The sequence below is a fragment of the Pinus tabuliformis genome, chromosome 4_1, assembly GCF_031772625.1.
Source record: "Pinus tabuliformis cultivar Carrire ecotype Pingquan chromosome 4_1, CPIR1, whole genome shotgun sequence".
Classification (NCBI taxonomy): domain Eukaryota; kingdom Viridiplantae; phylum Streptophyta; class Pinopsida; order Pinales; family Pinaceae; genus Pinus; species Pinus tabuliformis.
This window is the reverse complement of record NC_142303.1, coordinates 29085842-29157930: the sequence shown is the minus strand read 5'-3', so window position 1 is coordinate 29157930 and position 72089 is coordinate 29085842.

Sequence of the window (72089 nt, the reverse complement as noted above, 5' to 3'; positions counted from 1 at the left end):
TTTGAACCACCAAAGCATAATGCTTGATTTGTGGTACCTCTCAAATACCTGAGAATCCACTTCACCGCCATCCCATGTTATTTTCCTGGATTGTTCATGTACCTTCTTACAACTCCCACTACATGTGCAATATTAGGCCTTTGTGCAGACCATTGCATACATTAAGCTTCCAACTACTGATGCATATAGAACTTTGGACATATGAGCCATTTCTTCCTGAGTCTTGGGACATGCCTCCTTACTTAATTTGAAATGGCTAGCGAAAGGTATACTAACTGGTTTTGCATTATGCATATTAAACCTTTTCAACACCTTTTATATGTACTCACTTTGAGAAAAAGTTAATTTGCGATTCTTCCTTTCTCTAGTTATTCTCATACCAAGGATTTGTTTTGCAGCACCCAAATCCTTCATTGCAAATGAGTTTGCCAATTTCCTTTTGAGCACATTTATTTCCTACATGTTAGAACCTGCAACAAGCATGTCATCTACATACAATAACAATATAATATGGCTGCCATCATTTTGCCTTTTGAGATAAACACATTAGACTGACACCTAGTATAACCTTGTTTAGACATAAACCTGTCAAATTTTAAATACCACTGCCTTGGAGCCTGTTTTAAGCCATACAAGCTCTTCTTCAACCTACATACTAGTTTCTCCTTCCCTTTTACCTCATATCCTTGTGGTTGTTGCATATATATATCTTCCTCCAAATCCCCATGGAGAAAGGTTGTCTTTACATCTAACTACTCAAGATGAAAATCTTTAACTGCTACTAGACTTAAAATAATTTTGATTGAAGTCATTTTAACAACAGGAGAAAATATTTCATCAAAATCAATACCTTTCTTCTGTGCAAACCCCTTCACCACAAGTCTAGCTTTGTACCTTTTTCTACCTCCATCTTCTTCCTTCAGCCCATAAACCTATTTATTCTGTAATGCTGTTTTACTTGCAGGCAACCTGACTAAGTCCCAAGTCTAGTTATGTGTTAAGGAGTCCATCTCTTCTTTCATGGCTTTCTCCCACTTCTTCCTGGTTTCTACCTGCACTGCTTCTTCATAACATTATGGTTCACCGGAATCAATCAACAATACATAATATAATGAAGGAGAGTATCGTTTAGGGGGTTTACTTACCCTGGTAGATCTTCTAACACCACTTTCAGGTGTTTGAAGTGCTTTTTGCTATTGTGGTTGTTGATCATTATGATTTTTAGGCACCATCACTTTTTCTATGACCTCGTCAAGCACTCTGTATTCTTTGTTTTCTTTTTCTTGTTTCTTTTCTTGCAGCTGATCCTTATACAAAACCTTTTCATTGAATATGACATCTCTGCTCCTAATGATTTTATGTTTTTCATAATCATAAAAGCGATAACCAAAATCATTAATACCATATCCAATAAAGGTACATTTCTTTGATTTTTCCTCAAGATTTGTTCTATTTTCTTTGTTAATGTGGACAAAGGCTTCACAACCAAAAGTCTTTAAAAAAGAGTAGTTTCCTTTTTACCTGTCCATGCCTCCTCTGGAATACCACTATCCAAGGAACTTGAAGGCCCTCTGTTTATTAGATAAACAACAATATCTACAACATCTGCCCAAAATTGTAAAGGCAATCCTACATGCAATCTCATGCACCTTGCACGCTCCATGATTGTCCTATTCATCATTTCTGACACACCATTTTCTTGTGGTGTTCCTGGAACTGTCTTCTCTCTACGAATTCTGTTCTCTGAATAGTACCTATCAAACTCTTTGATACAATATTCACCTTCATTATCTAATCTGAGACACTTCAACCTTTTTCCTGTCTCATTTTCAACCAAAGCTTTCCATTTCTTGAAAGTATCAAATACATTAGATTTATTTCGAATACAATAAATCTAGGTTTTTCTAGTTGCATCATCAATAAAAGTAACATAATAACAAGAGCCACCAAGATATGAAACTTGAGCAGGTCCCCATACATCTGTATGCACAAGCTCTAATTTTCCGCTCTTCTTTTCTTTCCCAACTCTAAGGAATCTGACTCTCTTCTGTTTTCCATAAACACAATTCTCACAAAATTTTAAATCAACATGCTTCAAACCTGGCAACAAATTCCTTGAGTGAAGAATCTGCATCCCCTTCTCACTCATGTGCCTGAGCCTATGATTCCACAATGTCGTATCTTCTCCTGTAGAGGTTAAAGCATTAACAAAATTAGAAATACCATTGCATAAATACAATGTACCAACCTTTCCTCATTTTGATATTACCAGGGATCCTTTAGTGACCCTCTAGGTTTTATCTGTGAAAGTAGTTACGCAACCTTCACCTCTCAACTGCCCTGTTGAAATCAGATTTTTCTTCAGATTTAGAACATGTCTTACCTCCTTCAATAGCCATGGATTTCATTTTGTTGTTTTATGAAAACTGTACCCATTCCAACGATTTTATAGGGTTTATCATCACCCAATCGAACCTATCCAAAATCTCTTTGAACATAATCATGAAAATGTTTCCTATCTAGTGTGGCATGGAATGAGGCCCCTGAATCTACCACCCATGCATCAATAATATTTTCTAATGAAAGAATTAAAGCATCTTGCAACACATCACCTGTTACATTCACTTCATGATTGTTTTCTTGTTGTACGTCTCCTTCTTTTCCCTTCCTAGACTTGTAGTCTTTCTTCAGGTGTCCTTTCTTCCCGCATTTCTAGCACACTATCACCGATCTAGACTTGGATCTACCTTTTCTTGACTTACTGTGATATCTTGAGCTCCTTCCTCTTTCCATTTTTCTTCCCCTAGTCTCTGCAGTCAAAGCATTACCTAATGTCTCACTGGAGCTTTTCTGTCGCATTTCCTCACTAAGGATTACACCGACAACATCATCAAACTTTAAAGTACTAGATCTAGAGACAGAGTTACTAATGGCCATAACTAAACCATTCCAACTTTCTAGCAATGAGCACAGAAATAACAGAGCCCTAACTTCATCATCAAAATTTACCCCTACAGAACTTAACTGACTTGTAACTATATTAAAATCATTTAAATGGTGTGCAACAGATCTGCCTTCTGACATATTCATATTAAATAAACACTTCATAAGAAATACCTTATTTGAGGCTGAGGGTTTTTCATATAGTTTGGCCAGTGTTGACATTAAACCCTATGTTGTCGTTTCCTTTGAAATATTAAATGCTACTGACACTGCTAGGCATAGTCGTATTGTTCCAAGTGTCTTTTTGTTGAGAATATCCCATTCTGTGTCTGTCATACTTGTCGGCTTCTTTGTCTTTCCGCTCAATGGTATGTACAGATCTCTCTGATACAGATAATATTTCATCTGCATCTTCCACAGTTGGTAGTTCTGGCCATTGAATTTTTCAACCCTAAACCTACCATCTTCTACCATTGCTCCCACTCGAACCAGGAACCCTTCTCTCTTGCGAGTTTAATAGCCAAATAGACCTTCAGCTCTAATACCAATTATTAGAAAATTATATATTACAGAGCAATGGAACACATAAAATATTGGAGAAATATAAACACAGAAAACGCATAAAACAAGAGAGACACAGATATACATGGTTCACCCAGTTTGGGCTACGTCCACGGAGAAACAACCAGTCCTTCTTTTATTATATTATCCAGAAAACTGAAGAGATACAACCTACAACAGATCCGCTGTAACTCCCTCTTCACTCTCAATCTCCTCTCTCTTCCTCACTCAGAATATAGATATATGTAGACGCAATACAATTCCCTCATATATAGTGAGGGGTTGCCTTCTAGGGCAAAAAACCCTAAATTAAACATAACTTCTACCGTTAGATCATCCACCTAATGAATGGCCCAGATTGACTAGAAATTACTAGACTTTTACAAGGAAATTTTACATCTATTTTTAGCTTTGGGGGCAGCGCCCCCGAACCCCTGCCGAGGGACCGCTGGCCCCAGGACCCCCCAGCCAAGGGGATCGGCCCCCCCACACCCCCCCGTGTGGAGGGGTGTATAGTCTTCTTGGGGTATACATTCGGATGAGACCTTTGAATACAGAAGATAATTAGGCTCCACACCCAACATACATAACATCTCGCGAAGTGAGGGGAGCACCAGACTCCCTATAAAAGGTAACTGTACCCAACCCAGTAGCATTGTACCTCTCGTCATCACCCATCTCGATATGCATTTGGAGATCCTTCTCCTCCAAGTCACTGAAGAGCTCCTTGTTACCAACCATTTGGAAAGAATCTCCATTGTCTAGGTACCGTACACTACCCATCATCGATGACACCGTGCATGTGATGAGGGTAAAGTCCAATTCGAATTGTGAGGCAAGAGCCTCACCTGCAGCTCCTCCTAAGGACTTCTTATTGGATTTTGTTAGAAAATTATATATTACAGAGAAATGGAACACATAAAATATTTCAGAAATATAAACACAGAAAATGCATAAAACAAGAGAGACATAGATATATGTGGTTCACCCAGTTTGGGCTACGTCCATGGAAAAATAGTCAGTCCTTCTTTTATTATATTATCCAGCAAACTGAAGAGATACAACCTACAATAGATCCGATGTAACTCCCTCTTCACTCTCAATCTCCCCTCTTTTCTTTACTCCGAATACAAATATACATAGACGCAATACAATTCCCTCATATATATCGAGGGGTTGCCTTCTAGGGCAAAAAACCCTAAATTAAACATAACTTCTACCTTCAGATCATCCACCTAATGAACGGCCCAGATTGACTAGAAATTACTATACTTTTACAAGGCAATTTTACATCTATTTTTAGCTTCGGGGACACTGCCCCCGAACCTCCACTGGGGGACCGCTGGCCCTCAGACCCCCCCAATTGAGGGGACTTAGCCCCCATGGACCCCCGCGGGGGGGGGAATTCCCCCCTACACCCCCCCCACGTGGAGGGGTGTACAGTCTTCCTAGGGTATACATCCAGCTGAAACCTTTGAATACAGAAGATAATTAGGCTCCACACCTAACAATATCCCACTTGGAGATTGATTATAGCAACTCCATCGCTGCTTCATTTGCTAGAAAATGACTCCACTTTGGACCTTGCTGTTTCTCATATTCTTCATCATACTTGAAGACCAATTGAAACTGAGCAGATTCTCAGTTTCTCCCTAGTTACAACTTTTGTTAACATATCTGTAGGATTCTGGCTAGTGTGTATCTTTTCCAGCTTCAATTGTCCATCTTCCAATGCTGACCATATGAAATGGTACTGAGCTGTATATGTTTAGTCTTGGAATGAAATGCAGAGTTCTTTGTAAGATGTATGGCACTCTGGTTGTCACTGTATAACTTGACCAACACCAGCTTTTTACCCAATTCATCCAAAAACCTTTGTAACCAAATCATTTCTTTACTAGCCTCTGTAGCAGCAACATACTCTGCTTCTGTTGTTGAAAGTGCAACAACACTTTGGATTTTTGAAAACCAACTGACAGTTGTTCCACCTACTGTAAACACATACCCTATTGTGCTCCTCCTATTATCTCTATCACCCACCATATCTGCATCAACATATCCCTGTAGAGAAATGTTTGAACCACCATAATGCTTGATTTGTGGTACCTCTCAAATACCTAAGAATCCACTTCACTTCCATCCAATGTTCTTTTCCTAGATTATTCATGTACCTGCTTACAACTCCCACTGCATGTGCACTATCAGGCCTTGTGCAAACCATTGCATACATTAAGCTTCCAACTGCTGATGCATATGGAACTTTAGACATATGAGACATTTCTTCTTGAGTCTTGGGACGTGCCTCCTTACTTAATTTGAAATGGCTAGCCAAAGGTATACCAACTGGTTTTGCATTATGCATATTAAACCTTTTCAACACCTTTTCTATGTATTCAGTGTGAGATAATGTTAATTTGCGATTCTTCCTGTCTCTAGTTATTCTCATACCAAGGATTTGTTTTGCAGCACCCAAATCCTTCATTGCAAATGAGCTTGCCAATTTCCTTTTGAGCAGATTTATTTCCTGCATGTTAGAAGTTGCAACAAGCATGTCATCTACATACAATAACAATATAATATAGCTGCCATCATTTTGCCTTTTGAGATAAACACAATGGTCAGGGTGAAATCTAGTATAGCCTTGTTTAGACATAAACCTATCAAATTTTAGATACCACTGCTTTGGAGCCTGTTTTAAGCCATACAAGCTCTTCTTCAACCTGCACACTAGTTTCTCCTTCCATTTTACCTCATATCCTTGTGGCTGCTGCATATATATCTCTTCCTCCAAATCCCCATAGAGAAAGGTTGTCTTTACATCTAATTGCTCAAGATGCAAATCTTCAGCTGCTACTAGACTTAGAATAGTTCTTATTGAAGTCATTTTCACAACAGGAGAAAATATCTCATCAAAGTCTATACCCTTTTTCTGTGCAAACCCTTTCACCACAAGTCTAGCTTTATACCTTTTTCTACCTCCATCTTCTTCCTTCAACTTGTAAACCCATTTATTCTGCAATGTTGTTTTACCTGCAGGCAACCTGACTAAGTCCCAAGTCTGGTTATGTGCTAAGGAGTCCATCCCTTCTTTCATGGCTTTCTCCCACTTCTTCTTGGTTTCTACTTGCACTACTTCTTCATAACATTCTGGTTCACCAGAATAAGTCAACAATACATAACATAATGAAGGAGAGTATCTTTCAGGGTGTCTACTTATCCTGGTAGATCTTTTAACACCACTTTCAAGTGTTTTAAGTGCTTGTTGCTGTTGTGGTTGTTGTTTCTTGCTGTTGATCATTATGATTTTTAGGCACCATCACTTTTCTTGTGATATCGTGAAGCACTGTGTATTCTCTGTTTTATTTTTCCTGTTTCTTTTCCTGCAGCTGATCCTTATACAAAACCTTTTCATTGAATATGACATCTCTGCTCCTAATGATTTTGTGTTTTTCATAATCATAAAAGCGATAACCAAAATCATTAACACCATATCCAATAAAGGTACATTTCTTTGATTTTTCCTCAAGCTTTGTTCTATTTTCTTTGTTAATGTGGACAAAGGCTTCACAACCAAAAGTCTTTAAAAAAGAGTAGTTTACCTTTTTACCTGTCCATGCCTCCTCTGGAATACCACCATCCAAGGAACTTGAAGGCCCTCTGTTTATTAGATAAACAACAATATCTACAACATCTGCCCAAAATTGTAAAGGCAATCCTGCATGCAATCTCATGCACCTTGCATGCTCCATGATTGTCCTGTTCATCCTTTCTGACACACTATTTTCTTGTGGTGTTCTTGGAACTGTCTTCTCTCTGTGAATTCCATTCTCAAAACAGTACCTATCAAACCCTTTGCTGCAATATTCACCTCCATTGTTTGATCTGAGACACTTCAACCTTTTTCCTATCTCATTTTCAACCAAAGCTTTCCATTTCTTGAAAGTATAAAATACATCAGATTTATTTCGAATACAATAAATCTAGGTTTTTCTGGTTGCATCATCAATAAAAGTAACATAATAACAAGAGCCACCAAGAGATGATACCTGAGCATGTCCTCATACATCTGTATGCACAAGCTCTATTTTTTCGCTCTTCTTTTTCTTCCCAACTCTAAGGAATCTGACTCTCTTCTGTTTTCCATAAACACAATTCTCACAGAATTTTAAATCAACATGTTTGAAACCTGGCAACAAATTTCTTGAGTGAAGAATTTGCATCCACTTCTCACTCATGTGCCCGAGCCTATGATGCCACAATGCCGTATTTTCTCCTGTAGAGGTTAAAGCATTAACATAATTAGAAATACCACTGCATAAATACAATGTACCAACCTTTTCTCCTTTCACTATTACCAAGCATCCTTTAGTGACCTTCCAAGTTTTATCTGTGAAAGTATTTACACAGCCTTCACCTCCCAACTGCCCTGTTGAAATCAGATTTTTCTTTCGATCTGGAACATGCCTTACCTCCTTCAATAGCCATTGATTTCCATTCTATTGTTTTATGAAAACTGTACCCATTCCAATGATTTTATAGGGTTTATCATCACCCAATCGAACCTGTCCAAAATCTCCTTGAACATAATCATGAAAATGTTTCTTATCAGGTGTGGCATGGAATGAGGCCTTTGAATATACCACCTCGGCATCAATAATATTTTCTAATGAAAGAATCAAAGCATCTTGCAACACATCACCTGTTACATTCTCTTCATGATTAGTTTCTTGTTGCGCGTCTCCTTCTTTTCCCTGCCGAGACTTGCAGTCTTTCTTCAGGTGTCCTTTCTTCCCACATTTCCAGCACACTATCCTCGATCTGGACTTGGATCTACCTTTTCTTGACTTACTACGTATCTTCCATTTTTCTTCCCCTAGTCTCTGTAGTCAAAGCATTACTTGATGTCTCACCGGACCTTTTCCGTCGCATTTCCTCGCTAAGGATTGCACTGACAACATCATCAAACTTTAAAGTACTAGATCCAGAGACAAAATTACTAATGGCCATAAATAAACCATTCCAACTTTCTGGCAATGAGCACAGAAATAACAGAGCCCTAACTTCATCATCAAAATTTACCCCTACAGAACTTAACTGACTTGTAACTATATTAAAATCATTTAAATGGTCTGCAACAGATCCACCTTCTGACATCTTCATATTAAATGAATGCTTCATAAGAAATACCTTATTTAAGGCCGAGGGTTTTTCATATAGTTTGGCCAATGCCGACATTAAACCCTCTGTTGTCGTTTCCTTTGAAATATTGAATGCTACCAATGCCACAAGGCACAACTGTATTGTTCCAAGTGCTTTTCTGTCGAGAATATCCCATTCTATGTCTGTCATCCTTGTCGCCTTCTTTGTCTTTCCGCTCAATGGTAGGTACAGATCTCTTTGATACAGATAATCTTCCATCTGTATCTTCCATAGCTGGTAGTTTTGGCTGTTGAATTTTTCGACCCTAAACCTACCATCTTCCGCCATTGCTCCCACTCGAACCAGGAACCCTTCTCTCCTGCGAGTTTATTAGCCAAATAGACCTTCGGCTCTGATACCAATTGTTAGAAAATTATATATTATAGATTAATGGAACACATAAAATATTGCAGAAATATAAACACAAAAAACACATAAAACAAGAGAGACATAGATATACGTGGTTCACCCAGTTTGGGCTACGTCGATGGAGAAACAGCCAGTCCTTATTTTATTATATTATCTAGCAAATTGAAGAGATAAAACCTACAACAGATCCGTGGTAACTCCCTCTTCGCTCTCAATCTCCTCTCTTTTCTTTACTGTGAATACAGATATACATAGATGTAATACAATTCCCTCATATATAACAAGGGGTTGCCTTCTAGGGAAAAAAACCCTAAATTAAACATAACTTCTACCGTCAGATCATCCGCCTAATGAACGACCCAAATTGACTAGAAATTTGATGCAGGGGTAACCCCACTCCACCCTGCAACCACCAGGATCTTCAACACTCTGCTCTTAAACCCACATTCATACTCTCAGAATTAAAAAAATTAACCAGATGCAGATAACTTCTAAGAAAATCTGATATCAATCTGCAACTCAATGTGTACCCCTATTTCGCCAACAAGGCAATCCAAGCAACATCCCTCAGGAATACGCTCTCTTTCGGTTCAACAATGGTGTGGTCTATTCCAAGACCAACCTACACTATAACAACCTGTTCATCAATCAAGCAATTCGATGTGGAAACACATACGGGGCATACGAGACACCAATTCAACCTGTTCACAGCCACGCACATGAGGCATACGGGCGTAAATACATACACGGAGATTTCTCAATTGCGCCCAAGCTTTATGGTCTTCATTCGGGTGCGTCTACAGGTATATACATACCACAGGTTTATAAATACCACAGCTCTGTTTAAGGGAAGCCGAGGAATGCTCGGCCTTTAGCAGGGTATCCCTGATTCCGCGCAACAGTACCTAGGGAACACTGCGTAATCCTAATTCACAATTCTTTATAACATAATCACACATCCGTTGCTGCACAGAGCGCATCATAATAATAATTCAAGAACTGTGTTTTAAATTGAAACCGAAGACATCTGTCTCACACCACCGTCGCCAAGGTATGAATACACAGTTTTATGTATATATGTACATGAGCAAATCAAAACAAAGACATAACTCCTGTGCACGATGGCGCCCACAGGGTTTGACATATCCATGCGTGCAGGGTATTAACACATGAGTTGAATATCAACTACCAACAGCTGTGCTATGTGGAAGTGGCGGAAATTCAAACTTTTACAGCGATTTTAAACCATATTCATTAACACTATAACATCGAACATCTTAATACACAGTAAATATCATGCCTTCTTATACACAGCGAATAACATAGATGCATCCCGAACGCTGAGAGGAATATTCATTATTCTTTTGGCACGCTTCCCCCTCTCTCCCTCTGTATATCTTCAAAGGAAACCACGCATAACTACGACCTTAATCCAGAATGCAAACTATTTCAATGATAATTCTACAGCATGTGAAATACATCGATTTCTGCCATCATGTACAGAACCATCTCAGAATGCATTAACCACAAATATGCTAGAACTGAATTCAACACACTCATATATACAGAAAACCAAGCATACAAACTGCCGAAGGCTCCCAAGGAGAAACCTTCCTCAAATCTGAGCTTTCGCTCCTCTCTCTATCTCTACGAAGAGTCTCCTTCTTATTACAATTTTCACTATATTTTATCCACTAATTCCTCTAACAATAGATAATATATTCTCCTATCATTAAAAATCAAACAGAAATCTTCTATTTCGTTGCTTCCAAGCACACCTAGACTAACAACTATTATCTCTACATTTAAATAAGATAATCTCTTATTTATTACAATAACAGACTATTTGAGGAATCCAACCTCCTCAGTAAATCTATTTTTGACCGACAGTTAATGAATTTCACTCTATTTTAGCCACAACATGTGACCATTTCATCACATTGCTGGCTGGGTCTAGATGCTCCTGCATCAAAATTACTATACTTTTACAAGGCAATTTTACATCTATTTTTAGCTTCGGAGGCACTGCCCCCAAATCCCCGCTGGGGGACCGCTGGCCCCTGGGCCCACCAGCGGGGGGGGATTAGCCCCCTTGGACCCGCACCTCCATGAAAAGAATCTGATTTGGATTGGGATGCCTTCCCCTTATCTTTCTTCGCCTTACTCGCTAAGGCACAATTTTACTCATCATCAATTTTTGATTAGGATCTGTCCCTGGTGCTCCTCCGAATCTCCTTTTGTACCAAATCCGACCACAGTCGTTCCTAATTTGGCAGCTTCTCCCTTCTGTTGACAGATTCCTGATAACTATGCCAACTCTTGGGGAGTCCTATAAGAGCTAGGCTCACCATATGATCCTCATAAACAATAATCCCAACACTTCCAAGCTCATCACCATAATAAGTGAATTTGGTCAAGTATTTCAGAATTGAGTCGCCCTTCTCCATCTTGATCTTTTTGAGTTTGTCCTTTAGTGCCAACTTCCTATGGTCACTGCTATTCTGAAATAGTTCTGTCAACACCTTCCACATAGCATATGGAGTTTCCTTGCCTTGGAGACTCGAGACAATGTGGTCTCGAACTCCCTCTGTTGTGGGGAAAAATGCCTATGCAGGACGATCCTATCCACCTAAGGTGTGACAGTGCCTTAGCAACAAACAGATACAGCTATTCTAGTATTCTTCCTTTATGAATTAAGAATGAAGAGAGATGGATGGACTAACCGGTGTCTTCCGTTTGTCCCTCGATCCGGTTTCTCTTCTCTTTGGGAGTTCACAGCTACTTGTCTTCTCGCTCGCCCAGCTTCAACAGGTCTCTGCAAGATTACAAGAGAAGAACACTACACAAAGACATAGATTCATAATCATAACTAGTTCAGGATTAGAAGTAAACTAAACATACTAATGCAATCATACATCAAAGATACATCAGTATATAGGAGAAACCAAGATAGCTTTATTGATGAATAACAAGGTTCAGGAAGAGATACAACCCAGAGGGCTCCAATCCAGCATCTCCTTCCCAGCAAAATGGAATTCCTATCTTCACCTCCCTTCAAAGAATTAAGCACCCAATGTTTCCAATCTCAAACCAACAGCAATTCTTTGCAATAACAAAATTCCAGCCTCTAGATCTCATGGAGGAGAGATCCATATATAGATGTTTGGAGAGAGGATGAGTCAGCTTGAGATCTGACTAGTGTCCTCTCCCTCTGTTAGTTCTTGATTCCACTTGGAGATTTGGAACCTCTTACTCATCATAGTCGAATTCCCTGAGGCAAGTGCCATTTTGGAAGCTTTCTGGGTTTTGACACCTTGAGAAATGAGCTTGCCACATGTCCACTCTCGCTCAGCGCAGGTAGCCAGTGTTGGCTTTGACATTCAGCGCAGGTAGCTAGTGTTGGCTTTGACATTCAGCGCAGACAGCCAGTGGAGCCATTGACATGATCCTGAATTGACTTGTTTTGAGCAGTTTCTGGTGGAGAACTTCTGTGAATTGCTGTGGTTTGTTAGCCTTGTTCCTCTAGGGGTAGGAACAACATGTTTAGGGACTTTGGATCCCTTAGATTATGGACATTTCATGCTCAATGCTGTAAGGCACAAAAATGTCTATAACAGTTGCCCCCTAAAGTATGAGGTCGTTTATCGGGTGAAATGCTTTATCCAGGAGGGTCCGAAGTTCATCCAATGCTGGGAGGAGACCTGTAATAAGATACAATACAATACATTATTTTTCATACTGCTTTCATTATCTAGCTGAGGCGGGCATTCCCATGCTCAACTTTATAAATTCATTTTTCTGTACATAGAACAGACAATCGTCTGATGGTAGACTGATAATTTTGATGAAATTATCATCCTTTGGGTAGGATGATCATCTGCTGCAATGATGTACATGTCAAATGTCTTTATCTTTCCTGAATATATATCACAGCCCGGATGGATGAAACTAGATCCGGGGTCTTCAAACTCGTTCGATCTTCACTCTAAGTACAAGTCGATCCATGTGATAATTGTTCTGAAGTCGAACATGGAAAGACATCGCTTGATTACCGGTCAATGAGGTAAACCGTTAACAAGCGCGAGAGGAATCACCGATAATGATAATGACCCTCAAGGTACTGCAGTACAATTCACGTGGTGTGAATAAAGGACTTGGCGTCGAACACCACACAAAATCTTTCGGTCGAAGGTCATTGATGTATACCTGTCACCGGAAGTGAGAAACTTGCCATTGAGGCATGCAAGCTTCAAAGTACTGAAGGGGTTGTTCCTAGATCAACTTCTTGGATAATGAGCTGATGTCGACAAGAAGCGATCCGTCAAAGGAGGGCCTTAATGAATCCCACATCAGTGACACAGAACGGAGTTAATGATTTTGATGGAGGTGAAAACGATCTGTGACATATGATTCAGGGTGGCGGTCATGAAAGGATGAAGGATAATGTATGGCAGTGGATGGGACACGGTTGACTCTTTCCGAATGACTTCTCTTGAACATATGGCGACACTGATGCGATGGATCGGTAGCATTACCCCAATTATGGATGGTATGGCGAGACCATGGTGATGTGACCGGTGAATGAAACAACCCAACCCGATTGTGGTACGGAGGAAAAGTGTCATGTTCAAGAGCGACTTACTACCATCAAAGTTTTCTTGAGTTTCTCCCAATTTTTCCCCAGTCATTGCTGACCAGTACCTCTTTATTTTTGTCAAGCTTGAGGAGGATAACATATGCTTGTTCTATAACCTGCCCTTCGGGCAAGCCCATCGCTATGTTTTAACGAGCCTAGCGATAGTGAAACTCGTTCTCGTCTAAAGACAAGTTTGTCGCTATTTAGTGATTTAACGAGTCTAACGACAAGGATAACTCGGTCCTTTTCATTTTTAGAGAGTCTGAAAAGGTACATAAAGTTAACTCCAAAAGTCCTTTTTCGTCATCTAATCCCTTTAGTCCGAAAAAGTATAAAACAATACAGAAGGGATGAGTTTTCGATAGTTTTAATGAGCTGAACAAAACAAGCGCTCGATCTTTTTTTGCAATAATCCCCCAGGTCCAAAAAGATTAAAATCTAGAGGAGGGATAGCACTTCTGGTCACTTTAACGAGCTGGAAGGCCAAAACTCGGCAATCTTTTCATATTTTACGAGTCAGTTGAAAAGAGCTTAAAGAAGACTCGTCTTTTGAGGAACGAGTGATAAACAGGGTTAGCAGCTGATTCCAGGTACAGGTTGGAATTTTCCAATCACGGCAGTGTCACAAGGATGGCTAGGTGAAATCACTCTTTGCAGCTGTTCCTCAAAATGGGTAAACAATCATATGGAGGTGAACGATCGGCCAAATGAAAAGTGGAGGTGACAGTGCAAACACGACCAAGGCTTTAATGGCAGATAAGGTTACATTCACAGTGGTTATTTACCGGAAGATAGTTCATTTTTTAATGAGCTTGAATGTGGAAAAACACTGCTCAATCTTATGTTTATTTTTTAACGAGCATGAACTATGCGCTAAAACTGCTCGGATCTTGCGTTTATTTTTTAACGAGCATGAACTGTGTGCTAAAACTGCTCGTTTAACCCAGTCATATGATAAGAATGTCTCATTGAAGATGCTATTTTTTAGGGAGCTTAGATCTTACAAAGCTTTGCTCCGGATCCTTTCGTTATGCAAGCTCGGAAACGACTAATCCTACGAGTTTAAAGGGTTAGACCTACAGGTTTAAAGGGAGGACCTAAAAATTTAAAAAATAAATAGCCACCCCTTACTTGCACTTCAAAAGGTTTGCATGCCCCCAGGCATAAAATAGAGTTTCAAGGTTACCCCTCAATTTGTAGGAAAAACATTTGTTTAACCGGGAGAGGCCTACCTCTTTCAGGTTACCAAAGATTGTCTCATTTGCGCAGCAAACAAAACATTTCTTCGGCAATGTCCACCGAGATGAACAAAGGTGAGTGACAACGAGTGCCAAACACATAACTTTGACAAAAGAATCTTATTCTAGAACAACCCCTCTTCCATGACAGACGGGGGTATGGACTAGTCATATTCTCCCGCGGAAACCTACTCTATACCCAAAGTTTTCCTGCCGAAGCAGACCAGGACGCATGCCCCCTGGGTTCTAGTCATATCCTCCCGGATTACTCGCGCTCATCAGGAGGACGGACCGTGGGTTGAGACATTTCTTGCGTGAAGAGACCATTTAGGGATGGTACATGACTATTTGCGATGCGTGATCCGAGAAATGAAAGCTGGTCCACGAGCTTGACCACTCTTCCTTCGTGCGGAAAACACATTACTCTAAAGAGTGAGGAGACGATGGCTCCCATGCAATATATATAGTCTCGTCCAAGGAGTAGGTTATAATCCAAGGGTCCTTGGATGACCATCACGTTCATTTGAACGGTCTTCCCTTTCAATGTGATAGGCACATTGGGGAGGATCCCTAAAGGTCGACTGGTTCCTTTATCAAAGCCTGATAGATTTCTCATTTCAGGCAAAAGCGCTGGCGAACCAAGCGCTTTCCAAGCAATAGAGGAAAGGATACTCACAGATGCCCCCTCATCAATAATAGTGCCAGCCATTACCATTCTGTATATTTGAACGATAATTCTGAATGGTATACTGGCTGGCAACCGAGGTCTACCTAGTTGGTTCCAGTCGAACGAGACAACTAGGTTGCTTGGTGGTGGGACCGAATAGACGGCCGGATATCACTCTGACGAACTTCCCTCCTGCGATAAAGGAATGGGGGCATTGCCCCCTTGTTCATCAGAGTCAGTGTTGATGAAGAGAATTTGGACGGTGTCGTCTTTATTCTCCTCTGTGATAGTATCATTCGAAGATAGAGCCTCTGAAGGCAAAACTGGGTCAACTGTTGCCTCAACCTTTTGACTTTCGTCAGGTATGGATTCAGACGGTTCATCTTCAATGATAGGTGCTTCGGCTGACCACCTGAGCAGGCCAGCCGGGTTCTCAACTAGTGAAGGACTTGGCAGGAGTTTTTGATATCCAGGAGGAAGTTGCGCTCGTAAAATCGGGCGATCTTCCAAAACTCTTTTTGCCTCGTCTAAGAAGGGACAACGATGGATGGCATGATCGCCTTCACACAGTCTGCAGGGAAATTTAGCTTTCCCTTTCTGTCCTGGGGCTTCACTCCCGCTAGTTGACGGTGAGCAGTCAACATGGCTATCAGAGGTCGACGCTACCGAATTGTGCAAACGGGGAGACCAGTCCCTTAGTATCCGAGGGATGCAGGGACAATCTCTGTGGAAGTGGTCTCCCTTGCATATGACGCATGGCGATTTAGGCCTTGCCAGTGCTGTGTGTGGATTTTTGTCAGACGACACTTGTTTGCCCCCAGTCGCCTTTGGCTCCTTCTTCTTCTTCTCCTTCTTCTTCTTTTCCTTCTTCTCCTTAGGAACTCGGTTTTTTGTTTTACCAGATCCGTCAAGCGAAGAGGAAGGAGGAGAGGAAGAATTATATGAAGTAGAAGGCTGGTGGGTAACTCTAGTTTGGTCTAACTGTTGACTCGACTGTTCAGGAATAGTGGTGTTCTGAACAACATTGGTTGAAAAGAGCCAGACCAGCAGGCCAATTGTCAGTCCTGGAAGTGACAATGTGGCCATGTGGGGCACACCAACATCTCCCCAAGAGGAGAAGGGACTAGGATTTCCACCAAGGGGAATTCCTTGGTTGGTGGGCTCCATCTTTTCAACCTAAAGATCAACGCAGGAATAAAGGGTGATTGTTCCGTTTAAAATAAATTGTTAACGACACTTTAGACACAACTTGCTTTTTCACTTTTAAAGAGTCGAGAAAAAGCTAAAGATGACTCTAGTCTCCTTCGATGTTTTAATGAGCCCGAAGTGACAAATGCTCGGATGGACTTTTTCTGTTATAGAGTCTGAAAAAGGCCAAAAGAAAATGCTCTGGAGTTCTAGGCAGAGGGTGTGCCAAACTTTTCGCAAAACCGCAGAATACTTTTTAAGGTACGGGCGGTCGATCTTCCTGAATGCTGTGTTCAGTGCATTGCGATCAGTAGGGCGGCCGACACGGCTTCCTAAGGATAAAGGGTATATGCCTATAGGGTCTCCCAATATATACGCGACAGTACGTGGGAGCACAATCCGTACTGGCGCTATCGTCCCTCAGGAGGAATCACCCACCTTCAACGAGATCGACAGTCACCAGGCTTTACGACACCGGAACACGTCTCTAGCCTAGACCTCTATGTTGTGCGTTATGTTGCAAAGCGTTGTTAAGTTCATTCAGTTTATTTTAAGTTGATCTTTTTAGAAGTTTGCCTTTCTGGATCACCACGAGATGTATGATACAATTCCTAAATGCAGTCTGAAGATGATAAGCAAGCTTTATATCTTTTCAACTTTGAAAATCCTAGCTACTAAGGGAAAAGAAAGACACCATCTTTTCTCAAAGAGAAATCAGCACACTCTAATGCACTTTTCCTAAATCAAACATGCAAACTATCAAAATGCAAATACACAATGCAGGTGTTTGTTTTCCGCTTTCTTAGTATTGATGCCTACAAAGAAAGCTTTTTATACAACTTTGAATTTGCTTTTAAATGACAGGTACAAACAAGTTTACTTTTTCGAAATCAGAAAGGGTAGAAGAGATTACAACACTTTACGACTTTCGAAATGAACACTTGTTTCGACACTTAAAAGAGACAAACTCAAACCAATAAGCAAAAGCAAATGTATAATCAACTGTAAACAGCCAATGAACTCTCTCCTAAGATCACAATCAATAGATCTGAATCAAGGGCTACCGGATGATTATTTCACTCATGCAAAGGAAAACTGTAAATGATGCCACAAACACATAAAAACACTCACAGTCTTTTTGTACAAAAGGAGGCGGAATTTAAGCAGAGAAAAGGAGTTATCTGACTGGTACCTATGCTGGTTACAGGCTGCAAAAATCAGAGATCAAAATAGGGCAAAACAGAGCAGAGAACCCCAGCTGCACAAGGCCAAACTGGTTCAGCGCAACCTCAACACTGGGGTTTTGACATTCAGCGCAGGTGGCCTTCACGGGACCTGCGTTGAAATGCAGAATGCCTTCACAGGGGTCGCGCTGAAGGAGAAACGAGAGTTTCTCACTGGGTTCTGGGTCACAGATTGCTAATTAATCTACTGTTTCAGGCCAAATAAAAGCAACAAGCAAGGTACAATCAAAGGGATGCTTTGAGGGGGTACTAAGATCTATCACAAAGGATCATCAAATCATTTGTGAGTCCATCATTCAGATCACAGACAAATCCAGTGATTGGATCAAAGCAACAGCTGTCTACTTTGCATCTGAGAAGAGCAAATGCAGTTCGATTGTTGCTGTTGAGTCTATGAAACAAACAATGATAGAGAAACAAATAAAATGACTAAACAGATCTCCCCAGCGGAGTCACCAATTTGTTGTGGGGAAAAATGCCTATGCAGGATGATCCTATCCACCTAAGGTGTGACAGTGCCTTAGCAACAAACAGATACAGCTATTCTAGTATTCTTCCTTTATGAATTAAGAATGAAGAGAGATGGATGGACTAACCGGTGTCTTCCGTTTGTCCCTCGATCCGGTTTCTCTTCTCTTTGGGAGTTCACAGCTACTTGTCTTCTCGCTCGTCCAGCTTCAACAGGTCTCTGCAAGATTACACGAGAAGAACACTACACAAAGACATAGATTCATAATCATAACTAGTTCAGGATTAGAAGTAAACTAAACATACTAATGCAATCATACATCAAAGATACATCAGTATATAGGAGAAACCAAGATAGCTTTATTGATGAATAACAAGGTTCAGGAAGAGATACAACCCAGAGGGCTCCAATCCAGCATCTCCTTCCCAACAAAATGGAATTCCTATCTTCACCTCCCTTCAAAGCATTAAGCACCCAATGATTCCAATCTCAAACCAACAGCAATTCTTTGCAATAACAAAATTCCAGCCTCTAGATCTCATGGAGGAGAGATCCATATATAGATGTTTGGAGAGAGGATGAGTCAGCTTGAGATCTGACTAGTGTCCTCTCCCTCTGTTAGTTCTTGATTCCACTTGGAGGTTCTTGCTTCCACTTGGAGATTTGGAACCTCTTACTCATCATAGTCGAATTCCCTGAGGCAAGTGTCATTTTGGAAGCTTTCTGGGTTTTGACACCTTGAGAAATGAGCTTGCCACATGTCCACTCTCGCTCAGCGTAGGTAGCCAGTGTTGGCTTTGACATTCAGCGCAGGTAGCCAGTGTTGGCTTTGACATTCAGCACAGACAACCAGTGGAGCCATTGACATGATCCTGAATTGACTTGTTTTGAGCAGTTTCTGGTGGAGAACTTCTGTGAATTGCTGTGGTTTGTTAGCCTTGTTCCTCTAGGGGTAGGAACAACATGTTTAGGGACTTTGGATCCCTTAGATTATGGACATTTCATGCTCAATGCTGTAAGGCACAAAAATGTCTATAACACCCTCAAGGATAATATGCCTCACCTTTTCCACACACTTTCTCCATTTGGCGAAATCATTAGTATATTATGTTGGAGGCTTAAGAATGTCTTGATCAATGAATTCCTCGATGCCATTTTGTTCCAACATTGCTTCCATCATGTCCTTCCAAGCTATGTAATTTGAGCTACCTTCCAAGGCATACTAAAGTCTCAAACCATAGAAAGCCATTTTCTGACTTTGAAGTATGAACTGCAAATTCGAATTTCACCTGCAAAACAAAACTCGAAATCTCCTCTTCTATACTGTCTTAAGCTCTAATACCATGTAGATTTTTATGTAGATATAACATCTCACATGATATACTAAAACATAAGACAAGAATCAACTCTATTTTCAACAGTGAAAACCAATAATGATCGATGAAAACAATAATCAGCGAGAGGAAGAGTATCAATCAAACATAACACAATATTTCTGTGGGGAAGGCAATTGCTCAAAACCCCGACTATCTATATTGCATCAATTAGAAATCTGAGAAGAAAATATAATGCTTTTCTCACTAGAACAATCCCTACAAAAGTATGATCAACTCTTTGCCTCACAAACCCGCTCTAACCAACACTTAGCCAATTATGTTGCTTGCCAAGCCCCTATTTCCTTGCTCAAATCTTGAGAAGATCAACCCATATTTAATTGGGAAATCCTTCTTCCAAAATTGCGCAATCCAAATTTAGGTCCTCAATTGATTGCATGCATGATTTGTAAAACTCGGAAAATCATACAACTGATAGTTGTCCCTGCACTCTAGTCTCAACTAGGTCTTCCTCTGAACTGACATACATGAATTATTTATGACTGAATCTTTAGTTAACTGGTGTGGCACTGAGGATGCACTGGTGCACTAACTCACTACTAAACCTCTACTAGTTCCTCCAACAATTAGAACTAGTTTAACTGACTATAACTCAGTTAGACTGAGTTATCTAATTACAACTCTAAAGAACTCAACCTGGACCCCTAAAATTTAGGGATCACACTTACATGACTCCAGATAGACTTCCAACTCAAAATTCCTAAGTAAATTAAGTCAATTTAACTTAATTAACTATTTACAAGTTGCTATGATAATAGAATTCGATTTTAATTCACAATTTAATTCAAGGACAAATTAAATTGGAATTTCTTGTTATTTTTAACACTTTGAGAATTAGAATTACAATTTAAATCCTAATTTAATTCAAGGAAAAAATTAAATTAGGATTTTCTTGTTGCAATTTTCAATGCTTCCTCTCAACAAATAAGGGATTACCTGCTACCCCGATCCTGCCTCTATGAAAGTCGAATTTTCATATTGACAATGCCTTTGTCAAAATATTTTCATCCTGCTCCTCTGTAGGAATGTATTCTAGCAACATGATTCTCCTCTGCACACAATCTCATAGATGGTGATATCAGATTTCGATATGCTTGTACCGATCATGAAAAAATGGATTCTTCGTGAGTTTGATACAACTCTGATTGTCACAAACAATCATTGTAGGATCCATCTACTAACCAAACAACGCAACAAGGATCTTCCTCATCTAGATAGCCTCATAAGTTGCTTGACTTGCAACCATGTACTTTGCTTCCTTTGAATTGAATGCAACTAATATTTGCTTCTTGTTGTACCAATAAATTGTTGTTGACCCAATACTGAAGATTCCCCTTGATGTGCTCTTCCTTTTGGATGGACTCCCTACCCAATATGCATCTATGAAGCCTTGAAGATTCACTCCCTCTGTCTGTCCATACCAAATACCAAACTGAGTGGTGCCTCTGAGGTATCTCAACACATGTTTAGCCACCTTCCAGTAAATTTTGGTTGGCTTAACTATAGCTTGACTAAGTTGGTTAACTAAAAAACGCATATCTGGTCGTGTGTTCACCAAATACATAAGTGAACCCACAAGCTGTCTATAAATAGTAGCCTCCACTACACCTAAAGTAGCATCTTCCTTCCTCCAATTACTTGATAAAGGAGTCTCCATGGGTTTGTTTCTCTCCTTGTGGAACTTCTTTAGTATCTCGTTGGCACACTTGTCCTGAGAGATAGACAGTTCATCATCTTCTTGTCATACTTCCATGCCAAGAAAGTAATGCATGAGCCCCAGGTCCTTCATCTCGAATTCTCTTGCAAGATCCTCTTTGCAATATTTTATTAGCTTCTCATCACCTGTGAGAATCAAATCATTGACATATAATACTATAATCAACAATTTACCTTCAACCAAAATATGGTAAAGGTTCACATCTACTTCACTTTTGGTGAAGCCAAACCTAGTGAAATAATTGTCAATCCTGGTGTACCAAGTACGGGGTGCTTGTTTTAGTCCATACAACTCTCACTTGATTCTACACACATGAGAATCTCTATTGAAGGTCTCAAATCCTTTCGGCTTCTCAATGTACACCTCTTCCTCAATCATATTATTGAGGAATTCTTTCTTCACATCCATCTGATGTATCTTCCATCCCATCTTCGCTGACAATGCTAGAATAGATCTAATTAACGAGTACCTTTCTACTAGAGAAAACTTATTCTCATAATAAATTCCCTCCACCTGAGAGAACACTCTGGCCACAAATTTGGCCTTTTGTTTCTCCACACTCCCATATGTTATTGTATTTACCTTGTAAATCCATCTGGAACTCACCAATGACTTGTTTTTTGGTGTTGGGACCACTTCCCAAACATTTTTTATGATAACGGAGTCATATTCCTCAACCATGGCATCAACCCATACTGGTTGTTTCACTACCTCCTCGAATGAGGATGGCTCAACCTCTACACTCTCACTCATCAAAGACATGTAGCTAGTGTACCGATCTAACTACCTCCTCTGCCTGTGCTGTGATGTGGGTGCTCCCACATTCTCTCTAGCATCATGCATCAATTTGTCAGCCTCTCTAGTGTGCGTCCTTACATCTCTAGAAGTCTCTACAAGAGATGGTGCTTCCACTCTCTGCTCCTATGCATGTGGCTGCTCCACAATGTCTTGAGGTTCCTCCTTTGGAGCTAAAAGCTCCTCATTTGCATGTAACTAAAGCTCCCTCTCAAGGGAACATTTCATGGCCTTCTTTTCATTGAACTTCACATCTCTACGAACCATTGTCATCCTGTTGGAAGAAAAGTACACCTAATAGTTGTGAGGTGTATCAGTGTACCCCACAAATATGCCCAACTTAGCTATTAGCTCTAGATTTTTCCTTTCATCCTTGGTAACATGATAGTAGACTGATGAACCAAAGATCCTGAAGTGTTCCACATCTAGTTTCTTACCTGAAAAATCTTCTTTTGGTATACTCATCCTGAGAATTTGATGAGGGCTTTTGTTATGCAAATAAACAATTGTGTTGCATGCTTCAACCCACAAGTGAAAAGGTAGGTCCTGATCATGTAACATAGCTCGTGTCACTCCCACAATAATTTTTTTCTTCCTTTCAACCACCCTATTCTGTTGTGGGTTATGAGGTGTTATTAACTCCCATTGAATGCATTTTGATGCATAGAAGTTCTTGAATTCATTCAAAACATATTATCCACCATTATCACTTCTGAGAGCTTTAAATTTCCTTCTAGTAGCTTTCTCGACAAGTGCTTTAAATTGAAAAACTTTAGTGAACATCTGATCTTTCTTCTACATGAATAAAATCTAGAACTTACGAGAAAAATCATCAACAAATATTACGTAACACATGTGCTTGTCTGTGGATGCTGTCAAGAACGATCCACACACATCTGAGTAAACTCTATCAAGGATCGCCTGCGCTCAACTATATTTATCATGAAAAGAAGCTTCGGTGTACTTCCCCAATGTACACACTTTGCATGTGTCTCTATGCTCTAGTGCACCCTTGGGAAGTTGTGTAGAAATTTGTTCCATGATCTTAAAAGCTCTATGGTGCAAGTGACCCAACATTTTATGCCACAACTCATTGATGTCTTGGCTCTGCACCTTCTCTGATTTTGTGCTCAAAGAAACACGATCTTCTACATCTAATTTGTAGAGGTTCTTCACCCGAACCCTGATCCGCTTCACCTGTCCTGAGGCTGTGTGACGAAGGAAAGCCTTTCCCTTGTTAAATATCACATCATAGCCACGTTCCTCCAACATGGCAACTAAAACCAAATTCTTCTTCAAACCAGGAACATACATGACATCTTTTAATGTGAGAGGAGAAACAGATTCCCTTTGAAAGGTAATAGTACTGATTTCGGCCGCGCCCTACCTCCCATCATCTCCCATATCGATGTGCATATGAAGGTCCTTCTCCTCCAAGTCACTGAAGAACTCTTTGTTTTCGGTCACATGGAATGAGGCTCTTATCTGAATTGGAGCAGATTAGTAATGTTGTGCTAATTCCCCAATCAGAAATAAACCCAAGATGCTTATCATTTGCTTTTTCAAGTGCTTAAGGATTTAAAACCTTTTCATAATTAACAGATTTCCATGAGATTTTCTTATGTAAATGTTATAAATAGTTTAATATATAAAAAAGAAAATATGCTGAATAGCAACAATATAACAACAAAGAACATCAAAATATAACACATAACAAGCACATGATAAAGGAGTTCACCCCTCCTAGGATACATCTCCTTGGTCCAGCTTCCAATGGCTTGGGCCTCTCTATTATGCTCAAATTACATCAAAAGTGTGTTTTACAATGCTCATATGCCTTTGAAACCTATCTCAATGAGTTCAGAATACCAAAACTACCAAAATAGGCTATTTTTGCATCCAATTTGGATAAGAACTGAAGGATTTATGACTTCTCCCAGTTCCTCCACTATTTGTACCACAAAATCCTCCAAAACCAACCAAAAACCCTTTTTCCGCTCCAAAATATTCTAAGGAAGCATGAAATTCATCGTTCGGTGGGCTATATTATGTCGGCCTTATCGCTACTGCAATCAGAAAAACTGCGGGCTCTTAACACAACAAAATGTTGATATGCGATATTGTGGACTCGACGGTTTAATTAACTGCAACTTATAATATCCCACGTACAGAACCTCCTGCTTATCTCAATCGGCAATTTCAAAACCCGAAGATTTTGTTACACAGAAACACTGTGATTGCGGACCTGTTGGGACTTTAAATTGTGGCATATAAAATTATCGCATCTGGGGTCTATCACTATCGAAACTCCACTACGCTAGGGCTGATTCTTGTTGCTGATGCGATTTCAATATGTGATCGCGTCTCATTGCAACTCCTAACCTCGTTGGGGCCGATAACCTATTCTGTTCTCCGCTTCACCGATTGCGATTGCGATTTGCGATTAGCGATTACCTCATCGCATCACAACCTTGAACCTGCCGGGGGCTAATTTGTAACACCAAAAAACATACCGTTGCGATATGTGATTTGCGATATGAGATTTACGAGGGCCAAAGGCAGTCTGCCACTTGGTGCCTCCTTATTCGCTGAAAACTTTCCACATCATCCCAATCCTGCCATGTGGGCAAGTCAAACTTGAACTTTGACTTGCTCTAACTTCTGCATACAAACTCAGATTTGAGTGTCGTTCACACTGTTGGATTCATAATGACGAGATCTTCAATCTGAATATAAGTTTGACAAGATTCTGACACTTTTATTTTTGAGCATAATTCTAAGCACCTGATCACTCCTCCCTACTGGAAGCCTTTTGGACCTCAAAAGGATCACTTTCAGTTATTGAACAGATGAGGGTATTGTTTCCTCACCTTCCCCACTTCAATCCATTTGGCATTTGATGGATGTGTACCTTTGAGACCCACCCAAAGGTAATCAATATTCCCCTTTTAGTTGTGCTTGTCCTTCTGTTAAGTATAGTGTCTTGTTGAAGCACATCAAGATATTCTGGAGAAAAGTCTTCAATAGATGGAATTTGAACATTCTCTCCTTGATCTTCAATCAAAGGAAGTCCATATAATCTCAAATTTTCAACATTAACAACAGAATAGATTTTCATATATGAAGGCAAATCAAGCTTGAAAGCATTATTACCAATCTTTTCCAACATTTTAAATGGACCATAACGAATTGATTTTAGCTTTTTACCTTCACCTTGAATCCTTTCCTTGCTAATGTATAGCCAAACTTCATCACCTACTTGAAATTGACGATCCACTCGATGCTTATCATGCCTTGTCTTATACTTTCCTTGACTCTTTTCTAGTTGCCCTTGAACTATTTGGTGAATCAACTGAATGTGCTCAATGAATTTCTTTACCCTGTCTATGTCACTATGTCCAGCTACAACTACATCTTTCTCATAGATGAAATCCAAATGCGATTTAGGAAAATACCCAAGACATGCCTCAAAAGGTGAAGTTAAAGTAGAAGAGTGTTTTTCTCGGTTGGAAGCATGTTGAATATGCAACTGTTCATCCCACAACTTAGGATGTTTGCTGCAATATCCTCTTAGAAAATGAATGATTGCCATGTTAACCACTTCAATTTGACCATATTTTTGTGAATGAAATGTTGTACTTTTCTTCAATTTGGTGTCCATCAAGTTCCATAAACTTGACCAAAAATTCCCAACAAATCAAGAATCATGATCACTTACAACAGAAGTAGGCAATCTAAAATGAACCCATACATTTTGAAAGAAATGTTGAGTGGTTTTTTCAGCTGTAATTTCCTTTTTACAAGGCATTAACATGCACATCTTGTTGAACCTATCCATAACTACATACAAATAATCATGACCTTTCCTTGACAAAGGAATACCTCCTACAAAATCCATAGAAACACTTTTCCATGGTCTTGAAGGCACTGGAAGTGATGTGTACAACCCTAGTTTCCTATTACTAGGCTTAGTGACTGCTCACAATGATAAACCTCTTATAAAACATGACACACTTTCAAGCATACGAGGCTAGTAAAAATAACTCTAAAGATTTTCCATTGTTTTACTTACACAGAAATGTCCAACAATAAGAGAAGTGTGTGCTTCCCTTGTGGCATTTACTCTCTCTCCCTATGGAACACAAATTTTTCCCAAATGATTCAACAAATTATCATGAACATGGTAGTATAATTCCTCAAATTGGTGGCCTTCAATCAAGTTTAAATATACCTCTTGAAAGTCAACATCCTGTGCGTATTGTTCAACATAACTTTCAGGTAAAACACAATTATTCTTGAGTAAAATGGCTACATTTACAACTGGTCTAGAAAGCATATCAACAACTTTGTTATGTATACCTCTCTTGTACCTAATTACCAAGTGGAGTTTCTGTAAAAATCCCATCCAATGAAAGTGCCTTGACTGCTGCAATTTAATTTGAGATTGAAGATATTGCAGAGGCTGATGATCGGTGTGAATAATGGTTTCTTTTCCCATCAAATAATGCTTCCATTTCTTCACACTTTGTACCAATGCGTAAAGCTCTTTATCATACGTAGGATAGTTTATAAAAAAACCATTAAAAATCTTAGAATGAAATGAAACGGGCTTACCATGCTGTAAAAGAACTGCACCCATGGCGTAGTCAATTGCATTTGTCTGTATTTCAAATGGTTGTTTCAAATCCGGTAATGCTAAAACTGGGGCTAAACTGATCTTTTGTTTCAAAGCATCAATTTTTTTATTTTTTTATTTTTTTTATTTTTTTATTGCATCCCACTGGAAGACAACCTTCACGCTGGTCAACGCATGTAGTGGAGATGCTATGGAGGAGAAATTGGAAATGAACTTCCTCCAGTACTGTGTTGCTCCTAAAAAACTCCTCACTTCCGTAACTTATTTGGGTATTGGACAATTCACAATGACCAAAACTTTAGAGGGGTCAATCTTCAGCTCACCTCCTCCAACTATGTGGCCCAAATACACTAAATAAGTTTTCCCAAATTCACATTTAGACATATTTAAAAATAATTGTTCTTTTCTCAAGACATCCAACACTTTCCTAACATGCTTGACATGCTCTTCTCGTGATTTACTGAATATCAAAATATCATCTAAATAGAAAATTACAAACTCATCAAGAAAGGATCTTAAAACATCATTCATAACTCTAATGAATGTAGTTGGAGCATTGCAAAGACCGAAAGGCATAACCAACCACTCAAACAATCCCTGTTTGGTTTTAAAAGCAATCTTCCATATGTCCTCCTCAGTGATTCTAACTTGATGATCTCCACTTCTCAAGTCTAATTTAGTAAAATAATTTGCATTTTTCAACTGATCTAGCAAATCATCTATTTTGGGCAGTGGGTATCGATTATTTATTATGATCTTATTTAAAGATCGATAATCTACACACATGTGCCATGTTTCATCTTTCTTGGGTACCAATACAATTGGTGAACCACATGGCAAAGTAGAGGGACGAATTACACCTTTATCCAACAATTCTTGGACTTGTTTATTAATTTCTAAGCTATCCATAATTGACATTCGATACATACTAATGTTTGGAATCGGATAGTCCTGAAGTAGCTGAATTTCGTACCGAATTCCTCTTTTTGGTGACAATCCCTTTGGTTCTTGAAACATGTCTCCATATTGATTGACCACATCAACCAATTCAGCTTTTAGCTTCACATCACAACCTACAAAGGATTCCTGCTCTATGTCATTCTTTTGTTTAATCCTAAGGAGCACGAGACTCTTGCTGGAATTGACCAATCGCTTCCTTTACCTTGCACTTGCCAAAGCCAGACTAAACTTTCTGCAATGAGCTCTCACAATGTACTCCACTTTGTCTTTGAACAAATGGTATGTGTTCTCAAATATGTGGAAAACAACTCTCCTGTCATACAGGTACGAGCTTCCCAATACAATCCCTAACATATCCAATGGCACAAAATCTAATTCAACTTCATTAATGAAATTAGCGGTGATTGAAAACCTGAAAACACATTTCCGTGTGACCTACAAATTAGCATCCTTGGTTATCCAAGCCAATGGATACGATTTATGATGAGGCACAATTTCTAGATTCATTTTCTTAACCAAATCCACAGAAATTAAGTTGGCCTAAGATCCATTGTCCAACAATGTATCGAACTACATATGTTTGGAAATAAATCGGATATGGAACAAGTCGATTCAGTTTTCCTCATTTGAAATGCTATGGGAATTATTTGCTGGGCTGGTGCTTGCTATGATTGCCTCTTTGCTGAGCTCTTTGCTTACTTTTTCCACTACTTTTCCTTTGGTGGCTGTGGCAACGATTTTTGTTTCATCTCATGAGTCTGAACCCAAGTCTTGTTGTGAAACAACATTAGTCTTTTGTTTCCCTTTATTGTTAAATTTCTTCGGTCATAATTCCAAATGAAGCTTCCAGCAATGTGCTTCATCATGTCCTTCCTTGGAATAATTCTTGCACATGGGTCTCTCCCCTTCTTTCTTAACAAAAGCATTTTTCTTCTGCTTTCCTTTAAACTTCTTCCCTTTTTCAACACTCTGAAATGGATTCTTCTTACCTTCTTCCTGTATAATTTTCCCTCTTTCTTAGAGGTGTGTAGATTGAACATAGACCGCATCAATATTTGTGGGACTGAGCATAAGAATTGTATGTCGAAGATAGCTATGCAACCCTCCTATGTATTTCAACAAGGTATCTTGTGACTGTAAGTCTACTCCTAGCATAAGAGCTCTTTTCATAAACTCTTGAGTATACTCTTGGCACATTTTGACCTTTCAACTATCTGAAATTTTTCCAATTCATGATATCTTTTTTCATATGAGCTAAAGGGTAGAATTGTCTTTTTAAAGTAGTAATGAAATCAGACCAAGTAATAGAGATCTTACCATGTTTTTTGATCTCATCTTGAGTCCTTTATTCCAACCATACAAGTGTTGCACCCTCCTTTCTCAATGAATCCAGTTGAATCTTGATATCATCCTCTTGAAGGCTTTGAATTCTACAATACACCTCCAATTGACAAATCCAGTTATCCAGCTTCTCTGCATTAACTTCTCCATTGTACATAAGCAACTCAAATTTAACATCAAGCTTCAGAAACAATGATTTACCAACCCCTTTTGAAGAATGATGATGAGTATGAGTAATGCTGGTATTTGTGGAAGAGTGTGAAGATGCTTTCAAAGAAGAAGATGAAGAATATGGTGGAGATGGTGGAGGTTTGCCTCCATTCCCATTACCTCCTTTTCCTTTATCTTCTTTTCCATTACCTCCTCCTGAAGAGCCTTCTCCATTGTGAGGCTTGGAACTTTCTCCTTGCAATTTGTTGTTCCTCTCTTCATAGAGGACCTTAACCATCTCTGTCATATCAAAGAAATCCTTTCTGAAGGTCTTCTCATCTTCTATCATGATAGGTTCTCCTTCATGAGACATGGTCTCTGAAGACTCAACTACAACTTAAGGCTGTACTGGTGTTGGAATCTCAATTGCAAATTCTACAACTTGAGGCTGAACTGGTGTAGAAGACTTTGCCAACCTTTCTCTTCTTCCCTTTGACCCAATTTCAGGGATTTCAACCAGCTTTACTTCACCTATTTTGAGCTTTAACCTTGTGAGCATGACATAAATTTGCAAACAATTAAATCCTTCTTTAACAAAGAAAATCTAGTAAGCAAAACCAAAGCTTTGATACCAACTTAATCTGAATTGGAGCAGATTAGTAATGTTGTGCTAATTCCCCATTCAAAAATAAACCCAAGATGCTTATCATTTTCTTTTCAAGTTCTTAAGGATTCAAAACTTTGGCATAATTAACAGATTCCCATGAGAGTTTCTTATGTAAATGTTATAAACAATTTAATATATATAAAAAACATATGTTGAATAACAACAATATAACAACAAAGAACATCAAAATATAACACACTACAAGCACATGATAAAGGATTTCACTCCTCCTGGGCTACGTATAAAAAACATATGCTGAACAACAACAATACAACAACAAAGAACATCAAAATATAACACACTACAAGCACATGATAAAGGATTTCACCCCTCCTGGGCTACGTCTCCTTGGTCCAGCTTCCAATGGCTTGGACCTCTCTATTATGCTCAAATTACATCAAAAGTGTGTTTTACAATGCTCAAATGCCTCTAAAACCTCTCTTAATGAGTTCAGAATACCAAAAACTACCAAAATATACTATTTTTGCATCCAATTTGGATAAGAACTGAAGGAGTTATGAATTCTCCTAGTTCCTCCACTATTTGTTCCACAAAATGCTCCAAAACTGACAAAAACCCCTTTTCCGCTTCAAAATCTGCTAAGGAAGAGTGAAATTTGTTGTTTGGTGGGCCATTTTCTATCGGTCTTATCGCATTCGCAATCGGCAAAGATGCGGGCTCTTAACACAACGAAACATTGATATGCGATGTTGCAGACCCAATGGGTTATTTAACTACAACTTATAATATCCGCCTCCAGAACCTCCCACTTATCTCAATAGGAAAGTTCAACACTCGAGGCATATAAGATTATCGCGTCCAGGGTCTATCGCTATTGGACCTCCACTTCACCAGGGCCAATTCTTATTTCCGATGTGATTGCGATATGTGATCACATCGCATCGCAACTCCTAACCTCACTGGGGCCGATAACCTGTTCGTTTCTCCCCTTCACCGATTGCAATTGCGATTTGCAATTGCCTCATCGCATCACAACCCTGAACCTGCCAGGGGCCAATTTGTAACACCAACACACTTACCACTATGATATGTGATTTGTGATATGCGAGGGCCAATGGCAAGCTGCCACTTGGCGCCTCCTTATTCACTGAAGACTTGCCACATCATCCCAATCCTTCCATGTAGGCAAGTCAAACATGAACTTTGACTTGCTCTAAATTCTACATACGAACTCATATTTGAGTTTCGTTCACACTGTTAGATTCAGAATGAAGATCTCTTCAATCTGAAGCTGAGTTTGACAAGATTATGACACTTTGATTTTTGAGTATGATTCTGAGCACCTGATCAGTCTCGATTATCCAAGTACCACAGACTACCCATCACCAATGTCACCATGCAAGTGATAAGGGTGAAATCTAGTTCAAATCGTGAATAAAGAGCTTCACCTGTCGTTTATCCTGAGGTCTTATTACCAACCTTCTTGTGCAGACACTTTGTGGCATAGTGTCCCAGCTCGTGACAATGAAAACATATAATCTTCGACATGTCCTTCTTCTTTCTGCCCTAAATGGAATCTGATTTGGAATGGGATGAGTTCCCCTTCCCTTTCTTCGCCTTTCCATGTAAGGCACAATTATCCTCATCATCATGCTTGGATGAGGATCCATTTCTGGTGTTATGTTGAATCTCTTCTTGTACCAAGTCGTACCATAATCGCTCCCACTCTGGTAGCTTCTCCCTCCAATTAATTGAGTCTTTGTAGTTGTGTCAGCTCTTGGGAAGTCCTAGAAGTGCTAGGCTCACCATATCATCTTCAGCAACTATAACACCAACACTTCCAAGATCAAACATGGTCTAGTACTTCGGTGTTGTATCGCCCTTCTCCATTTTGATCTTTCTAAGATTTTCCTTTAGTGCCAGCTTCCTATGGTCACTGTTGCTTTGAAACAGGTCTGTCAAGGCCTTTCCATATTGCAAATGGAGTTTCCTTACCATGGAGGTTCGAGACAATATGACTTGAACTCCTTATAGGATAATATTTCTCACCTTTGCCACAAGGTTTCTTCACTCTGGCAGGTCTTGAGCTTCATTTGTTGGAGGCTTAAGAATATTATTCTCTATGAATTCCTTAAGCTCGTTGTCTTCCAACATTGCCTCCATCCTGTCCTTCAAAGCAATATATTTCAAACTACTCTCAAGGGGATATTCGAGCCTCAATTCGTAGAACAACATCTTGCTGGCTCTGAAGTATGATGATGCAAATTCGATTTCTCCTGCAAAAGACAAATTCGTATTCTCCTATTCTATAGTGATTTCACCTCTGATACCTCATAGAAATTCCTTGTAGATTCAAAATGTAGATTGTAATATGATAAAACAATTGACTTGAATCTACTCTACTCATCAGCGGAAACAATATACGTCAATGAAATCATGAAAAATCAAAAAGAAAGAATTCAATCACACATAACAAAATAATTTTCTGGGAAAAGCCATGGCTAAAAACCCCTATTATTTGTATATTGCATTAATCAGAAAATTAGAGAATATTGCAATGGTTTTCTCAAGCCCGAGCAACCTCTACACAATCTCAATCTATCTCACTACTTCACAAACAAGCTCCAACCGATACTTAGCCAAATTTGTTACCTGCCAAGCTCCTATTTCCTTGTGCAGTTTCCTAGGGAATTAGCATGTATTTAATTGGGAAATTCCCCATCCATAACTGTGCATCCATCAATAGGTCTTCCTCTGATTGCGTGCACCATTGGTTTAATTTAGTTGATTTTACAAGTGATAGTAAATTGTCCCCGAACTCCAATCTCAACTGGGTCTTTCTTTGATTTGACATGCATAATTTAATTATGAGTGAATATTTAGTTTATTGGTTGAGCAGTGCTGGTTACATGCCACTACTGGATCTCCCACTAATTCCTCCATCAATTGGAACTAGTTTCACTGAATTAAATAATTAAAACTCAAAAGAACTCGACCCAGGCCCCTAAAATTTAGGAACCACTCTACATGACTCTAGATAGATTCCCAACTCGAATTAACTGAGACAACTAAGTCAAGTTAACTTTGTTAACTATTACAAGTTGCTATGAGAATTAGAATTAGAATTTAATTCCTAATTTAATTCAAGGACAAAATTAAATTAAGATTTTCTTCTTGTATTTTTCAACAGCCCTGATCCCTTAAATGTTGGGCAAGGTGTGAATCCTCCATGGAATTCTAACGCTGGTTGGTTTCATATGTATACTTGTTGTTTTTTAGAACTTGCATTCTTTCGGGTTATAAACCGGCTATAGTTTATGGCATATTGCTCTTTGTTTTTGTTTCTCTCTCTTGGCTAAAAAATTCGATCGAAATAGAACCGAAAAATAATATTTAATCTACAAATCCTATATACTCTATTAACCAAATAATAAAATATTTTTAAACAACAAAAAAAAATCATTTAAATAATATATATATGTAAGTAGATATATCCTCTTTCCTCATCTTCCTTTTATTATATTTTTTATTATTATGTACACACTCCTCTCTTCATCTTCATCTTCATCTTCCCCTGTTACAATGTTATTTAACTTATATATACGCCCTCTTTTCATCTTCCCTCTATTATATATGTTATGTTGTATTACATATGTTCTTATGTTATGTGAAATATTCATCCAAAATTTTTATACACATTTTCTTTTTCTCATTTTGTCTCCATTACATAGACGAAATATTCGTTAGACATAAAAATATATCATATAATGTTAGTAAGAAAATATTATTAACAATATTATAATTAGCGTAGTTATTAAAATTAAATTATTGATAAATATCGATATTCATTAAACCAATTATATATCATTCAATTTATCAACCATGGAATTTATGTAACACTGAGAATTTGTAACCCAAAACAAAATAAAGATTACAAACATTATAAATTTGCAAATGTAAAAATGATTTGGAATTCTTTATTTCATCTATTAGATTATATATACAATGAAGAATATTCCCCAAACACAATTTCTTCACATACAAAAAAAAATATTCTTAAATTATTAAATCTAAACTATCTTTTTAAGAAAGAATTACTATTAAAACTTATTAGGAAATAAACCTTGACCTAAGTTTATAACTTGTATCTATTATCACTTCATCGCTCTTATATCTCTAGATTCAAACTTTTTCACTCTTTACTTAAGCATTGGAGTAGGTATGCATTGTTCGAATGACATTGTCAAAATTGGAAACCTCTCTATCTACAATGTTGATGTGCCTATCGACAAAAATATCATTGAACATATACTACAAATGGGATTTGTATGCCATGTGATGTCCATGTTAGTGATGAAGTTTAATAAAAATTTGGCATTAAAACCTTATACAATGTTTATGTTGTGATTCAAACATTTGGCATTTGACATCATTTTTAAAATATTATTCACCGTGAGGCCATTAGAACAATAACCAAACCGTGGATCATAGCTTAACACTATAATTTCATCAATAAATCAAACACCCCACACACATACACTCTTATAATAGTAAATTTTACATTATAAAGTAGGATTTTAATAAGAACCCATGGAGCATATTCTTTAACTTATGAGAATTAAATCAATTAAAAATCTCTATAATTTCAATAAATTTTCCACTGATATGTGTTTTTAATAATTTAGTTGGGAAAATAAGTAATTAGGTAAAATCTCACTCATTTAACATAGGACCAAAACGTATAGGCTATTATTATAATTTTTATTTTTTTTATTTAAAGCTTGTTATTACATGTTAGATCGTTATTTAAGGATCTAAATTAAAGGTGTGGTATTAATGTTGAATCCTAAATATTTGATTTAGCTTTCATGAATAAAATTTGGAAGAATTTGGGTGAGATTTTGATTCACTTATGTGTACACATGTCATGATACTATTTAATATAATTTCTTTATGTGCAATTATACATTCGACCACTACCTAAAGCTGCCCCCATGGCACCAAGTTAGGTCATCATGGGAATCGAACCTTACCAAGCAGTGAAAAGTTATTCACTTTCCACTATTGAATCCAACCCCTTTAGCGGATAACATTAAAATACTATTTATAGAAAAACAACTTAATTCCATAAACAAAATTTCCAAAATAATATTTGAATAAAATAATTATATAGAAATGTGCATTAATAAAAATAATCTCTTACAAAAGAATTTTATACTTAACATGTATGTGTATACAATATAACTAAATTTGTTAATTAAGAATATGCGTTTTCTTTTTATAGGTCACAAGTTTCAATCTAGAACTAGAGAGGATATAGTATGTACATGTATCTATACTAAGTAGTAAAATAATTATATATAGGGAAATTCCTTTTTCATTTTCGTTTTTCTAGTTAGGTGAATTTTAGATAGGGCTAGCCCTAACGCTGAATGAAAGAATGCCTTTCCCACAAGTATTATGCAAAATTGAGTCGAGCTTGGATGCCCCATGTGATAGTTTATTTACCTCACAAGTGGCTCTCATCCTCAACCCCTCGCCATGAGGATTGAACCTATTATCGTTCGGTTTAGCACTCCCAGCAAGGTCCTTCGAAGCACTAAGGTGGTAACACACATAACAAGTGCCAATTGTCACCTTAACACAAGTTTCCACTCTTTAATCCCAACTTGTTCTAAAAGCTATAGTAAGCTTCTGTAACATGTGTACTTGTAACTTCACCCAAAATTAATATGTCAGTTGCTAACATTGACTTTAAAGTGAAGATAATTACTTAATTATTTATTAACCTAAAAATGAAATTTGCTGGAAAAAAAAGTAATGTAAACCAACAAAGAAAAATTACTCAACATTTTAATTATATACCTCTAAAATCAACAAATGATTGAGTCAATAATACCCTTATCAAGTATAAGATTTTTCCCCTTTTTTTTCCCTTGGGTAAGTCGCCATAAGTAGGTAAATTCCTTGTTGTTTTGTACTTGTAAGTTTGCAAAACAAAAAATTGTACTTCAAAGATTATTCTCGAATTGAAAATCCTTCAAAGATTATTCTTTGAAAGAGAGGTCGACACACTTCTACCATGGTGTAGATCTCTGCTAGGGTTTTTGTAGCCTGGAATCCTAGTGTGCACTACTCAACCTAGCGTCCTTTGTTGCATTCTTCTTTTGACCGAAGATGGATAAGAATTCAGGAGAGCCCTCGTCTTCACACCCCCTCTGACATAGCAACATTCAATGCCCTTGTTGTTCTAGGGTCACGTTTCTAGAAGATCAAATCCTCCAAATTTGTTAAGAAGATCGATGAAATTCCAAAGATGGAGATTCATGCCTCTGAATCTAGATTGATGGCCCTAAAGCTTGCCTATCAAGGGCTTATTAGTCAATTTATGGGCTTATGGCCCTCTTCGAGATCCCTACGAGCATGCGATAAGAAATGGATACACAAGATTAAAAATAAGGTTTTAGCATCATTTTGCAGACAGGAATTTTACACCTTCTTGTTCGAAGATCTCATCTTGAAGAATGACCCCTACTTCATGGGGGGCCCAAGGTTATATCTAAACTACTGGAGTCCAAATTTTAATCATGAATTTGATGTCTTGGTAGAATCGATTGTATGGGTCAAGCTTCCTTCTTCCCGCTACATTGCGAGAACAAGGAAAATTTCATGAGTATAGGAAATTCCCTTGGAAAATACATTGATCTAGCTGAGCCACAAGAAGGATTACAAGCATGTGACATGATCTATGTGGAGGTGGACCTAGACAAGGGTTTACTGATGGCAATAAATCTAAACCTAGACAATTGGTCTCACATATAGGAAGTATATTATGATCAACTTCCATTTAAATGCAATTTTTTCCATGAATATGGTCGTTTCACATGAAATTGCAAGAAGGTATAAGAGTAGCTAAAGCATCCTAATGATGGACAACAATCATAGAAAAAGAAAAGGAGGAGACTCCATAAGGAAAAACAACCAATCTCCTCCTCAAGTGACCACAGGGTAGAAAGGTAAGGGCTTCATGTCTCCAAAAATCAAGGGCCAACACCTGGGAAGGTAACCTTTGCTAGTAATAGTAAGAGATACCCAAATCCAAACAATAGCATTGATATCTTGAATCAGTTCTTAGATGAAGGGGAAATTCCAACTACAGCAACAATAACAGAGAAGGCCCCAAGCCCTGCAAATCCCTCTTCTCTTGTAGTGCCAGAAGGGATGCCTCCCCTAGAGGAGACCTTTGTGGGACTCAAGGGGAGGGTTTAGATTCAGAAGGAGACTAATTTCACTCCCACAGGACCTCAAAGCCTAGGGCATAATGTTACTAGTAAGCTCTACAAATGAAAAATTAGATGCGGACAAGGAAAAGGAAATAGATCTTTCACAAAGAAAAGTAGTGAGAAAGACAAATCGATAGCTCCAAAATGAAAAAACTAAAAAATATAAGGAAATGGAGACCCATTTGATAATCGATATGTCCAAAATGGTCACTTGAAATTTCAAGAAAAGCGACCTTAGCATCCATTCCAAATGCAAAATATCACATAGTAAATGATGAAATTTCCTGGAATAGTAGGGAGTTGGGCTCTGATAAAAAAATGTTTGAAGTTAAATCTCTAATAAAAAAAAATGCGAGCCATCCTATTACTCTAGGAGACAAACTTGGAGGAATGATATTTCATCCAAAATTTGTCAAAATTATGGAATAATTCAAAACTTAGAGTGATTGGATAACATTGGGCTTATGGGGGGTTCTATTTGATTTTATCTACCTCTATTTTTAGGTTGATTGACTCACATTTAGTGCCTCATTGGTTGGTGTTTTACTTGCTTCATCTCCCATCAAACAAGGTGTGTAATGTTTTTAATGTATATGTGCATGTTCAATATACATAAAAGATCAATTATCGAGTGTCTCTCCTAGACATCAGAGACTCTCTTTGGAGTCAACATTGTATTATGGAAGGGGATTTTAATACAACCCTCCATCCCCGGGAAATAAAAAAGGAGGCTCCCCCTTTCATGAATAGTTTCAATAAAGGTTAGAGGATCTGATCACTTTACTGGATCTAATGGATACTAGGTCAATTACTAACAAATTGACATGGAATAATCATATATCTTGTCTGGGAATATTGCATCCCACCTAGACATATTTTAGTTTCATGTTCCTTTTCATCTCAATAATTTCAGGTCTCCTCTCGGATTCTTCCCTGGGTGATTTCACATCATCGACCAATTCTCTTGAAGTATCACAAACATAAGACTATGGGTTTTTTCCCTTCCTCTTCTCTCCTCTTTAAATCAAAAGGGAAGGCTTCTTGAATTTGGTAAAGGAAGGATGGAATGGGTGGGAAATTAAAAAATTTGAAGTTAGCCATTAAGTAGTTGATTAAAAATAATAATGAAGACAAGGGGGCCAAAATAAACATGCATAAATCAAATCTAGAAGAATCTCAAAGGAAAATAAAGTAGGAAGCCATAAAAAAGGAGCTTATGTAATATGAGGAACCATAATTTGAGGCCTTCCATCATGCACTCATATTAGAAGAGGAAGCATGGTGCTTCAAGTCCTAAAACTTATGGCTGCTAGCTAGAGATCACAACACCAAGTTCTTCCACAACTAGGTAAAGGCACATATTTTTAGGAATAATATTAAATCTGTTAGCATTGATGGAGTGAAAATCGAGGACTTCAAGGGGATCCAAAGGGAAGTTGTTGATCACTTCAATTTTGTATACCCTACCCAGATTGTACCCAATTCGAAGGTTGTCTGTTATATGTTAGATAAAATCCAAAAATTGGTGTCTGAAGATGACAATTTGGACCTACTACAAAGCATTACAGAAGAGGAGATCCAAAAAATAGTATTTTCTTTGAGCCCAAAAAAAATCTCTGAGACTATATGGGCTTTCATTCCATTTTTATCAGGCCTATTGGGATGTCATTAAGTTTGATATTGTTTGCTTATTGGATTACATCTTCATGCATGATTGTATGGAAGGAGGGATTAACTTTTCCTTCATCACCTTGTTTCCCAAAGAAGTCAATATGTCCTTATTTGCCAAGTATAGAGCGATCTATTTATGCAATGTTTCATATAAGATGATTTCTAAAATTTAGCACAATGCATAAGTGTCTCCTTCCCAAGATCATTTCCAAGAATCAGGGCAGTTACATGGGCTAGAGGCACATAATAAATAATATCATCTTGGTCCAAGAAGTAGTACATTATAGCAATTTAAGGAAATATAAAGGTATGCTCAAATGCACTCGACCGTGCCAATCAATACTTTTTATTAAAAGTGTTGTCTCAATTTGACTTCAATGGGAAATTTATAAAATGGATGGAGGTTTGTATCTCCTCCCCTTTGATCTCCCCCTTGGTGAACAACCACTCCTTAGGATTTATTTAAGCTTCAAGAGGAATTTTTCAAGGTTGCTCCTTGTCACCTTTCCTCTACGTATTCATGGTGGATTCATTAATCATATGCCTTGAATATGAATGAAGGAATGACAACCTTTTGGCTATAAGAAATGTATCGGGAAACAAGAGTATAAATCATTCCCAATTTGTGGATGATACTCTCTTATTGGGAGGAGCCTCATTAATTATTGCAAAGCACTTCAAGCGGGTTCTAGATCAGTATTTTCTAGCTTCTATAGATCTTATTAATCATATAAAATCATCGATATATTATTTGAATATTATCTCCCCTTCTTCAGAAACAATTAGGTCTCCTTCTTGGGTTTCATCATCTAGCATTTTGAAAATATTTCATATATTTTGGGCTTACTATCTATTTAGAATCCCATTCTTCCCAAGCCTGGTCAAGAATTATTTTGAAATTCAAGTCCAAGGTACAACAATGGGGATTGATTTGGTTGAACTTAGTTGGGAATCAAGTTCTTATTAAAGTAGTATTATTAGGTTTTCCTCTCTACCAATTCATAGTTATCCTAGTGCCAACTAGGACTCTTTGCAAAGTAGCTAAAATAATGAGGATTTTTTTATGGGAGGGTGGTAAGAAGAGTAAAAAAAAGTTTCATCTCATCATGTGGCTTGTGGTAAAATCACCTATGTCTCATGATGGCCCGGGGATCCAAAATCCCTCCCTTATGAATATTGCATTAGGTGTGAAGTTGGTGTGGGGATACATTTCAAATCATTTTTCCTAGTGAAAATAAGTGTTGTGGTGTAAATACTTTCAACAAATCCATGATTTTAGCCTTAAATATCCACTGGTTCCAAAAGGAGGATCATACATCTGGAAGCTATTCTATTCATCTATGGATCTTATTAAAGAGTATCTTTCCAAATATTGAAGGAATGGGAAGTCAATAAATCCATGTTTCGATTGAATCCTTAATAAGAAGGCTTTGAAAGGTCATGAGGAGCTAAGCCCTTTGAGATATTTCCTAATCTCTGAAAGAAAATTCATACCATCAGATATTTCAAAATGGGATAGTTCTATTTCATGGATTTCTTGAGACATGGGATGCATTCCACATCATCTCTCGACTCGCATTAGCCTATTGTTGTCATTGTTGGCTAGTTATGCCTCTAGGAATTGGGCCTATGTTGATCATTATGTATGGTGAAACTCATAATTTAGGGTTTGAGAAGGCTAATATGTTTATTTTTTCAAGAAGGTCTTCCTCTAAATTCTCATTTTTTGTCATGAGTTTGGACTCTGAACTGTCCACTAAAACTAAACTCCTTTTGTTGGTTGTTAATGCATGGTAAAATATTGATAGTGGAGAACTTTTGGAAAAGAGGAATAGGTCTCACATTGTCCATTATGTTTGAGATAGGAATAAAATTTTCTCATCTATTTCTAAGTTGTTCCTTTGTTCGTGAAGTCTAGGATTTCATCCTTGCTCCTCTCTTCTCTAGAATTTGATGGCCTAACTAGCTTGCCTCCCTCTTCTTTTCTTAGGATGGTTTTTACCTTGGAAAATTCAAAGGAAATAGTTCTTTCAAGAAAATATGGTTGGCATTCTTGAAATTTGTCTATTGTAAGGTTTGGATAGCTCAGAATGAAAATATTTTTAATGAGAAGTAGTATCTCCCTCACTCTTTAGTGTTAAGAGCTTGAGTGTTATGTGTTGAATATTTGAAGAATTTCTCCCTCCCTGCTGATATGGGAAATATGGATTCCCAAGAAAAGGAATGGCTTCTTAACCTCCTTCCTAGTTTTCCAAGGACCAAGAAAACTCACTAAAGACCTGCAAAAAGTTGGAAGTTGAGGCTAGATCAAGATGAAATGAATAAATGGAGGAAATATCAGACATCCTTTTTGTAGAGTTTTGATGGTGCTTCAAATAATAATATAGGGATGAAAAGAGTTGGAGTGGTTATTCTCAACCCCAATGGAAACATTGAAATTGAGTATAGTTGGGGGATAAACAATTGCACAAATAATGTGGCAGAGGCATATTAAATAATACAAGGGCCCCTTTTGGCCAAAGAAGCAAACATCGAATATTTAGTGGTTTTGGGAGATTCATAGTTGGCTATCCATCACCTTGTTCATGGATCTTTGCCTAAGTATTGTAGGTCTTGAAGCATTATTGATCGAATCATTAATATAGGACTAACCTTCTCTACTCTTAGCTTCTTTCTTGTGTTGAGAATGAACTAGTCTACTACAGATGATCTTGCCAATAAAGGTGTACAATTGGATGTAAGAGTACTAATGAGAAATGATATTCCTTACCTTGCAACTATTCCTTAAAAATGGGTCTACTATTCAAGGTAAATTTTGTCTATATCTACAGGTCTTTTGGAGAATATACACCTCAAAAGACATTGTTTCCTTTAGGATAGTAAAATGACTAATAGATATTGAGAATAAATATTGTCATGAGGTTACAGGTATAGCTAGCCTTAAAGAATTTTCATTGTACTCACATATTGTACAGGCCATGATCTAGGCACAGATTTTTATTTAATAGAATATTCTCATCACAGTTAAAAAAATCTACAAAACCATAAAAAAAGCATAAAAAAAAACAAACTAATATGCATAATGAGGCCACCCACAAGTGTCAAATCACACAATATCAATAGATTTATCGATGTGAAGTTTACGTAGAAAATAAATAGCAAGGAATATTGTCCAATACTTCAAATATGTAATTAAAATTTGAATTTCCAACACTCTAGAAACTACTTAAAGAAAATAAAGGTCAAATCCCCCAAATTTAAATCTCAAAGAATTTTCTAGCAAGCAAATTACCCTTGTAACAACTGGAATATGTATATTTTTATCTCCATATGATTCTTAGGAAACTGGAGACATCATGTATATTTTTGTACATCTATATTCATATATATAATAAACAACATGGGTTGGTTCATTCAACTAAAGGTATAAGCCATGTATTTCTGGTACTTCCTCACATATACAACTCACAGAAATATATGTATAAACTAGTGGAGGCCAAGTAGTTAAAGGAACTACAGTTTAATAAGCTTTGGCAAAGCAATGAGAGAAGATAAGGAGATAGAATAACTCAGAACATAGAGCTTGAAGCGTCGAGAATTCTACATTCATCACATAGAGCTTGAAGAATCAAGAATTATACACTTATCTGAGTTAAAGATAGACATAATGGATAAAAGAGGATTGGGTGTGATGATTCATGGAGCGCAATTATAAAGATATAATCTCAAAGATCCATACATGAATGTGCATTAAAGAATCAATACAAATGAATCTGTAAGAACATATGAAACCTTTCTAGCAGATACGATTACATGAAATTAGAGAGGAAACATGAACATAATGGAATTTAACAGAGGGGTAACATACTGTAGTACTCGAAGGAGGAATCACTATCATTTCCTTAATATTTTGAAAGATGCATATCATAAAGTCATAGAGTCTTGAAAATAACATGTAGTTCTTTCTTTAGGATTCTGAACTTGTGTGAAGTGTTTCTTCCCACTATTTAACTAGAGAGGGGAGCATTGAACAATAATTACAACAAAATATCTCAGTCGAGCCTCAACTATCAGATCGACTAGCTATCTCAACTTGGGATGGCTCTGTGGCCCAAAAATGACTATAAAAGATTAATAGCTTCATTAATTTGCGACACATTACATGATAAAAAAAAAAGTCAACAATTAAATGAAAACACCACAAAAATATCTCCTTGCCCATCCCTGGGATTACCTTTGATTAGGTAACTGATTTGTCATGATATTCCTTCTCTGGTATTCGGTTGGTTTCAGTTGCTTCTGCCTTTACTGCTTGAATTGCTCGTTGTCCAGAGTGGGGAGTGGTTCGACTGTGAGTTTCACGTCACGGTATAGTAATAGAGGTCATATGGGCAGTACTTCTGCATGGACCTCCATGCTGAATCATCAAGTCCTCCTGAGATTCTATACATTCATTTACTCACAACAGGCTTGGGCGTGGTATAGTCAAGTTCATTTACCCTATCTGTGTTGACCATGTTTTCTTGTCACGAGGGGATTTACGAGGTCAACCCATGCCGACTTTTGAATGCTCCATGTCCTTCTTAAATGTTTCATCTGCCAACCCATTGCATCTTTAAATCCTTGTATTCCATTATTGGGCAGTTATTACCTCCATACTTTTGTATTAAAAGACCTCACAGAATGACACATTCTGATCCACTTTAGCCCCTTTTGCTTTGATCCCCTTTTCTTTCATATGACTAGGGGCTATGACCAGGCACTTAGTCCTCGGGTGCTAGGGCCTTTGGACTCCCCTCTGGAGGTCTTTTTCCTTTGTTACATTTTCCAAGGCATTCTCGATGCTTTAACACAAGAGGCCCAATCTCGACAATTTAATGTTATCAACGTTCGGTGGTTTCATGACGCTATATTTGTTTGCACCCTTTGAGACTTGTGATCACATATGCGGGATCGCCTATCTTGCTTAGATCTTGGTTGTTCGCTCTTCTCTTGTCCATTGGATAGCCCCCTCATCAGAGGATCATAATCAACGAATTCTTTGTGATGCACAATGCACTGCTACCCTCGATTGCGGATTGCTGATTGATGACATCATCAGTGCCACATGTCTCTTCCTGAGGGGTGACACGTGTCACCTAAATATGCCCCCATCTATCCCCGAACATGCCATATCAGTATGCCATGTTTCCTTCGTACTTCCATGTCATGGTGATGTGAGTTCCACCATGTCTTTACCGTATCAATAATACTTTGCAACGTGGCCCCCTAGAGGAGAGAGAAAAGGTCCGACTGCCCCTGGTTTTTCGCTAATTTCCTTTGAAAATCATTTTTGGCCTTTCGAGGTGATTTACTGATGTAGGAGAATTGACTTGAAACTATCATTGTATTTTAGTAGACATAGGGGGTCTTGTGTTTTCAAGGAAGTTGGATTCCTATGTATGTAATTATTAATGTTTTGAGTGGTTAAATTAGGAATTAATTAGATAAGAGTGAGGATATTTGTAAATGGTCTCAAGTGTAGGAGAACATGAGTGATTAATGATGATGAGGGAGTTGGAAATCAATTGTAACTCTTATAGGTCTCATGATTCGAAGAACTAAAGAGGACTCTTAGGGATAAGTAGGAGTTAAAAGTGGATTTAGAATAATTTCAGGAGTTAGTTTAGAAAATTAAGGATCTGAACTAGAATTAGTTCAATAGAACCTTTTTGTATAAAGGTAAGCCTAAAAGGTGAGAACAAGTTAGTTAGTCGGTCGAAAGAGGAGTAGCTAGAGAGTAGCTAGTGAGTCAAGAGTCAGACTGTAAGCCTACGGGCAGAGAAAAAAGGCCACTGATCATAAAATAAGGCCAGAGAGAGAGACTCTTTTGTAAATACTAGGTTATTAATACAAACAACTCGATTTAGAGTTTGTACAATATGTACTGTGTAATTGAATTTAATTTGTGTGTGGCTAGAGTGATTCTGTGCAACTTATGTTGCAGGTGCAGAATAGAGATGAAATATAGAGAAGCGTAATAGAACAACTTCCAACTGCAGTTGGGTAGAAGTTGTTGAGGCATATTCACAATTGCGAGTGTGGGTAGAGTTGTCTTAGAGATAACAGTTCTAGCAAAAGGATTGTTAGTTAGAATTGTTAGTCAGCGAGTGGTTTGAGGAGAGAACCATAGAATTTGCATTACGACTTTGTACACATGGACAATACAGAAGAAAGCCTTTAGTGTTACAGATAAGGTGGAGGAGCATAAACGCATGAATGGAGTTAAATTAAGGAGAGAATTTGTGGCGGAACAATGAAGGACCAGAAACCTGAAGAAGCAAAAACATTGAAAACCATTGAAGAAATGGCATAAAGCCAAAGTAAAGTGTAGTGGGGGTAGAGAGTGTACAGAAAGCTTGATCGTAGTTGAAGTCCTGTAGTAAATCTCAGCCGTCGATCACAAAATTCAATGCCACATCACAGTCAGCCGCGGGATTAGACTGATTGTTAACCTGTGTGCTAGTTGAAGGGCCACAGATCATAGGATCTAAAAGCCTCGTCATCCAACGGATATCGGGCCGTAAAGAGATCGAGCTTTAATGACAAGGACGGACCCGAAATTTTATATTTTGAGGGTTTATAATTCCCATTGGGTCCAAAATGGCATTAAACCTAGTGTAAGTGTTGCACCTGATAGTGCTGTGGATCGTCAGATTAAGTGGATCTTGATAAATAGTTATAAAGCGTCAGTTTGATTTGTTGATCGGGAAGAACTACAGCCTTTGGATCGAGAGTAAGATCGATGGTGGAGAAAGATCACGATAAATATTTGTGGAGAAGACAGACCCGAGAAGTTATAGGTGCGACTTTAATTTATTTGAAGTCCAGTTGTGATTGCATATTTCATGTGAGAGGCGACGAAGGTACATGAAGGTTTGATACAATATTGTGACAGCCGTTGATCTAGTGAATGAAATCAATGGTGGGGAAGGCTGTCACATATCACAAGTCAAGAGCTCCGAATCCATACCCTATTGAGTTATAAGGTTTCACGAAAGGATTAACCAAGGTTACTATAAAGGGTGAAGGGTTGAGTATAGAGTTCCGATATAAGGATTAATGAAGGTTTAGACTATAGAAAGCCTAAAGAAATGTTTCTGCTTAAGGATTAAATGAATGGCATTAACCTTATCTTCAGAAGGCTTGACCAAGTTAGGTCATAGAAATTCTTGGGACAGATGAGGTTATTCATTCTATATGCATACTGCGGGTAAAGCGGGGTTTTACCCTGCATCATTTGTGGTATCAAAGCTAGTTAAAACTCTTTTTAATTAAAGCAAAATTGTGTAGAATACAAGTGTGACTGCAAAAGAAAGAGGGGATTAGGTTATTTGAATCTGATAAGAGAAGACATGAGATAAGATGAGAGTAAGTGATACTCTTAAAAAGAGATTGCAGAAGCATAAAGAAAACACAGTGATGTTTGTTTTCTTGAGGAGAATGGAGATTCACTCAAATGTGAAGAATGGATGGAAACTACTTGTGAAGCCATGCAGAAGAATCCACTTGAAGGTTGGACAGAGAGGATAAGAGTGTTCTCAGAAGGAAGCTGAGAAGCAAGCTTTTGAAATCTTGGGAATGATCTTTGGTTTGAATATCATTGATATGTAGGTGACAACAAAGGAAGGTGAGAAGATTGCAGCAACCTAGAGCAAGGAGTGCTCAATTGGTTCCAAAGGAAAGAACCAAAGAAATGCTAAAACACTGAGCTCAGAGGAGAGAAGCTTAGTGAGGCATATGTAGCAAGAAGGATACTTGTTACTACAAAGGTATTGTTGAAGCTCACAAAGGCAATTCCATAAAGGATGTGGGTAGAATTGATAAGGGATGAAGAAGGCTAGTAGTATTTTCTGAGTAAAAGAAGAGGTGGTCAAAACTTATTATTTCATTGTGATTGAAATACAAGAGGACAGTTGTGTTCTTAAAAATATGTAGATGAGTTGAAGCCTAGAAGGAGCAGAGAGAAGTGCTCAAAAGAGGTTCTAGAGATAGAGAAACAAAGGCTTGCCAAAAGCCCAATTATAGAGGAAAGCTTGGTGAGGTAAGTGGAAGTAGGGAGGACTTGCTATTGCAGAAGCTTTAATGCAGCTCATAGTAAGTGAGTGAGGAACTCATGAAGATAGAAAAGAAGATGACTACTGATAGTCATAACAGAGATAATAAAGGTTCTGAGGAAGACCACAGCAGAAGAAAAGTGAAGAAGGAGAATGCCAAGGTAAATGGCAAGAGGATGAGTCAAGAGGAACGTTACAAGGAGATTGCAGAGTTAAAAGAACAAATCGATGCATTAAGAAGGATATTGGAGGAAAGCCAAAGACAAGGTTGGGCCTTGAGGAAAAAGGCAGTGAAGTGGTCTGAGTTACAGAAAAGACTACAGTAGAGGCAAGTGAAGAGCCTGGTGGAAGAACTTAGAGAGGCTGAGTTGGAAATGGAAGAGTCCATTTGTAAACCAGAACAAGGTGAAATTCTAGGTGAAGATGAAGACTGGAGATCTGTGGAAGATCTTATGAATCATATGAAGGATTTAGAACAACAAGGAGATATGATGACTGAAGCATCAAGTGAGACCACAAGGTCTTATGCTTTTAAAATTGATAGTTTGTGTATGATTGTAGGTATTGTAGGAGAAAAGAAACCTTTTGAAGATGTCTTAAGAATTTGACTGGATATAGCAAGAAGAGACTATGTTAGCCGAAAACATAGTAAAGGATCATCATTCCATCATGATGATAGACACATTGGAGATAACTAAGGAAATTATTGAGGCAGTCAATAAAGAAGAAGGACTAAACTCTCATCAAAGGATTAGTGAATGGAAGATAGAATTGGAGCTACTAGAGAAATGAATGAAAGCACCAACAGTGAAGAAAGAAACTAATGAAGATTGCAAAGGATATGCAAAAGAGGAAGAGGAAAGAGTCCAACAAAGAAGGGAGTTGGAAAAGTAGAGGATATATACTCAGGATAGATTGTTGAAAAAGGAAGACAAAGAAATTGTCATGGATAACAATCATAAGGAAAAGGAGATGGTAATGAAAGTTCAACAAGTTGACATTACAGAAGGAAGAGTTCATTATTGTGAACCAAAGCAGAAAGATATCATTGAAGAAGATGGTGTGGAGGAGAGACTAATTGATAGTCTCATGAATTATTTTGAGAATTCAAATCAGCATATTGATGTGCTGATAGAGGAGGAGAAATCATAGCAGCATATTGATGTGTTGCCAAAGGAAGAAGAGGCACTGAGGTCTTATGTTTTTTATTTTAATAATTTTTTTGTGAGTGTAAGTTTATTTGCAGATGCTGGAGAAAATTTCGCACAGATGAGCAACAAAATAAAAATGAAAGAGGAAGATTTTGTGGAAGTATTTAATCCATGGAACAAAGATGTTAGATTACTAGAGAGAATGCTGGAAAGTCAGGATTCAATGCAGAAAGAGATAATCATGAAAGAGGGTAAGGATGAAAGGGTGGTAGTAAGAATCTGACAACTTCAAAGAGAAGATAATAAAAAATAGTTTGAAGAGTTAGTGGACAACAACAACCTGGAGTAGAGAGAAAGAGGTAGAAGTAAATGGCAGAATATGGACCAGCCCAAGGATATGCTAGAGATGGAGATTGAAGAGTTATGGCAGTTAATGATGAAGCAGTCCATATGGAGGAGATTGACAGCAGCAGGAAGAATGATCAATCAGAACTTGAAACTGATTGACAAGGAGAGGAAGATGAAACAAAAGACAATTGACATACAACAATAGCAAAGGTGCAGAGCATTCAGACAACTACAAACTAAAGTTTGGGACCCTGGAGGTTTCCTATCAACACATGAAGACACATGATCAGGAGATCATGAATGTTTTCTACTTTGGGAGTCTGATGCAGGAGCATTGACTCGAAACTATCATTGTATTTTAGTAGACATAGGGGGTCTTGTGTTTTCAAGGAAGTTGGATTCCTATGTATGTAATTATTAATGTTTTGAGTGGTTAAAGTAGGAATTAATTAGATAAGTGTGAGGATATTTGTAAATGGTCTCAAGTGTAGGAGAACATGAGTGATTAATGATGATGAGAGAGTTGGAAATCAATTGTAACTCTTATAGGTCTCATGATTCGAGGAACTAGAGAGGACTCTTAGGGATAAGTAGGAGTTAAAAGTGGATTTAGAAGAATTTCAGGAGTTAGTTCAGCAAATTAAGGATCTAAACTAGAATTAGTTCAACAGAACCTTTTTGTATAAAGGTAAGCCTAAAAGGCGAGAAAAAATTAGTTATTCGGTAGATAGAGGAGTAGCTAGAGAGTAGCTAGTGAGTCAAGAGTTAGACTGTAAGCCTACAGGTAGAGAAAAAAGGCCACTAATAAGAAAATAAGGCCAGAGAGAGAGACTCTTTTGTAAATACTAGGTTATTAATACAAATAACTCGATTCAGAGTTTGTACAATGTGTACTGTGTAATTGAATTTAATCTGTGTGTGGCTAGAGTGATTCTCCGCAACTTATGTTGCAGGTGCAGAATAGAGACGAGATACAGAGAAGCATAATAGAACAAATTCTAACTGTGGTTGGGTAGAAGTTGTTGAGGCAGTTCCACAGTTGCGATTGTGGGTAGAGTTGTCTTAGAGATAACAGTTCTAGCAAAAGGAGTGTTGGGTAGAATTGTGAGTTAGTGAGTGGTTTGAGGAGAGAACCATAGAACTTGCATTACGACTTTGTACACATGGAAAATATAGAAGAAAGGCTTAGTGTTATAGAGAAGGTGGAGGAGCATAAAGGCACAAATGGAGTTAAATTAAGGAGAGAAGTTGTGGAGGAACAATGAAAGACTAGAACCCTGAAGAAGCAAAAACATTGAAAACCATTGAAGAAATGGCATAAAGCCAAAGTAAAGTGTAGCGAGGGCAGAGAGTGTACAAAAATATTGATCGTAGTTGAAGTCCTGTAGTAAATCTCTGCCGTCGATCACAAAAGTCAATGCCATGTCAGAGTCAACTTCAGGATTAGATTGATTGTTAACCTGTGGGCTAGTTGAAGGGCCGTAGATCGTAGGATCTAAAAGCCTCGACTGGTTGAAGGGAAAGTACCCCTAGGGTCCTTTGGGCTAAGACTCTACCAGACTGAAAATTGCTTATTCAAAGAAACACACACACACAGCCATCATTTTACTTTTAAGCAAATACTAACGTTAAGGGTACGTACCTAAGGTCCTACGTTCGAGAAGACCTTAAGGGTCCAAACCCTTCTTGGAGTTCCCTTCTTCTTTCTTTGACCTGCAAGACAAACAAATCAAAGAACACAACAGTACAAGCGCAAATACTTATATATAAATCATCTTCATGCTATAAAGTTAGTTATAAAAAATCTTTAAGTAACCACTTTCATAAGAATTCGACACAAGAATCTCATAAGCATAAAGAAAGATTATTCGGGAACAAAGACGTGTTTCTTTATATATAAAGGCAAATAAAGTACATATATCGGAAAGATATCACCTGAACACCTTCAGCAGGCTCCAAGCAAGCCTCCTCCCGGATTCGTTCCAGCCTCAAGCCTCCAACAAGAGCTCCTTCCAAGTCTTACTCAATGATGATATCAAGGATGAATGATCACCAATACACATGGAAACAAGGGTTTCCTATGCAAAAGGGGGAAAGTGCAGAATGCACCAAGGACTTCAGACCTGGTCTAAGGGAAAAATCTCAGCATAATAATCTTGCTCTCCTCTCCCTTTGGCCTTCCCTTTGATGTCTTTTTATACCCTCTCCAAAGTAGTTTTTTAGTTAGGAGTTGGTTGGGAACAGTTGGGCCACGGGCACTAACAGGTGATCCAGCAGGTAAACCCGCGATCTCCGCCCGAAAAAGAGGAATTTATTATTTTTTTAAGTGTTTTAATAGATACACGCGGGTTGGGTATAACAGACCCGTGTGTACACGCGTTTAACACAGGGCAAAGTCGCGTATAGGGAATAAAATACTGTTTTTTAAATTTTTGGACCAGGTCTGGAAGGAGGGGTTGCCCTAGGCCATAAGTGCAGCATCACAAACCATAAGAGTGAGATTTGGAACTATAACAGATGCCCCCTAATGTATGAGGTCAGAAGGGGAACATGATGGCCGAAATATATTAAGTAAGTACAAGGAAAGGAACTCTGCCGAAAAACCGAGGAGGACTTCACCAGAATTCAGCCTGCCAAGCCACCAAAAGGAGATCAGAAAGAAACACTGTCTGAGGCGGGCATACCCATGCTCAGGAAAAGTAAAGCATGTCCGCATATCAAGTACGAGCGGATCCAGTAAGTATACAAGTAGAAATGACTGTAAAATACATAATGGATCATCTGATCATAATGAGGAAGTACATGTCTGAATATCACATATAAAACTGTCAATGATGCTGAAAGATGTAACGAATCACTGAAATCAAAGACTGATCCCATAAGGTACCAACTGAACATGATGGAATAGGATGGTACTACACTGCAAACTCAGGTGCCAGCATATAGAATGTCGCCATGACTGACTGCAACATATAAGGTGGAGTGGTATCAACTAGCAGCAACAGGAGCAACTGTCAAGTGAACCAATGAATGCTGATACAACCTGAGGTCTTCACCGACCGCCGTGGTACATTTCTACACCATGGGAATAAATGATCTGAAGTCGACCATGTGAGAAATCGTTTGATTACCGGTCATTGATGTATACCGTTAACAAACATGAGACTACTCACCGATAATGATAATGAGCGTCAAGGTACCCAGTACAATCTAACAAGTGTGAATAGATGAGCTGAAGTCGAACACCTGTAAGAATCTATCAATCAGGAGACAATGATGGTTTCCCACTGTCGATAGCGAGGAATCTGCCACTAATGACTGCAAACCCCAAGGTACTGCCAAATGGACTCTAGATCTTTGCCCCAGAGCAATGAGTCGGAGTCGATAGGGAAAGATCCGCTAGAAGGAAGGCATTAAGGCATCCTCCATCAATCTAGCGCGAGTGTGACCCGTAGGCCAATAATGTGGAAGGAATCGGACAAAAAAGATGTAGTAACCCAACCGAAGTACGTTTCCGGCGTACACAAGATGTGGCTAGCGCACGGCAGAAACCCTCTGAACCAACCAATAATGAAAGCTGACACAGAGGCGAGGTATCCACCAATAGGGTCAAATGGAAACCAAGGTACTGCACGAATCCCAATGTGTGATAATGTATGCTGATGTCGAACACAAGGGAAACCACTCAGTCAAAGACCCATGATACTGATCGATGCTGAGCACAAGGTGACCTATCAATAATGAAAATAGGGCCAGGGTGCGGTCTCTAGGTCTGCCCTCAGAGCAATGTGTCGTCGTCGATAAGGACAAGACCCGCCAGCAAGAAGTCAATGGGGACCTTCTCAAACCGGCACGAGTGAAGGACCAATATAACTGATGTGATGATAGACATGACACTGACAACCAGGGATGGCCGACTGAAAAATGAGTCAAGAGACACCGCAGAAAGGCCGACTCAGGCTAACTTCCCTTGAACAAAAGCGGAGTCGCCAATTCTGGTTGAAGGGAAAGTACCCCTAGGGTCCTTTGGGCTAAGACTCTACCAGACTGAAAATTGCTTATTCAAAGAAACACACACACACAACCATCATTTTACTTTTAAGCAAATACTAACGTTAAGGGTACGTACCTAAGGTCCTACGTTCGAGAAGACCTTAAGGGTCCAAACCCTTCTTGGAGTTCCCTTCTTCTTTCTTTGACCTGCAAGACAAACAAATCAAAGAACACAACAGTACAAGCGCAAATACTTATATATAAATCATCTTCATGCTATAAAGTTAGTTATAAAAAATCTTTAAGTAACCACTTTCATAAGAATTCGACACAAGAATCTCATAAGCATAAAGAAAGATTATTCGGGAACAAAGACGTGTTTCTTTATATATAAAGGCAAATAAAGTACATATATCGGAAAGATATCACCTGAACACCTTCAGCAGGCTCCAAGCAAGCCTCCTCCCGGATTCGTTCCAGCCTCAAGCCTCCAACAAGAGCTCCTTCCAAGTCTTACTCAATGATGATATCAAGGATGAATGATCACCAATACACATGGAAACAAGGGTTTCCTATGCAAAAGGGGGAAAGTGCAGAATGCACCAAGGACTTCAGACCTGGTCTAAGGGAAAAATCTCAGCATAATAATCTTGCTCTCCTCTCCCTTTGGCCTTCCCTTTGATGTCTTTTTATACCCTCTCCAAAGTAGTTTTTTAGTTAGGAGTTGGTTGGGAACAGTTGGGCCACGGGCACTAACAGGTGATCCAGCAGGTAAACCCGCGATCTCCGCCCGAAAAAGAGGAATTTATTATTTTTTTAAGTGTTTTAATAGATACACGCGGGTTGGGTATAACAGACCCGTGTGTACACGCGTTTAACACAGGGCAAAGTCGCGTATAGGGAATAAAATACTGTTTTTTAAATTTTTGGACCAGGTCTGGAAGGAGGGGTTGCCCTAGGCCATAAGTGCAGCATCACAAACCATAAGAGTGAGATTTGGAACTATAACATCGACATCCAATGGATATCGAGCCATAAAGAGATCGAGCTTTAGTGACAAGGGTGGACCCGAACTTTTATAGATTGAGGGTTTATAATTCCCATCGGGTCCTACAAGGTGTTAAACCTCGTATAAGTGTTCCACCCGACATCGCTATGGACCATTGGATTAAGCGAATCTTGATCAACGATTATAAAGCGTCTGTTGGATTTGTTGATTGGGAAGAAGTACAACCATTGGATCGAGAGTAAGATCGATGATGGAGAAATATCCCGATAAATATTTGTGGAGAAGATAGGCCTGAGAAGTTATAGGTGCGGCTCTAATTTATTTGAAGTTCAGTTGTGATTGCATATCGCATGCGAGAGGCGATGAAGGTACATGAAGGTTTGATGCGATATTGTGACAATCGTTGATCTAGTGAATGAAATCAACAGTGGGGAAGGCTGTTGCATATCGCAAGTCAAGAGCTCCGAAGGCATACTCTATTGAGTTATAAGGTTTCGCGAAAGGATTAACCAAGGTTACCATAAAGGGTGAAGGGTTGAGTATAGAGTCCCGATAGAAGGATTAACAAAGGTTTAGACTATAGAAAGTCTAAAGAAATGTTTCTACTTGAGGATTAAATGAAGGGCCTTAACCTTAGCTTATGAAGGTTTGACCAAGTCAGGTCATAGAAATTCCTGGGATAGATGAGGTTATGCATTCTATATGCATACTGTGGGTAAAGCAAGGTTTTACCCTGCATCATTTACACTTATCGACATACCCCTCTTGCAATTTCTTAAGATTGGTCAGTTGAAATCATCGATTGTCGATTTGTGATATGTTTGGGCAGTTGTGATCGTCGAAATGTCACATGGCTATGAGTTGCGATCACCAATATGTGAGCTCACCAATGCGCCATACAAGACCTTCAGTCTCTGATTTCCAATATCAGAGATCGCTCCACTATTGGTCCTCTAACATTTGTGATCGCCGATATGTGGGATCGTTGGAACCTCCAATAAGAATTGTACACTATGCCTTGGACCTCTGACCTCTGATATCAGTGATCGATGATTTTTGGTTTTCTCTGCCCTCCCCTGCGACATGCTCCCAAACCTCCGAGATGTTTTTGTTTCTGTCCTTTCAAAGGCAACAAAACCTCTGAACTTCAATTGGCCATATCTTCTGATCCAGAAGTCCATTTTCGGACTTCCACATACCGTTAGAAGGCTCATTCCGAGCGCTAAGCAATGGAGGGGTTCCACTTTAGCTTTGAGTGCTTCTATGGTTTGGGAGATGACTGCAATATTTTCTCCCCTTTTACACCTTTCTGACGTTTGAAAACACATTTTGCAGATGGTGACAACATTGGCTCCACCTGGGGATAGTGCCTTATTAGCAAAGTGTGAGAACCTACAGTTTATGAACTTCTCTTTTTGGGCATGGAGTCTTTTCTAAACAATTGATAATTTTGTGAAAGTGGAATTTTCAATAGAAAACTGGAAATTTCATATGATAATTACAATACACACACCAATATTTACAATGAGTGCAAGACAGGTACCTTTAATTCTGGAAATAGAGTTTGAGGAACTGACCATTTACTAGCAACTCCAATGATTCACTATCCAGATTTTCGAGTAGGTACATATTATTTCCTTTCTCTTCTGAAATTTTGCAAGGGTCGAACAAAAGTGGATAGAATTTTTCATGTTTTCCTTTTTCTTCCCGTTGGACGTCCCATCAGATAACTAAATCTCTTGGTTGAAGAGGTCGATCTTTGGCCTTCTTGTCAAACATGGATTTCATCTTCTGATGGTAATTTGTCAATTTAGTCCCCACATGTTCTCTGTTTTCATGAAGTTCAACCAGTTAGTTTATCCTTCGTGTCAAAGAACTTGACTCCTCCTCAGCTTCCTGCAATAACTTTGCCATTTTAATTTCCAATTCAATTGGGAAGATTGTAGCCTTTCCATACACTAGCTCGAAGGGCAATTTTCCAGTGGATCATTTAGGAGTCACTCGGTTAGCCCAGAGGGAAAACTTCAATTGGGCGTCCCAGTTCCTCTAATTCTTGGTGATGGTATTCTTCAACAGTCATCACAATTGTTTTTTAGGACTCATCTAAGCCATTACCTTGAGGATAGTAGGTAGTGGAGTGCTCGGTGAATTTCTGACAGAAGATGATGAATTTTCTATATTTGAAGACTTGAGCATTATCAGTGATGATGTTGATAGGGAAACCAAAACGTGATAATATTTTTTCCTCCATAAACTTAATTATGTAGAAATTCTCTACAAACCTCGCTCTGAGACCATGTAGAAAATATGAAGTAGGTTAACCCGATAATGCAATATAAATCAAAGCAAAATACTATAATCTACTTCTACCATCAATTTGCGGAAGCTTAAAGATTGAGCTAAACACATATAACCAAAAGAATAAGAATCAATTGCACAATACACATGAAAATACTTTGGGGAAAGCTGTTATAGACATATTTGGGCACTACAACCCAATATTATATGTCGATAAACCAAGGGCCCTTTAACCCCTAAAAGTGTTGTTTCACACCCTAAAGGATCATGGTCAAATAATTACATCATTCCCCAAAAGTTCCACCTGAAAAACCACTAAGAACTAGCCAAAACTGGACCATACTAATTGCTCCATGGTCAGGGTGCGATGCATATTGACTCCTACACTAGTCAGGTGTGATGCATACTGAAGAGGCCTTCTGTGGGGTGTGATGAACAAGAATGGACAAATGTCCGAGACAGTTTGCTAAGTGGATGCTCATGGAATCTTCTAGAAAATTATCCTATGACACTTGCCTCTCTGAATTCACCCAGGGATGAGTAAGAGATCCAAGAAATCTCCAAGTGGAACCAAGAAATACAAGTGGAATGAGACTAATCAAAAACCCAGAGATGAGTCACACCCTTGCAAACATCTATAAATGGATCCCTCATCTGAGAGATCTAGGGGCTGGAATTTTGTAATTTGTAAGGAAGTGCTGATAGTTTGTCTTTGAGAAGAAGCATTGTATTTTTGAGTGATCTTGCTTTTCATGAGGTGAAGAGGGCTTTGATGCTGGATCAGACAGCTGGGTTATAATTATCCCTTCTATATTAATAAAGTTCTTTGAGTTTTCCTCCATACAATCGTGTACTTGTGAATCTTGTTATTTGTAAATGCCATTGTATGCTCAATGTATTTCTAATTCTGCATTGTTTATGATATAATAGATTAAGATATTTTGATGGTGTCTTGTTACTTTGTTTCTACAGGTATTCTCTAAGCGGGACAAGTAGGAGAGGAGTTGCAAGCTCTATCAAGGGGGAAAGAAATCAACCAAGGAGTCAAGCAGACGATCCAGGTTGGTTCCTTTGCTTCTCTCTCTTATCTATCATACATAGAGGAAATCGCAAATTTCTTTGATTGTTTGTTTCTAAGATAGCTGCCAATCTAGTGGGACTAGCAGATCGAAAAGACACTAGTTTTCCCGGAAACAAAAGCCTTAGCTAAAAACCCCACTATCTGTATTATCATACTGTTAGAGTCAGTCTACTAGCCCTTCACCAGAGATCAAAGCTCTTTGCATTTCATGGTTAGGTGTCCCATCAGTGTGATCAGTTGCATTCCGTTAGGCATGCCATAACTCTGGTGGAGTAGTTTTGTGTCATTTATTCCCCTCGTGTTTGGCACTGCTGGTTCAGGTCTGTTTAAGTAAATAAAGTCTTCAAGGGTCATTCATCATCTTGTTTTAAATTTTGAGGTCTTAGGTCTAGGGTTGAGTCAATTTTGTCTTGAAAAGTCCTAGAAGACCAGCAGGCCAGAGGGATGACTTTGATAGATCATCATTTCAATAATTCACATCATTGTACAGCTAAATTTGGACTTTGTTTTCAAAACTCTGTTTTTGAAAAACACAAGTCACCATCTCGTTTTTGTAAAAAATTGTCAAAATTTCGAGTTCTCCAAATGTTGAAGCGCAGCCTTGGTTTCCTTTGCCAAAGCATTTCAGAGCTATCCCTGCAAAAATTATCAGAAGCAATCATTATTTCAACCAATTTTTCTTAAAAAGGGAAACCAGAAGTCAGAGCCTATTAATTTGAAAAAGTGTCAACACCCAAACATTACAAAGTGGTCAAGTAAAAATTAAAAAGGAGCCTATATAAGCACATTCCTCTTCATTAACACCTCATTCATCTCTTACAAGAAAAGTGGATCCTTGCAAAGGCAATTTCACAAATCAGTGAGCGAATCGGGCAGTTCCAAGGGTGTGCTATGCATCAGCAGAGGTGCGCTACGCACCCAGGGTGCGCTACGCATCAACGCGATTTTCTCAGTGTAATTTTGTTCAGGCACTACGCACCAGAGGGGCGCTACGCGTTGGGCAAGGTGCACTACGCGTTGGGTTTTTCGCCCAGTGACTTGCCAGCAAGCTCTCAAATTCTCTCTTAACTGAAGAAAAATACAAGTAAGCTTCTTTTCCATGGCTAGTTTCAGTTTTCCAAGATGAATGTGAAAGAAATATGATAAAGATGCCATGAAAATTAGAAGTAAAAACCCTAAATTGCTGTGTGAAATTTAAAGACCTAGTTTGTGCTAGGGTTTCGAGGTGTTATGCTGTCCAAGGTTTTCCCATTTTGATCCTTCTTTTCCCCACATTCACCAGCATTCTCCTTAAAATTGCCCATAAAATTCTATAATATCCCTCCACAAAATCCTAAACCCTACATTATCATAATTTCCTATGCCCTTGCCCTTCCCTAAATTCCTTTTTTATTTTTATTGTCCCTAATTCCCTCATGTTTCCCTTTCCCTAACAATTCCCTTGTATTTATGTCCCCTTGGTAGCAACATTTGAAAAAGTCAAACAGCAATCAATTGTGTGCACAGTCACCATATACATTTCAGCCATCCTGTCTTCAAAACTATGTCAGAAACTGAATCAGATTATGAGCAGAGTTATGACAGTGATTCAACACCAAAGATAGAAGTGCCAAGGAGGCATCACAAGGGCGGTAAAGGTGGTCGGCATGTCAGGGAGGAGCCCACTTCTTTGGCTCATTTGCAAGCTTGTCCACTTGCAATGAACTGTTTTCAGTACCAATCATGTTTTGGATATTGTGATCGGATCTCACAAATTCAACATCACAGAGAACTAGCTCGCTTGTTTGTCCTACATTTGCAGAATGGTCATGTGAACCTTGCAGGAGTGGACTTCACCCTATCACCCGAGATTGTTGCTCAAGCCACCGGGATACCAAATGTAGGGGAGGAATGGAATAAGCGCCAACAGTTAGACAGATTTCACTATGAGCCATATATTAAACCCGAGTGTATGAGACACTTAACTGCTGTTTTTCCTTTCAGATTCCTAAGGGATGAGTATGCACAGTTGATGAGACTCATTATTCGCTATTTCACTTGTGAGGGCAGATTTTCACGTCTCTATTCGTACCATATTCGTTTGTTGATGCATTTCACAAGGGTACAAATGATGAACATTCCTTTTTTCATGTGTCGCAATATAGAAAGGATGGTGCCCTTGGTACAAAGGAAGAGCCCAGCACAACAGCACAAGAGTATTTATCATTATGCACTGGTTAAAATCATAGTGATGCATCAGTTGGCACAACAGGGTATTGCTTGGGAGGATTTCATTTCTTGCAACTTTTTCACGGTACCAAGGCCACCTCCTGAGATTGTCCATGATGAGGGAGGGCTTTCACATCAGTTTGACATTCCAGAGCCCGAGCATGTCAGCACTCCAGCATGTATTACATATCAGAGAGGCCACAAGGCCTTATTTGCATCTGCACGGCGAGTATTATCTCCACATCAGGTGGAAAGGGTCTCGCCTTCTTCATCAGCACAGCGAGTGTTATCTCCACTTCGTGTAGAGGGGGTCTCGCTTTCGACAGCAGCACAGGTACAGGTACAGGTACAGGACAGAGGCAAGCAACCCATGTTTGATGAGGGACCATCAGGAGATCCAGACATAGATATTATCGACCTTGATATCAGCTCTCCTAGCGCGGAGCTAAAGGAGATCATTTAGCAACAGAAGGCTGAAAATAACTTGTTGCAACAGAAAGTGGAAACGGCCAATTGGACAATCAGCTACTTGGAGCAGCGTAACAAGCAGCTAGAAGATGAACACACTCTTGATGAGTTGCGGCGAATTCGAGAAGACCGAAACTTGGCCCGCAAGAGACTCGGTGATTTGACACCTATTGAGCAAGGGTCTATGCTCATCCGGGTGAACACTCATTTAGAGAAATTGTTAGCCAAGGCAAACAGAGACAAATATATGCTCCGCCATATGAAGAATCATTACTAGGCCGCATGCATGTTTGCAAAGTGAAAATGAAGATCCTTAAGAGGCGATTGAGCAAGGCATTAAAACGGAAAAAAAGGCCCGATCCACTCCAAATTTTGGCTGAAGCCTCCTTGAAGGAGCATGGTACTTGATGATACACCCCTAGCTCAAATCTCAAAAAATTTGGAGAAGTTTTGGTCAATTTTGAAATTTTTGTATTGAAAACAGGTTTTTGCCCTCAACGCGTAGCGCGCCGCGTGCTACCCTGAAGATGGGGAGGCCCAATTCAAGGAAGGTTTTCATTTTTGGATTTTTCATGATAAAATACACCTGCTCAGCCACTGCCAAGACATTTCATCAAGTTTTGGGCCCCCAAAAGGTCAAAAAACATGCAAACAATGACTTTCTGCCCCTTTTTGGACACATAGGAAGCAGTCTTGGGAGAATTCATTTTTGGAGGGGAAAATGGGCACCAAATTGAGAAATTCCACTTGGGTTGGAAAGTAGACATCCAGACCTTTCCAACAAGCCCACCTGAGCCTCATTTGGTGTTGGAAATAATACTGAGAGGGGGGGGGGGAATCAGTATTATCAGATCAATAAAACTTTTTCAATTTCATACTCAGAAACATATACGCTACTTCAGTTAAATGAACCAGCGTGTACACGCTACTGTGTCTAAAGAAACTAGCGTATAACCAGAAGACTTATGATTCAGTTAGCTTATCTTCAGTAAATGCATCAGGACATTATTAACCATATTAATAGTAAACAGGTGCAGTATAACAGAACAGATCATCACACAAAAGCCACACACATGAACACCATGATATAAGGTGGAAACCCAATATGGGTGAAAACCACCTGCTGCAAGTCGTCTCTATCTTTCTTTAATAAGAAACTTCAGTTTACAATCTTTTGTACTGGTGCAGCCTTATACTAGTATGCAGGCTACAACCTGCAGAAGGCTACAGCCTTCTCTCGTTTTCCAGACTCTCCTGGAAGGGAGCTCCAACCCCCTTTGCTCTTGTACTAGCTAAGATACTAGTACGTAGGTGCTGGCCTACAATCTTCTTTCCTTCAGGTACCACTTTTCATACATTTTCAGACTGGATATTCCTGAAGCACAACATTACAATCTGAAGACCACAATTCATCCAATTTTCATAACAGATCGTTGAAGCACAAACAACCAATACTAGCATCATCAATCTTTGAATCATTGAACCACTGAAACCCTGTCAACACCCAGTCACCAGAACACAGAGCAGACTATAGAACTCTGCAATAACAGTCAGACCCAACTACAACCCCAAAAATTAAGCTTCAAAAGATATACGCTACTTCAATGAAACCAACCCGCGTATACACGCGCTTTTACCAAAGACAACCTGCGTACAGATCTAAAAATAATTTCTCATAACTTGCAGCTGTACCAGACATCAGTCATACTCAGAACATAACATTACGTCAGTATGCAGATCTAAAAATACGCGTAATCAACCATATAACGATAGTTCATTTCAAACCATTTGATCCCGATCTATCCTCAGATCTAGTCTTCCATCAACCGGTGTGATCTCTCCTTAGCTTAGATCAAGCAACCCAGAACCTGCATACTAGATCTCTTTCTTTTTCAGATATTCAAGACTTTTAAGATGATATTGCCTAATGATCTTCTTCTCCTTTTATAGTCTTAGGCCTTGCTCAATACCACGGGCCAAAACCATAGTAATCCAATACCATCAACTTCAAAAATAGGGATCAACACGTCTGTTGAGATACCTTGGTCAAAAAAACATAGGCTCAAGTACCGAGGACTAACTACCACAGACCAAAGGAAAGCTTCTCGACATGTACGCTCTTTTCTGTTCATGAAACTGCGTGTATACGCAACTTCATATATAGCGAGCCTGCGTATCCGCGACTTAGTATATAGCGTACCAGCGTGTATACGCAACTTGGACTTAATAAACCTGCGTATATGAAATTTCTGAAATTTTTCTTCATTCTTGTGGTCTGGACTGAGATCTGTCATCAAAGAGAGTTGCCATGAAGGACAACACTTGTACCGTAGCGCCACACCTGTGCCAAAATGCCAACATTTGGATGCCGGGAAGTGCCCCAAAAGTGGGCTGAAAGGCGCGCTACGCGTAGAGATTTGGCGCGCTACACATCAGGGAAATTTTCCAGTTTTTCATCTACATTACAGGACAACGCAGCTATTTGACCAGTTTTGACTTTTCATGGGATTTTTCACCCTCTTTGATGTAATTAATGTATTTTCATGTTGACATGACACTTTTTTACCTATTCTAGAAGATTCATTCATAAAATGGCAAAAAATTAATGAATGAATTGGTTTCCTAGCTTATTGAGGCAAGTTGTTTTGATTGCCTAGATTGTAGTGCTCAGTTTAGAATTGGTTGAAACAGCTCCTAGGATGATGAGCTTGACCCCTAGAGGCAAGGAAATGTGTTAGCTTGCCTATATTATGTATCTTCTTAGTCATTTTCAGGGTTGGACTCTGGAGGGATAAGCTTAGATTGTATTACACTTTGTATCTCTGCAATTTTGGCAAAGGAAAGACCAGGGTTTTGCAGCACTATTTGGGATTCCTGTGGTTATTTGTGTTGAAGGTGTGTTACTCTCATGTACTTTTAAGTTTGTTATGTGTATCATTTTCCTACTATTCTCTTTTCCAAATTAAGCAAATGAAGTGTTAAGGTAGAATTCATGGTTTTCTATGCTCTGCCTTTAAGTTTGCTTAATATCTATGTTTTCGTCTGTTTAAGGAGAACTCCTGAAAGTTTCTTGCTCTCCTTAGCACCTCACCAGTCATACCTTTCCATTCAATTCCTTTAAAGGCATCAAAACAATCACCTACCTTGCCCGAAAAAGACCTCTGCAAAAACTGTGTCTCATCCCCGCACCCAAAATTGCCTTGCCCTGTTGTCCAACAAAACCCTAAAAATTTGAAATCAAACTTTCCCTATCAATTTACTAGCCTAAAATCAGTATTCTTTATTGGTCATCTCAGCCCTTTTGAAGACCTTTTGCCGAGATAGACCCGGAGAGAGCCCTCTCCTGTCCTCGTAGGGCTAGCTACGAGGCTGAGCTTGGTTTGATGTTGCCTTGAGTTTTTGCCTTCCTCAGCCTGAGGCAGTTTCGAGAGCTAACACATACAAGGTGGAAATACATAGGAATTATACAAAGCCTTAGCTCTCACAGCTAGCCAGCTCTCAGTACAATCCTCACAGATGCTCACAGGCAATATTGGCTTCTCTCCAGCCTTCCTCTCTACCCTCCAAGCTCCTATTTCCTTGCACTGTTCCTTGTGGATGATCTTCACCTCACCAAGTGGAAAACCTCTCTCACACACTATCAGAACTACGCAATCCTCAAGGAATGATTCCTTGACTACATGCATGAGTTTTCTTTATAAGAAAACACATGCAACTGATAGTACACTGTCCTTGACTTTAATCTCAATTGGGTCTTTCTCAGAATATACATGCATGAGTTTCCGCTGAGGGAATCTTCAGTTAACTAGACTAGCACTAGTTAGATGCATGCATGCATAACTGACTATTAACTCTCTATTAGTTCCTCAAACTATTTTGGAACTAATTTAACTGGAATTTGGAACTAATTTAACTAGAAATGTTTCTAGGAAAACTAGTGTCTTTTCGAATGACTGCGCTCTAGGTTTGGAAGCTACCCTAGAAACAACAATTTAAAGCAATTCACGATTTCTTCTATGTATAACAGATAAGAGAAAGATAAAGGGACCAACCTGGAGCTTCCATTTATTCCCTTGCTTGATCTCTCTTTCCCTTGACAGAGCTTGCAACTCCTCCCCGTACTTATCCCGCTTGGAGAGTACTTGTAAAGACATAGTAACAAAGAAACGCCAAAGCATCTCGATCTATTATATCATAAGCATTACAGAATCAGATATATAATGAACATACAATAGCATTCACAAATGATAACATTCACAATTGCACAATTATATGGAAGAAAACTTGAAGAACTTTATTAAATAGAAGGGAAAATTACAACCTAGTTGTTTGATCCAGCATCATCCTCCTAGCATAAATCCCTCTTCACCTCATAAAATAGCAAGATCACACCAACAATACAATGCTCTTTCCTCAAATACAAACTATCAGCACTTCCTTGCAATTCACAAAATTATAGCCTCAAGATCTCTTAGGTGAGGGATCCATTTATAGATGTGTGCAAGGGTGTGAGTCATCTCTGGGGTTTTGATTAGTGTCATTCCACTTATTACATCTAGTTCCACTTGGAGATTTCTTGGATCTCTTACTCATCCCTGGGCGAATTCAGAGAGGCAAGTGTCATAGGAGAAGTTTCTAGAAGATTCCATGAGTATCCACTTAGCAAATTGTCTCAGACATTTTTCCATCCTCACCCATCACACCCTACGGAAGGCCTAATCAGTATGCATCACACTTGAGTAGTGTACCACTCAGTATGCATCACACCTGGCCAGTGTAGCAGTCAATATGGTTCAGTTTAGGCCATTTCTGGATGGTTTTTCAAGCAGAACTTTTGGGGAATGATGTAATCAGATTACCATGTTATTTTAGGGTATGAAACAACTCTTTTAGGGGTTGATGAGCCCTAGTTTATCGACATATAATTTTGGGGTTGAAGTGCCCAAATATGTCTATAACATGTACTAAGAAACTGCCGCTGACCTAAGGTTGAAAATCCGTCCTGATGTTCTCTTCCGATCTGATGGACTCCCTGCCCAATCTGCATCAGTGAAACCCTGTAGCTTCACTCCCTCTATCCATCTGTACCATAATACATATTGAGATGTGCCTCTGAGGTATCTCAATACATGCTTTGCCACCTTCCAAAACATCTTGGTAGGTTGAACCATCGCTTGACTTAGTTGGTTCACCGCATAGCACAAATCTGGTCGTGTGTTCACTAAGTACATCAGTGAACCCACAAGTTGCATGTACACAGTAGCATCTACCACTTCTATTGAAGTAACATCATCATTCCTCCAGTTACCTGCTAGAGGAGTCTACATCAGCTTGCACTTCTCCATGTGGAATCTCTTGAGTATCTCATTGGCATACTTGCCCTGAGACACAAACAACTCCCCATCTTTCTGCCGCACTTCCATGCCAAAGAAGTAATGCATGAGACCCTTGCCTTTCATCTTGAATTCTCTTGCAAGGTCCTCCTTACAAGATACGATCAACTGATCATCACTAGTCAATATGAGATCATCAAAATAAAGTACGATGATCAACAACTTACCATTTACCTCGATGTGGTACAGGTTCGCATCCGCTTCACTCTTTGTGAAGACTAACCTGGTGAAGTAGTTGTCTATCCTAGGGTACCAAACATGAGGTGCTTGCTTCAACCTATACAAAGCTCTCTTGAGTCGGCACACATGCGACTCACGATCAAATGTCTCAAAACCTTCCTGCTGCTCTATGTACACCTCTTCCTCAATCTCGCCATTGAGGAATGCAGTCTTCACATCCATATGATGGATCTTCCAACCCATCTGTGCTGATAGTGCCAACATATATATGATAGATGAGTACCTTGTGACATGAGCAAAAGTCTCATCATAGTCAATCCCCTCGACCTGTGAAAAGCCACGGGCAACAAATCTTGCCTTACGCTTCTCCAAACTACCATAAGCAGCTTGCTTTACCTTGTAAAGCCAACGAGAACTCACAACTGACTTGTTCTCCAGTCTCAGAACCACATCGAACTATGGAGTCATACTCCTCTACCATAGCATCAACCCAAATCGGTTGTTTCACTGCTTCCTCAAAGGAAGATGGCTCAGTCTCAACACATTCCCCAACAATGACCATGTATCTAGTTTACCTCTCAGGTGACCTCCTTTGTCTGCGCTGTGAAGATGGTGCTCCCACATTCTCTCTCGCATCCTCCAACAATCTGTCAGCTTATTTTGTGCACTTCCATCCATATTTGGAAGACTCTACTTGAGTGGATGTCTCCACTCCTAGAACCTATGCATGCAACTGCTCCACATCAGTCTGAGGCTCCTCCTCCTTAGGAACCAATAGTTTCTCCACAGCCTATAGTTGGAGCTCCCTCTCAAGGGAAACTCGCATGGTCTTCTGCTCATCAAAATTGAGATCTTTGCAAACCATTGTCATCCAAATGGTAGGCAAGTACACCTGATAGTTGTGAGGTGTATCAATGTACCCCACAAGTATCCCCAACTCTGCTGTCAGCTCAAGCTTATTTTGTGCATCCTTTATCACATGGAAATATACCGATGAGCCAAAGATCCTGAAGTGACCGACATCTAGTCTCTTACCAGAGAAAGCTTCGCCTGGTGTCTTCATCCCAAGTATGCGATGTGGGCTTCTATTCTAAAAAAAGACCACTGTGTTGCATGCCTTATACCACAAGTGAAGAGGTAGGCCTTGGTCATGAAGCATTTCCCGTGATGCCCCTACAATAGTTCCGTTCTTCCTCTTGGCCACCCCATTCTGCTGTGGTTTATGAGGTGCTGTAAACTCTCGTTTAATTCCTTCCACTGCATAGAAGTCCTTAAACTCTTGAGAGACATATTCTCCACCGTTGTCACTTCTCAAGGCCTTGATCTTCTTCCCTGACTCTTTCTCAACCAAAGCTTTGAACTCACAAAACTTTGTGAAGGTTTAGTCCTTCTTCTGCATGAAATAAGTCCAGCATTTACGATAATAGTCATCAATGAAAATCACATAATACCGTTTCTTCATTGTGGATGCCATTGAGAATGGTCCACACTAATCAGTATGAACTCACTCTAAGATAGCCTCTGCTCAACTATCTTGATCATGAAAGGAAGACTTGGTGTACTTTCCCAAGGTACAACCTTTTCATGTGCCAACTTGCTCAAGTTTACCTTTGGGAAGTCCTATAGATATCTACTGCATTATCTTCAAAGCCCCATGATGCAAATGGCCCAACTGCCTGTGCCACAACTCCCAAATGTCTTAGCTTTGCACCAATTCTACTTTCGTACTCAATGCTGCACAATCATCTACCTCTAGTTTATAGAGATTCTTCTCCCATATCCTTATCCTCGTGGTCTGACCCGTGGTTATGTATCTTAGGAATGCCTTTCCTTTACTGAAGATAACATCATATCCTTTTTCCTCCAACATCACGACCGATACCAAGTTCTTCTTCAGTCCAAGCATATACTTCACATCTATCAAGGTGATAGGAGTTCCATGCTCCCTTTGAAAAGCAGCCGTGCCCACTCCTGAAACACTATACCTTCCGTCGTCACCCATCTCTATGCGCATCTTGAGGTCTTTCTCCTCCAAGGCACTAAATAAAATTTTATCACCGGTCATGTGGAAAGAGGCTCCACTGTCAAGATACCGGACACAACCCATCATCGATGACACCATGCATACGATGAGGGTAAATTCCATTTGGAACTAAGAGGCTAATGTCTCACGTTTCGATCCTTCCGAGGATCCCTTCTTGGACTTCTTTGATGGGAAATTAGTCGCATAATGTCCCATATCGTGATAATTAAAGAATCTTACTATAGACTTGTCACCCTTCTTCCCTCCATGAGAAGAATTCAATTTGGAATGGGAAGCCTTCCCCTTCCCTTTCCTTGCCTTACTTGCTAAGGCTATATTTTCTTCATCATCGCCCTTGGATGAAGAGCCATCTCATGTGCTCCTCCTAATCTCCTCCTGCATAATATCCGACCACAGTCATTCCCAATCTGGTAGTTTCTCCCTTCCATTCACAGAGTCTTGGTAGCTATTCCAACTCTTTGGAAGGCCAAGGAGAGTGAGGCTCACCATATCATCATTGGCAGTAGTTATTCCCACACTGCCAAGCTCATCTCTACAAGTGGTGAGATTTTTCAGATATGTGGAAATAGTATCACCCTTCTCCATCTTGATTCTTCGAAGCTTATCCTTGAGCACTAATTTCCTTTGGTTGCTATTGTTCTAGTAGAGGTCCTTCAATGTCTTCCACATTGAAAATGGAGTATCCTTCCCATGGATACTCGAGACAATATGGTATCGAACTCCCTCAAGGATGATATGTCTCACCTTCGCCTAACACTTCTTCCACTCAGCCAACTCTTGTGCATTAGTTGAAGCTGGCTTTGGGATTTCTTGATCAATGAAATCCTTCAAGCCATTGTCTTCTAATACAACCTCCATTCTATCTTTCCATGCTATGTAATTCCATCTACTTTCCAAGGCATACTCGAGTCTCAAGCCATAGAACGCCATTGGCCAACCTTGAAGTATGATATGAATTCGATTTGCACCTGCAACCCCTAACTTTAAGCTTTGAATTATCTTCTCAGTATACTGTTCACAGCTTCGATACCATATAGAAATTATCTACAGACTTGGCTCTGATACCATGTAGAAATTCTCTACAAATATCGCTCTGAGACCATGTAGAAAATCTGATGTAGGTTAACCCGATAATGCAATATAAATCAAAGCAGAATACTATAACCTACTTCTACTATCAATTTGGGGAAGCTTAAAGATTGAGCTAAACACGTATAACCAAAAAAAGAAGAATCAATCACACAATACACATGAAAATACTTTGGGGAAAGCCTCAGCTAAAAACCACACTATCTGTATTATCATACAAGGTGGAAATACATAGGAATTATACAAAGCCTTATCTCTCATATCTAGCCAGCTCTCAGTACAATCCTCACAGATGCTCACAGGAAATCTTGGCTTCTCTCCAGCCTTCCTCTCTGCCCTCCAAGCTCCTATTTCCTTGCGCTGTTCCTTGTGGATGATCTTCACCTCACCAAGTGGAAAACCTGTCTCACACACTGTCAGAACTGGGCAATCCTCAAGGAATGATTCATTGACTTCATGCATGAGTTTTCTTTATAAGAAAACACATGCAACTGATAGTACACTATCCTTGACATTAATCTCAACTAGGTCTTTCTCAAAATAGACATGCATGAGTTTCTGATGAGGGAATCTTTAGTTAACTGGAGTATCACTAGTTAGATGCATGCATGCGTAACTGACTGTTAACTCTCTATTAGTTCCTTAAACATTTTTGGAACTAATTTAATTGGAATTAACTTAGTAAATTTAGTTAACTAATTACAACTCAAATATAACTCAATCTTATCTCCTTAATTTAAGGGATAACTCTCGCATGACTTCAGAAAGACTTCTAACTTGAATTTATCCAACTAATTAATTTGAAACAAATTAATTAATTATTTCCAAGTAGTTGTTAAGACTAAATTCGATTTTAATTCACAATTTAATTCAAGGACAAATTAAATTGGAATATTCTTGTTGCCACATTTCAACAAATTACCACTGAGTCAGTAGTGTTTCTAGCTAGGATGGCCTCTACCCACTTGGTGAAATAATCCTTAGCTATTAATATCCACTTATGTTTGCCATTGGAAGCTGGGTTTATCTCTCCTATGAAGTCTAGTCCCCACTCTATGAAGGGTTCTTCCACATGCATTGGAATCAGGGGGAGAGGAGAAAGTTTTTGTCTCTTAGCAAAGACTTGGCACTTCTGACATGACCTAACTTGGGATGTAACATTTCCAAACAGTGTAGTCCAGTAGAATACTTCTTTGAGGATTTTGTGAGTTGTGGTCTTCCAGATGTAATGACCTCCACAAACTCCTCCATGAAATTCTTCAATCACTTTATGAGCCTTGCCTGCTACCAAACATAACAGCAAAACTCCCACTAGGTCCTTCCAGTAGAGTTGACCATTGGATATGATATACTTTTGAGCTTGCAGTCTCAGAATCCTGTATTTAGATTTATCTAGCTCTAGTGGGCACCTCAGGAATAAGAGATAATGGATGATATTCTTATACCAGGGTGATCCCTCATATTTAGCGCAGATATTTTGCTCTAATGTTTTAATCCCGTTTTACTGAATTTCTATTCTACCTTCCTCTATTATTAGGTTTATTCCTAAAGCTTGGTAATTAAATTCTGATAAAATATTGGCCAACCCGTAACCTTTTATGAGCTTTGTAGGATTTATGTGTAACTGATATTATTGTATCTTTACTATCCACCTACCCGTTACATAAAAATATCGTCACCATGATTATTTGTAGTTAGTATGGGTCTATCATCACTTGTACTGTCCTCCTAAGCAAGTCTCAGACCTCAGCTCTTCAAGTCAAGCTTTGAAAATGAGAGAAAGACATTAAAAATCAATAAAACTCTGGTTCCGCACTTTCTCTCACTATTACCTACGGTCCCGCACCTTTTGTTTACAAAAACTGCGGACCTGCCCGCTCTGTCTCAAAAGGTGTGGGTGCGGACCCCTGTGAAAGTCAAATAGGCGCAAGTTTATTCTAAAAAACTCACTTTGGGTTAATTCTAGATGATTCTAGAAGGAATTTTGACGTGGATTGGCCGCTCTTAGGTGGTTCATGCATCCCAAAAGAGAAGGAGCTAATCCCTTGATGAGAGGAGCTATCCCTTTGAAGGAGGGCTTTATCCCTTTGAAGGAGGACCTAGTAACTTCCCTCCATTGCACTATGAATTCAGGCATTGGGCTAGTTTCTGGGGAGGTTAGAAGCTGAACATTTTTGAGGGTAAATGCTGGTGAAATTAAGACTTCCTAGTTGAGCTTAAGAGGAGAGATCAAATACCTTTTTGGCTTCATTGGGGAGTGAGTGAAATTTGTCAAAGTAGAGGAGACTTCTTGCTGGACCCTGGGAGGAGCTTGTACAACGTCAAGGCACAGGTTGTAAAGTTCTTCTTCTTTTGAATTAATACAATCAAAATCATTTTTCTCAACAAGTATCTCATGTTATTTGTTTCATGAACTCCTTGACTTTCATGTTAAATATGTTTTATGATATTGGCTTTTCAGGTGGTATTTAATTTGTTTGCTTGTTTGTGTTTGCAGATTCACGACAAAGGAGCTCATTTGGATCGAAGGAGCGAGGGCATCCACAAACTTGCGTTGGACCTAAGGTAGGCCCTAAAAACACTTGTTTACCTTTGTTTATTAAAGAATATTTAGAGAAAGATAGTGTCTGGTTGGTTTACTTGTCATTAGGTCTTCTTTAGATTCTAGGAAGGTCTATCTTGTCCGCAAGATCGACTTATTCCGTGTCACAAAATGGCGACTCCACTGGGGACTTGATTTTTTCCTTGTTTTTATTTTAACTTGAGAAACTGTGTTTTTGTTTCTGTTTTTGGCTTGTTGTGTGTGCAATTGGGTAGATTTAGTAGATCTTGGATTATTTTTTGTTTTTCATAACTTTGGGAGAGGACCGTACCCTCGGCTTGCAACATAGTGCGGACCTATCCACACTTTTGCTTTTCACACAGTGCGGTACCGCACCTGTGTGAACTGTGGGCCTGCAGACCCTGTCAAAATTTTGGAAAACTTAAGATTTTCTCTTTTAATCAGTTTAGTTTTTGTTTAGATGTTTTTAGCCTCTGCCCAGATTTTCACGTGACTTGTCAGGAAATTTTCTTAGGTTAATTCCATTGGCATTCCTGTTTTAAGCTTTTATCAATTGGGTGTTTTGAGTCTCTTTTTTGAGAAATTCTTAATTTGATTTCCTTTGGTCATTACTTGGAGGTTTGTCTCAGTCTTTTCACAATTTTGCATCTTTTTGCTTTTGTTTTTGCAATTGTGTATGAGTGTTAATCACCTTTGAGTGTTTTTATTTTTTGATCTTTGGAACTCTCACCCAATTTTCTCGACTTCCACTTGATTGGTTCTTAGATTACATTAGAATCATCTTGTGTTTGAGAATTCTCTTGCATAGATCACATTTGCATAATTATATTTCTCATTTTCAGAATATGAATGAAAAATGTGCATAGATTACATTTGCATACTATTCAAGTGAACTGTGCATAGATTACAATTGCATAGTTTACATTCTAAAAAATCAATCGTAGATTTAGATCAGTTTTCTTTGATTTGAATTTACATATCTTTATGCTTGTTTTTAACACACAAAAATAAAAATAAATAAATAAAAACTTTTTGGAATTGATTTGCATTAGTTTTTCTTGATGAATTAGTGCATTAGA